This window comes from Chiloscyllium plagiosum, unplaced genomic scaffold (assembly GCF_037043375.1).
Source record: "Chiloscyllium plagiosum isolate Xiang-an unplaced genomic scaffold, Cpla_swu_hap1 HiC_scaffold_40, whole genome shotgun sequence".
Taxonomy (NCBI): Eukaryota; Metazoa; Chordata; class Chondrichthyes; order Orectolobiformes; family Hemiscylliidae; genus Chiloscyllium; species Chiloscyllium plagiosum.
Window position 1 is genome coordinate 11,716,833 of NW_028270178.1, and position 72,089 is coordinate 11,788,921.

The following is a 72,089-nucleotide window of genomic DNA, read 5'->3' on the forward strand; positions in this document are numbered from 1 at the left end:
CTAATTAATCCTCTCTCCTTAAACCACACCCAGTCTCGGATGGTTTGCTCTCTCATTGGTTCTCAACACATTAGTCGAGAAAACCATCCCCTATATATTCCAGGAAATCTTCCACCATCTCATTGCTACCAGTTTGATTAGATTGAAATTCTCCATAACTGCCACATCCTTATTTCAATACCTGTAATATCCTGTTTGATGCAATCCCCATATGCACAACTATTGTTTGATGGTTTGTACACAATTCCCACAAACGTCTTTTCTTTACCACTGATTCAGCATCGTCCAGACCAATGACCGTCTTTAGAATTGTGTTAACCTCTTTCTTAACCAACAACCTTCCACTGACCCCCTTTCATTTCCATCGATCTTTCCTGAAGATTGTGGATGTCGAGTTCCAATCCTGTGTCAGCCGAGAGCCTGGTCTCTGTGATCCCAATTACTCGAAATCATTAATAACTGTTAGTGCTGTAAAATCTTCCACCTTATTAAAAACGCTACTATCATTGAGACACAGGGACTTCAGACTTTAAAAATGTATTGCTGGAAAAGCGCAGTAGGTCAGGCAGCATCAAAGGAACAGGAGAATCGACGTTTCGGGCAAAAGCCCTTCTTCAGGGCTTCTTCCTGAAGAAGGTCTTATGCCCAAAACGTCGATTCTCATGGTCCTTTGATGCTGCCTGACCTCCTGCGCTTTTCCAACAACACATTTTAAAGCTCTGATCTCCAGCATCTGCAGTCCTCACTTTCTCCTACAGAGGGATTTCAGCCACGTTTCCTTTTTGACTTCTATTGCCCTTTTAGAGTAATGTTGTAATGTGACCCTTTTTGGATTTTATCTTTTATCGCTCTGCCTTCCGTTTTTACCGTTCCCCTACTGCCTTTGGTTTATGTTACCGTGTTCCTTCCCTCCGACTTCCTGAGCTGGTTTCCCTCCCCCTGCCGTATTAGCTAAAACCACCTTCAGACCTCCTCAAAGAGCCAAGATGAGGCTTCGCTGAGGTGTACAGTCTCCCTTGACAACATCCAGCTCCTCCTACTCCCCGCTACCAAACAGCCAAATATAACCCGTGTCTACCAAGAGCAATTGAGTCACCTGGAACAACATGGAACAGAATAGTTTGAAAGATAATGAGCAGTGAGGAGTAGCAAAGGGAAGTGCTGCAGAGATGGAGAATCGACAAAGATCTGTTATTTTACTGTTGCTTATTTCAGTCAACTTCCTTATATCATGTGCAATGTTAATGTTTTATTGCATATGGAACCAGATGTGGTTTATTGGTATGTCAGTATGGGTTTTTGGTTTGGGTTGGAACTAAGTTTCATGCTGCAGCTCCTCAGTTGCTGTATGAGCACTGGGATTTATACCATGACCCAGACAAAGTTCAGAGAGCAGCTGTAGATTATCCGGTTACTCTAATTCTCTATTTAATTCGTCAATGACTAGCACTGAGTCTGGAAGTCCAATGTTGTTCCAGCAGCAGGAAGTGTGATAGCGTCGAGTAGGAGGTTGATCACAAGATTACATATTTGGCGGTTGCTTTACCTGAAACACTACTCGGGTAGTGTCCCTCACCCATCCTCCTCCTTTTTCCAAAATAAAAGTTCTGTGCGTTGGTTGGTAAGGTGGTAAGTGTTTTCTTTTGTGTTTCATTTTTTCAGCGGATTGTTTGGGAATTTAAAATAGTGGGAATGGAGTTTAGGAGAGTTGAATGTTTCTCCTGCAGTATGTGGGAGGTAAGGGTCACCTATAGTGTCCCTGCTGATCTCATTTGTGGGAAGTTCTCCCAATTTAAGCTCCACAACAACGACATTATGGAACTGGAACTGGAGTTGGATGATCTACGGATTATTCAGAAGGTGGAGGGGGTTATTGAGAGGAGTTACAAGCAGGTCGTTACTCCACAGCCACATGACAAAGGCAGATGTGTTACCGTCAGGAGTAGGAAATGGAACCGGCAGGCAGTGCAGGGATCTCCTGTGGTGGTTCCCTTCAACAACAAGTGTAGCATTTTGGATACTGTTGGGGAAGACACACCAGGGGTAAGCAATGTGGCACAGGTCTCTGAGGCAGAGTCTGGACCTGCTGCTCAGAAGGGAAGGAGGGAAGTGGTGCAGAGCTTTAGTCATTGGGGACTCCATAGTTACAGGGAAAGATAGAAGGTTTTGTGGGAATCAGAGCGACTCAGGATTAGTTTGTTGCCAGTTACCAGTGCTTGTATTGTCTCTGATCATATTTTTGGGATTGTTGAAGAGGAGGGAGAGCAGCCCCAGGTTCTGGTCCACGTAGACACCAATGACATAGGTAGAAAGAAAGGGGGTGGGTATCTAAGGCAGAAATTCAGGGTGCTGGGGTGGAAGCTTAGAGCTAGACAAAACAGAGTTGTTGTATCTGGTTTGTTGCCCGAGCATGTGCTTGTGAAGCGAGGAATAGAGAGAGGAGTTGAACACATGGCTATAGGGTGGTGCAGGAAGGATGGTTTCGGGTTCTTGGATAATTGGAGCTCTTTCTGGGGAAGAATAGACCTCTACAAACCGGATGTTCTTCACCTGAACCATACCGGTACCAATATTTGTGGGGAGGTGGTGGAATTTGCTAATGCTCTTCGAGGGGTTTAAACTAATGCTGCAGGGGGGGTGTGATCCTGAATTGCAGTTCCAGTGTACCGGAGGTTGAGGGTAATGAGCTCAGGGATAGGTTTACAAGTTCACGAGAGGGCACCGGCAATCAGCATGTTGGTTTGAAATGTGTGTACTTCAATGTCAGGAGCATCCGGGGTAAGGCTGGGGAATTTGCAGTATGAGTTGGTACCTGAGATTTCTGTGTTGTGGCCATTTCAGAGACATGGCTAGAGCAGGGACAGGAATGGTTGTTACAGGTTCTGGGATTTACAAGTTTCAGCAAGAACATGGAAGATGGTAAAAGTCGGGGTGTGGCGTTGTTAGTCAAGCGTAGTATTACAACAGCTGAAATAATGTTTGAGGACTCATCCACTGAGGTAGCATGGGCTGAAGTTAGAAACAGGAAAGGAGAGGTCACCCTGCTGGGAGGGTTCTATAGGCCTCCGAATGGTTCCAGAGATGTAGAGGAAAGGATAGCAAAGATGATTCTCGATAAGAGCGAGAGTAACAGGGTAGTTGTTATGGGGGACTTTAACCTCCCCAATATTGACTGGGAATACTATGTTCTCATTTGATGTAACGGCACAGTTCACCTCTATCGGCAAAACCCGAGCCAGAGAAAAAATAGCCAACCTGCTGGACATACAGAACAAACAACAGGACGTTGAACCTATCAACAAAGATGGCATACTCAAACTACTGGACCAGTGCCTCACAACACACTTCACATTCAACAACCAAATATATGAACAAATCAACAGCACACCCATGGGCTCACCCATCTCTGGACTCATAGCAGAAGCGGTAATGCAAAGATCAGAACAAACAGTCTTACCGCAAATTCAATCCAAACTCTGGGTCAGATAATTGGATGACACCTTTGTAATCATTAAAAACACAGAAATAGAGAACACACACCAGATCATCAACGCCACACTCACAGGAATCCGATTCACGAGAGAGGAAGAAAAGGACAACCAACTCCCATTCCTAGACGTGATGGTACAGAGAACACCGAACGGAGAATTCACCACAAAGGTATACAGGAAAGCCACAAACACAGACCAAATCCTGAACTACGAAAGCAACCGCCCCAACACACACAAAATAAGTTGTATCAAGACACTATTCAAAAGGGTCACAACACCAGAACACCAGAACTGCAAAAAGAGGAAGAACACCTATACAATGTATTCACCAAAAACGGATACCCCTGCAATTTCATCAACAGATGCCTAAGGGAAAGACAACGGAACGAGGACATGCCGCCCCAAAGGACTAGCCACACTACCGTACATCAAGAGCATTTCCGAACTGACAGCCAGAATACTGCGAATACTAGGACTCAAAACAGCACACAAACCAACAGCCAATCTCAGACAACAACTCACCAGAACGAAGGACCCGATACCCAGCATGAGCAAAACCAATGTAGTGTACAAAATCCCATGCAAGGACTGCACAAAACACTACACAGGACAAACAGGAAGTCAGCAACGATCCGCATCCATGAACACCAACTAGCCACGAAACAACACGATAGGCTATCCTTTGTAGCCACACATGCAGATGACAAGCAACATGAATTCGACTGGGACAACACTACTATTATAGGACCAGACAAACAGAGAACAACCAGGAAATTCCTAGAGGCATGGCACTCATCCACAGATTCAATCAATAAGTACATCGACCTGGACCCAATATACCGACCAATGCAACGGACAGCTGGAACTGACAACCGGAAGTGGCAGATTCAAACCAGTGCAAATGCCGGAGGAAAGATCACAGAAGCGCTTCACAGGAGGCTCCCAAGCACTGAGGATGTCACCTTGACAGGGGACTAAAAGTCTGCAACACAAATTCCCAGCTCGGTGAACAGATCCACAACAATGAGCAGCACCCGAGCGACAAATCTTCTCACAAACTTTCTATGTTCTATGTTCTATGTTCTCAATTCCTTTGTTCTCCAGAAAACAATCCAGGTCTGTCCACTTTATCCCCAAAGCAAGCCATCTCCAGCAGGAACACCGTACTGGTGAATGTCTATTGCACCCTCCCCAGATTGATCACATTCTGCCTATCATGTGGATTGAGACCTGCACAGAATATCTTGGGTGAGCCCGAAGCAATGGTTTACAACAGTTCCACCATAAACATCCTGCTTTTCATCTCAATGCCCAGACTGATCAAAGCAAGTGCATCACATACGTTACTAATGAGCTGGTGTTGGTTGAGTAAGTGTCTGATGTGCTCCGGTAAGAGGGAGGCCCTTTTGTAATTGGGCCACTCTAGACCTTGTTTGTCGACTGCGCCTGCACAAAAGATCGACCTTTCACTGGAGGAGGCATAGGGAGGGGTGTCATTTTCGATACTGTGGTCAATTAAACAGAAATATTCAGATTGTTATTAATGTGGATAAGATTAGAGTGGTGCTGGAAATGCACAAAGGTCAGGCAAAATCCGTGGAACAGGAAAATCGTCATTTCAGGCAAGAGCCATTCATCAGGATAATGTGGATAAGGCTAGTCCTTGAGTGAAAATGTTAGATTGCAGGAAGGCTCCATTAAAAAAAAAACTAGATTGGCGGAACGTATTTGAGGATAAGTTCACATCTAACATGTGGGAGTCTTTTAAAGGTCAGTTGATCACAGCGCAGGTCTGCCAGTCTGCTGTGCCTTTTGCAAAGAAACTTAAACAGGGACCACGGTATCCTTGTATACGAATCATAAAATATTGGTTTGCAGGTGCATCAGGTAGTTAAGAAAGAAAATGGAATATTGTCCTTCATTGCTGGCGGGATGAAGATTGAAATAAGGAGGTTATGCTTCAGCTGCGTGGGGTGCTGTTGAGACCACACTTGGAGAACTTGACTGGTATGTACCCGCACTGAAAGGGATGCAGAGGAAGTCCACTTGGTTGATTCCTGATTTGGGAGGGTTGGCGAACAAAAAGAGATTAATTAGACTGGGACTGCACTCATTGGAATTGAGAACAATGAAGGGGAATCTTCTTGAAGCATATTCGATTATGAAGGGAATACATAAGGTCGAAGCAGGAATGTTGCATTTGAGGGTGAGTGAAACTACAGAATCGGTGGCGTAGCCTCAAAATAAAGGGAAGCATATTTAGGCCTGAATTGAGGAAGAACTTCTACATCTAAAGAATTATGATTCTTTGGAGTTCCCGGTGTAACGAGGCAGTCGAGACTGCCGCATTGAATGCTTGTCTTTATAAATATAGATTTTTCAACAATAAAGGAATTAAGGATTTTGGTGAACCGATGTGTAAATGGAGCTGAGCCCACGATAAGATTCGTCATGATCTTATTGAAAGAGTAGACTTGTCCGGTCAGATGGCCTACTCCTGCTCCTATTACTTATGTTCCCATGTTCTTATTCTCCTGTGATGATGAAAGAAGCAGATAACTAAAGTTGGGAATCCTGGTTGATAAGTGATATTGAATGTTATTTCAGAAAGAAAAACGAAGCATATGTAATATTTAGGAATGTGAATTCAGACAAAGCTGTTGTGGGATATCCAGGAAGCACAAAGCTCTGTCCTTGACGAGTCGGATTATAGAGAATCCCAAAATATTTTATTTGTATGTTTGGAGACAGAAAGTTAGTAGAGAACAGATTTTTCCATTCTAGGGCAAAGGGCTGATTGCATGAGTGGAGCCAGAGTAAATTGGTAAGATTCTTAATTGAATACTTCCTATATGTATTCAACAAGGAGAAGGATGTGAATGATGCTAAGATCAGGGAAGTGTTGAGGGCCTTTTAAAGAAACCTTTAGGAAAATAGGAGAGGCAATGGCCCAGTGGTGTTATTGATAGACTGTGAATCTGAAGATCTGGATCCCATTCAAGACCTTTAGGTCTCGAGGTCGGCCAAAGAATCAACGGAATGTGGTCTGTACAGAGCAAGGTTATCAGTTTAAAAAGGTAAGGCAGTCTGATGCAATTCTGCCCAGCAACGCAGAGGTGGTGAACGGCACCGTGGCGAAATTGTGCAATTACAAATCAAACATAAGCATTTTACATGTTTTTGAGGGGCAGTCCAGCCTTAATTACCACAAAAGAGCAAACATTTGCAACGTGGTGTGATGATTGACAACACGCTAATTCAATGATATTCCTTGGGAAAGAGATCTTAATTACAAGAAAAGTCCAATCAACTGTAACACAGTGATATGACTGACTGGAGGCTAATTCAATGATATTTCCTGGGAAAGATTTCTTGTTTCACTTAAATTACCATCTTATGTGAGCAGTTCATGGTTAGTTAGAATTGTCAATTAATGTGTCAGCATTCATTTTATGAAAACTCTGTTGTTTGCCTTGTCATCTATTTCAGCTAATTCAGCCAAGCAGCGGTACAGGTTCACAAAGTCAAATCAAACCTTTCAGCCATTTTGTTGTGTTATTTTAAATTGAAAAGCGTACGTATATTTGTTGCTTCTGACAACAAATCCAAAAATTGAATCCTCAAATCCAGAGATCCAGGTGACGTTCTGGAGATAAAGGATCAAATCCCGCCATGATAGATGGTGGAAATTCAATTCAATAATAACTGTCTCGAATTCGGAGTCTAATGAGGGCCATGAATCCATTGTCAATTGTCATTGAAACCCATCTGGGTCACTAATGCCTTTTCGGCAAGGAAATTGCCATCCTTACCCGGTCTGGCCGACATATCACTCCAGACTCACTGCAATGTGTTTTACTCTTAACACCCCTCTGGGCAATTAGCGATGGGCAATCATAGAACATAGAAAATTACAGCGCAGTACAGGCCCTTCGGCCCTCGATGTTGCACCGACCTGTCATACCAATCTGAAGTTCATCTAACCTACACTATTCCATGTGCGCCCATATGCTTGCCCAAAGATGACTTAAATGAACTTAACGTTGACGAATCTACAACCGTTGCAGGCAAAGCATTCTATGCCCTTACTACTCTCTGAGTAAAGAAACTATCTCTGACATCTGCCCTATATCAATCACACCTTAATTTAAAGCTGTGCCCCCTCATACTGTGCCCCCTCGTACTCGCCGTCACTTTTCTTGGAAAAACGCTCTCCCTGTCCACCCTATCTAACCCTCTGATTATCTTATATGTCTCTGTTAAGTCACCTCTCAACCTTCTTCTCTCCAACGAAAACAGCTTCAAGTCCCTCAGCCTTTCCTCATAAGACCCTCCCTCCAGACCAGGCAACATCCTAGTAAATCTTCTTTGCACCCTTTCCAAGGATTCCACATCCTTCCTTTAACGCAGTGACCAGAATTGTACACAATACTCCAAGTGCGGCCGCACCAGAGTTTTGTATAGCTGTGGTATAACCTCATGGTTCCAGAATTCGATCCCTCTATTAATAATGGTTAAAACACTGTATGCCTTCTTAACAACCCTGTCAACCTGGATGGCAACTTTGAATGATCTGTGTACCTGGGCACCGAGATCTCTCTGCTCATCTACACTAACAAGAATCTTACCATTAGCCCAGTAATTTACATTCCAGTTTCTCCGAACAAGGTGAATCATCTCACACCTTTCCGCATTAAACTCCATTTGCCACCTCTCAGCCCAGCTCTGCAACTTATCTAAGTCTCTCTGTAACTTACAACATCCTTCATCACTATCGACAACTCCACCGACCTTCGTGTCGTCTACAAATTTACTAACCGACCCTTCCACACCCTCATCCAGGTCGTTTATAAAAATGACGAACAGCAGTGGTCCCAACACTGACCCTTGTGGTACACCACTGGAAAAGTGACTCCAGGGAGAACATTTCCCATCAACCACCACCCTCTGTCTTCTTTCAGCAAGCCAATTACTGGTCCAAACTGCAATATCTCCAACAATCCTATTCCTCCGCATTTTGTACAATAGCCTACTGTGGGGAACCTTATCGAGCGTCTTGCTGATATCCATATACACCACATCAACCGGCTTACTCTCTTCTACCTGTTTGGTCACCTTCTCAAAGAACTCAATAAGGTTTGTGAGGCATGACCTACCCTTCACAAAACCGTGCTGACTAGCCCTAATCAAATCATTATTTTCTAGATTATTATAAATCCTATCTCTTATTAACTTTTCCAACACTTTACCAACAACTGAAGTAAGGCTCACTGGTCTATAATTACCAGGATTGTCTCTACTCCCCTTCTTGAACAGAGCATCCACACTTGCTCTCATACAGTCTTCTGCCACTATTCCTGTAGACAATGACGATTTAAAGATGTATGTCAAAGGCTTGGCAATCTCCTCCCTGGCTTCCCAGAGGATCCTAGGTTAAATCCCATTCGGCCCAGGGAATTTATCTATTTTCACACTCCGCAGGATTTCTAATACCTCTTCCTTGTGAACTTCAATCACACCTAGTCGAGTAGCCTGTATCTCAGTATTCTCCTTGACAACATTGTAGTTTTCTAGAGTGAATACTGTCGAAAAATATTCATTTAGTGCTTCCCCTATCTCCTCTGACTCCACACACAACTTCCCACTACTATCCTTGATTGGCCCTAATTTTACTCTTGTCATTCTTTTATTCCTTAAATACCGATAGAAAGCATTAGGCTTTATCCTGATCCTATCCCCCAACAACATCTCATGTCTCCTCCTGGCTCTTCCGTGCTCTACAGCTTCCTCCCTGCCTGATGGGTACATATTTACCCAGGACACACAGGAGCTTTTCCTTGAATAAACTTCACATTTTTAATATGCCTATCCCCTGCAGTTTCCTTCTCCATCCTATGCTTCCAAAATCTTGCCTAATCACATCGTAATTGCCTTTCCCACAGCTGTAACCCTTGCCCAGTGGCACACACCTATCCCTTTCTATCACTAAAGTAAACATAACAGAATTGTGTTCGCTATCACCAAAGTGCTCACCTACTTCCAAGTCTAAAACCTGGCCAGGCTCATTACGCATTACCAAATCTAATGTGGCTTCGCCCCTTGTTGGCCTGTCTACATACTATGTCAGAAAGCTCTCCTGCACACACTGGACAAGAACTGACCCATCTATAGTACTCGCGCAATAGTGTTCCCAATCAATATTTGGAAAATTGAAGCCCCAGTGACAAGTACCCTGTCTCTCTCTCTCACTCCCATCGAGAATCATCTTTGCTATCCTTTCATCTCCATCTCTGGCACTATTCGGAGGCCTATAGAAAACTCCCAACAGGGTGACCTCTCCTTTCCTGTTTCTAACTTCAGCCCATACTACCTCAGTTGACGAATCCCAAACATCCATTATGCAACTGTAATAATGTCCTTGACCAACAATGCAACACCTCCCCCTCTTTTACCATCTTCTCTGATCTTACTGAAACATCTAAATCCCATGTACGAATACACAAAAAAGCTGAAATCCTGGGCCTTATAGGATCCGTCGCAGCACACTGAAGGAGGCAAGTGTTGAGATTGCTGAGACCTCGACAGAACCTCTGTATTCTCTTTAGCCACAAGCGATATCCAAACAGACTGAAGAACAACCAATTGTTATGAAAAAGTAGATGCACTTTAAGAGATTTAAAAGCACCAAAACTACCGGATACAGCATCAAGTGTTCCCAATACGGTAACAATGTAACACTTGTTCGACCAACTCAATGAGCTCGTTGCCTGGAGACAAAAGCAAATTTGAATTCAGACAATCAGTTGAAATTATACCCCAAAAATACCAAATCCCAATCCACTTTGAATTTAGTATATTGACAATCGAAAAAGCTAATGTCACAATTCAATGCTTTCGGGGTATAAGACTGAGGAAAATTGACAGTTGAGAGCAGAACTACCAAGCCCCAGCATGTAAAAGACTGCATGAAAAATAGCTCTCTTAAAAAGTTCCTTTATTGATCAGTAACCTGTGATGCAGAATCCCTAAGATGAAAAGAAGACACAGGAAGATCTAAATAGAAGAACTGAAATCTGCCTGGTTTTGTTTTATAAATCTTAATTGTGAGTTTTATCGGACCAGTATTATAGAAGGGAGCGTTAAAGATAGGTTAGTGTAAGGACTTATGGATAGTTGTCAGTTAATAATTCTCTGTTAAACTTAAGAAATAAAGTTGTTAATTTTCACTTTAACTAGTTCTTGGCCTATCGAATTTTCACAGATTACTGCACGGGATAAATCATTTTCTATGTTGCTAGTTTTAGATTGAGCAGGAGAGTTTACCACGTACCATAACGCAATATTGTTCCTTTGACTAAGAAGGGCAGGAGGGATAATTGAGGAATTTATAGGCTGGTAAATCTTGCATTCATGATAAGGAAATTATTGTTAAAGTTTTGCGGGAACCAACGTATTCACATTTGGATAGTGAGCATAGATTTCAGCGCGGGAGATTATGTGTGCAAAATGTGATTGAGTTGCGTTGAGGAGACAACGAGTGTGAAGAATATAGGTAAGTCAGTGCATGTTGTCTACATGGATTTTACTCAGTATTTCACAAAGTCTCTATTGATAATCTGGTCCAGAAGATTAAATCACAGAGGTGCAGTGTGATTTCATAAATTGGACACAAACTTGCCTTGGACGTTGAAGACAGCCGTTGTGGCTGTGTTCTTCTGATTGGAATTCTGTCAGTTCTCTGACCTCTGCTGTTTGCAATGTATATAAATGATCTGGACAAAAATGTGCGTTGCCTGATCAGTACATTTGCAGGCATCACAATTGGTGGCGTTGTGGATAGTAAGGAATATGATCTAAGCATGCAGCGAGACATACATCAGTTGGCATTTGGTCAGCGAAATGCCAGATGGTTTTTAATCAAGAAAAGTGAGTGACTTTGCACTTTAGGTGACTAATTGCAACAGGAAAGCCGACAGTAAATTGCAGGAACCTAGCAGCATTGATGTACGGAGGGTCCTTGTGTTGCAATTCAATAGGCCTGCGAAATGAGCAATGCAAGTGGATAAGATCATAAAAAAGGCATATGACCTGCTTCCCTTGGTGCAGACATTGAATGTTAAAGTTGGCAGGTCCTGTTGGAGCTGTATAAAATGTTAGTTGGCCATATCTGGAGCATTTTGTACAGTTCTTCTTTCCACACTGTAGGAAGGATGTGGAGACTTTCGATACTGTGCAAAAGAGGTTTCAAAGGATGTCACCTGGATTGGGGTGCATTAGCTTTGGCAAGTTTGGACTGGCTGTGTGTGTGACTGTCATAGCTGCAAGACGACCTGACAGAAGTACATAAACGTATTGACAACATAGACAGGGTGTAGTGTCAGAGTTTTGTTTTGAGAGTGTAAGTCATAATACTTGGGGACAGGTTTAATATTGCAATGGTTAACTCTGATGGAAATGCGCGAGACTAGATTTCTTTTTATGTCAAGGGTGGTAGTTGTTTATAATATGCTGAAGGGTAGGTGATTGTAGTAGTTAACAACATTGAGGATACATTTCAACAGACACATGAACAGAAAGGCAATAGAGGACTACAGACCACGTTCTGGCAGGTGCGGTTAAATGAGAATGGCATCATAATCAAAGAACATAGAACAATACAGCGCAGAACAGGCGCTTCGAACTTAGATGTTGCGCTGACTTGTGAAATAATTCAAGCCCATCACCCTACATTATCCCATCATCATTGGTATGCTTATCCAAGGACTGTTTAAATGTCCTTAATTTGGCTGAGCTGAAAATGTGTTGCTAAAAAGTCGCAGCAGGTCAAGTAGCATCGATGGGAGCAGGAGAATCGATGTTTTGCGCATGAGCCCTTCTTCAGGAATGCCCGAAACGTCGATTCTCCTGCTCCTTGGATGCTGCCTGATCTGCTGCGCCTTTCCAGCAACACATTTTCAGCTCTGATCTCCAGCATCTGCAGTCCTCACTTTCTCCTTAATTTGGCTGAGTTAATTACATTGGCAGGCAAGGCATTCCACGCCCTTACCACTCTCGGAATAAAGAACATGCCTCTGACATCTATCTTAAATCTATTACCCCTCAATTTGTAGGTGTGCCCTCTCATACACGTTGACATCATCATCCTAGGAATAAGACTTCCACTGTCTACCCTATCTAATTTCCTGATCATCTTGTATATCTCTATTCAAACCCCTCTTATCCTTCTTCTCTCCAATGAGAACAGACCCAGTTCCTTCAGCCTTTCCTCATAACAAGCAGATAGTGTTGTTATGGTCTTTTAGCTTTCATTAACAGGGGCATCGATTGAAGGATCCGCGAGGTTTTCCTACAGCTCTACAAGACCCTGATGAGACTACACTTGGAATATTGTGTCCCGTTTTCGTCACCCTACTATAGGAAAGATGCAGAGGCTTTGGAGAGGATGCAAAGAAGTTTTACAAGGATGCTGCCTGGACTGGAGGGCTTGCCTTAGGAAGAAAGGTTGAATAAGCTCGGACTTTTCTCTCTGGAGAGAAGGAGGAAGATAGGAGACCTGATCGAGGTGTACAAGATAATGAGAGGAATATATAAAATCAATAGCCAGAGACTTTTCCGCAGGGCAGGATTGACTGGTACGAGAAGTTATAGTTTGAAAATGTTAGGAGGAAGGTATAAAGGAGACATCAGAGGTAGGTTTTTACACAGAGAGTTGTGAATGCATGGAATGCGTTGCCAGCTGAGGTGGTGGAAGTGAAGTCATTGGGGACATCTAAGCGAATGCTGGACATGCACAACGATGGAAGCGAATTGAGGGGTGTGTAGGTTAGGTTACTATGTTTAACATTAGGATTACGTCTCGGCAAAATATCTTGGGCCTAAGGGCCTGTTGTGTGCTGTACGTTTCTATGTTCTATGTTCTAAAATATTCACTCCAGACAAGACAACATCTTGGTAAATCTCCTTTGCACTTTTCCAATGTTTCCACATCATTCCTGCTATAGGATGACCAGAGCTGGCCACAATATTCCAAGTGACGCCACACTAGTGTTTTGCGTATTTGCAGGATGGCAGCACGGCTCTGGAACTCAATCCCTCTATCATTAAAAGCTAACACACTGTATACCTTTTACACAGCACTATCAACTTGGCTGGCAACTTTCAGAGATCTATGTACATGGATACCAAGGTCCCTCTGCACATCTACATTACCAAGAAACTTTCAATTGACCCAGTATTCTGCCTTCCTATTATTCTTCCCAAAGTGAATCACCTCACATTTATCGGCATTGAACTCCATTTGTTACCTCTCAGTCCAATTCTGCTGTTTACACAAGTTTCCTTGCAACTGGTAACATTCTTCCATACTTTCCACCACTCCACCGACCTCAGCATCATCTGCAAAATTGCTAATCCACCCACTTATGCATTTGTCCAAGTCATTTATAAAAATGACAAACATAAATAGTCCAAAACAAACCCTTGTGGCACACCACTAGTAACCAGACTTCAGGCTGAATATCTTCTAACAACCACCGCTCGTTGCCTTCTTACAGTGTTGTGGGAGAATTACTCACTGTGCGATTAAAAAAAATAGCAGGAGACATAGAAATTCCTTCACAAAATTAAACTTTAATCTTGCAAAATCAAAGTTGTGGCAGCCAGCAAAATGTTTTCCTTGACTCCTCACAAACTCTTTGTTCTTTTTCAATTGATATAGATGTTCTTCCCATGCTTCTCAGATAATATCAGCATAGCCAATCATACTAGCTTACTTTTACTTTCTAAACGAATCATTTTCTGCCATATTGGTTCCCTCCATCACAATTAACCTATCAGAGTATAACACCATCATCTTTGGCATTAGCTCATCTCCCTGTGACTTAACTAACCTATCACAATGCATTTCCACTATCTGTTAGTGTAGCCCTGTAACATGTTGACGGACATACATTGTACCCTAAGGTTACTGCATTACTGCCATAATAACTTCCATAACAAAAAAATCAGGTTCTAATCCAAAATGCTAAATCACCTTCAATCCCATACCTCTGATCTTTCTTCAAAATCCCGTCATGTGGAACCTTATCAAAGGCTTTACTGAAGTCTATTAACACCACATGAACTGCCCTATCCTCATCAACATGCTTGGTCGCCTTCTCAAAAAACTCAATGAGGTTTGTGACATGCAATCTGCCCTTAATAAATCCATGTTCACTATTATCAATCGAATTATTGCTTGCAAGATGATTATAAATCCTACCTCTTATAATCCTTTCCAAAACGTTTCCTACAACAGGCATAAGGCTCACTAGTCTATGATTACCTGGGTCATCTCGACTGCCCTTCTTGAACAAGGGTGCAACATTTGAAGTGAAAAATCACACAACACCAGCTTCTCGCCAAACACGTATAGGTGGATGCACTTGTTTTGGAGCACCGCTCCTTCATCAGGTGATTGTGGAGGACACAATTTTAAGATGCAGAACTTGTAGATAAGTTTACAGTGCGATGTAACTGAAATTATACATTGAAAAATATCTTGATTATTTGTTGAGTGTCTCATCTATTGGAATGACCATGATAGTTTCACTTCTTTCATATGTAAATCACAAAACCTTTCTTAAAATCTACATTCTCAGGTGAACTGAAACAAATGTTGAGAGCCAGATTAGATGCTGAAGGTGTTCGCCCTCTGTTCTCCCTGTCTGTGCCATTATGTTGAGACTGATTCTAAATGAAAGAAATGAGTTAACAGAGTCTTACATGGGTTCATGCAGTTTTTGAGCAAACTATAATGTAACTCTGCAAGTTCAAATTCACCCCACAAACGTATACGCTTATGCGTGCTTGTGGGTTTGTGTGTGTGTCTGACTGTCTGCCTGGAGTGGGTGTTGTGAGTGTGAGAGTGTCTATATCTGTGTGTGTGAGTGTAAAGTCTCTGAGTCTGTGAGAGGATGCATGTGCGTGTGTGCAAGTGTGTGTGTCCGAAGGAGTGTGTGTGTGTCTGGGGTGAGGATTGAGTTGATGTCACACTACAGGTGACCACTATTGCACTATACACACACACACACACACACACACACACACACACACACACACACACACACACACACACACACACACACACACTCTTATACACACAGACACATGTATGTACAGACGCGCAAACAGACACTCACACACACTCCTACAGAAACACACGCTCCCACATTCACGTATGTATCATCTCACAGACTAAGACTACTTTACACTCAAACATACATACACTCTCTCTCACAGACACACACACAACCCACCCCAGACATACGCATACTCCTATAGACACACACATTTTCACACGCACACATGCATCCTCTCGCAAACTTAGACACTTTACACTCACACACACACGAGTATATATATATATATATATACACACTCTCTCGCACTCACAAACCCTTACCCCAGATAGTCAGTCAGATAAGCACACACACAGGCTCTCCTATACACACGCATATACACAGACACATGTATATACAGACATACACACAGACACTCACACATACACCTACAACCACACACACTCCCATACTCACGCATGTATCCTCTCACAGACTTAGACCACTTTATCTCACGCACACAAATAGCCTTTCTTGCACAGACGCTAACAAGCCCCCCACCAAAGACACACGAACACTCCTACAGATACACACACTCCCACACTCACACATGCTTCCTCTCATAGACTTCAACACTTTACACTCGCGCACACATTCTTTCACACACTCCCAGACCCCTACACCACACACACACAAACCCACATGCACACATACACATGTATATTTGTGGGGTGAATATTTATCTGCAGAGTTCCATTGTAGTTTGGTCGAAAACTGCATGAATCCATGTAAGACTCTGTTAATTCTCATATTGGATTAGAACCAGGCTAAACATTATGGCACAGACAGGAAACACAGGGGTGAGCACCTTCAACATCCTATTTGGCTGATACCAATTGTTACAGTTCACCTGGGAATGTAACTTTTTAAAACTGTTTTGTGATTTACATATGAAAGAAGTGAAACTACACGTTCATCCCAAAAGATGAGAGACTCAACAAACAATCAAGGTATTTTTCAACGTATAATTTCAGTTACATTACACTGTACACTTTTGCTATATATTGTGCGTCTTACAATTTTTCTTCCACAACCACCTGATGAAGGAGCAGCGCTCCGAAAGCTAGTGCTTCCAATTAAAACTGTTGGGCTATAAGCTGGTGTTGTGTGATTCTTAACTTTGTACACCCCAGTCCAACTTCGGCACCTCCAATCATGACAACATTTGAAATCCTCCAGTCCTTTGGTAGGAAACCTATGGACAATGACAACTCAAAGATCAAGGCCAAAGTCTCCACCATCTCCTCCCTAGCTTCCCAGAGAATCATTGAACAAATCCCATTCCGCCCAGTGGAGTTATCTACGTTTGCACCTTCTAGAATTGATAACACCTCAGTCCTTTCAAGCTAATAACCATCTCTCAGTATTCTCCTCTACAATATTCTCCTTATCCAGATTGAAAACAGGTGAGAAATATTCGTTTAGCACCGCTCCGATTTCCACAGGTTCCACACACAACTTCCAACTTCTATCTCTGACAAGGCTTATTCCTACACTAGTCATCCTTTTAACCCACTCATGCTGAATGAAAGCTTTACGGTTCTCCTCTATTCTACCTGCTGAAGACTGCTCATGTCCCGACCTTACTCGTCTTAATTGTCTCTTTAAATCCTTCCTAGCTACTCTGTAAGTCTCCATTACCTCATCTGAACCATCTCATCTCATCGTCATATAACAAGAGATACAATTTATTTAGTAAACCACAGTCCCCCAACCTTATCACTTATTCCCTGCCTGACAGGGAGATACCAATAAAATTTACGCTATATCTGTTCCTCAAACCATTTGATTAATACCACCCCTGCATTTTGCGGCCCCATTCTATGCCTCCTAAGTCTTGCGTAATCGCATTGTAGATGAGGTACATTTAGTGTTAATAAGTAGGGTAGTCAAGGATTATAGGGAAAGAGTAGGAAAGAGAACGTGACAAGTGTTGGAAGAGTCATTGTCCCATTGAATGATGGATAAATCTCAAGGGACTGAAACTTGTTCGCCTATCCATATTTCTTGTGGTTGTATGATCTTTTGGAAATGTAGTGCTTTCAATTGAAATAGACTCTGATCACATATTAGATTATGAGTAAAGTATTGGAAACAATTCTGAGGGATAGGCTTTATGACTATTTGGAAAAGCATAGCGTGATAAAACACAGTCAACTTGGCGTTGTGTGGGGCAGGTCATGCCTCACAATTTTTATTGTGTTCTTTGAGGAGGTGACAAGACAGGTCGACGAAGTTCGAGTAGAGTTTGTGGGGTATATGGATATTCGCAAGGCATTTGTGAAGGTTCCCATTGGTCCGTTCATTCATAAAGTCAGGAGGTATGGGATACAGGGAGATTTGACTGTCTGGATATTGTATAAATGACTTGGATGAGGAGGTTGAGGGGTGTGTTAGTAAATTTGCAGATGATACAAAGATTAGAGGAGCCATTGATAGTATCGAGGGCTATTGCAGGCTGCAGTGTGATAAGGACTGGATGCAGAGCTGGGCTGAGAAATAGAAAATGGTGTTCAACCTGGATAAATGCAAAGTGATGCATTTTGGAAGGTCGAACTCGAATGCTGAATATAGGATTAAAGACAGGATTCTTGGCAGTGTGGAGGAACAGAGGGATCTTGGTGTGCAAGTACATAGATCCCTCAAAGTTACCACCCGAGTGGATAGGGTTGTTAAGAAAGCAAATGGTGTTTTGGCTTTCATTAACAGAAGAATCGAGTTTAAGATCCGCGAGGTTTCGCTACAGCTCTACAAGTCCCTGGTGAGTCCACACTTGGAATATTGTGTCCAGTTCTGGTCGCCCTACTACAGGAAAGATGTGGAGGCTTTGGAGAGGGTGCAAAGAAGGTTTACCAGGATGCTGCCCGGACCGGAGGGCTTGCCTCATGAAGAGATGCTGACTGGCTTGGACCTTTCTCTCTGGAGAGAAGGAGGAAGAGAGGTGACCTGATGGAGGTTACAAGATAATGAGAGGAATGAATAGAGTCAATAGCCAGAGTTTTCCCCAGGGCAGGATTGACTTGTACAAGGGGTCATAGTTTTCAGATGTGTGTACAGTTCAGTTTGTCACATGACCAAAAGGATGTGGACACTTTTGAGAGGGTGCAGAGAATGTTTACGGGGATGTTGCCTCATATGGAAGATGCTAGCTGTGATGATTGTTTGAGTAGCTTAGATTTATTTTCATTAGAAAAAAAGACATTGAGGGGGGAGTTGATTGAGGTGTACAAAATCATGAAGGGTATAGACAAGGTGGATAGCGACAAACATTTTCCCTGGGTGAAGTATTCCATAACGAGAGGTCACGCTTTCAAGGTGAGAGGTGGAAAGTTTAAGGGGGATACACGCAGCAAGTACTTCACACAGAGGGTCGTGGGCGTTTGTTACGCGTTGCCAGCAGAGGTGGTAGAGGCAGGCACGGTAGATTCATTTAAGATGCATCTGGACAGATGCATGAGTAGGTGAGGAACAGAGGGATACAGATGCTTAGGAATTGAACGACAGGTTCAGATAGTACTTATGGAACGGCTGAGGCTTGGAGGGCCGAAGGGCCTGTTCCTGGACTGTAAATTTTCTTTATATTATGAGGAAGGTACAGAGGAGACGTCAGAGGAAGGTTCTTTATGCCGAGAGTTATGAATCCATGGAGAACATTGCCAGTGGAGGTGGTGGAAGCAGATTCATTAGAGACATTTAAATGACTGCTGGATATGCAAATGGATGGCAGTGAATTGAGGGGTGCGTCAGTTAAATTACTTTATTTTATATTAGGATTAATTCTCGGCACAACATCATGGGCCAAAGACCCTGTTCAGTGCTATACTTTTCTATGTTCTATGTAATGACAGATATGGTTCTTTTTTCACTCAACCGAATGTTCATGATGAAAGACAGCAACCACATCTATCAGTGTAGTTGATAAGTCATGAACAAGGTATCAAGCATCTGTCAGTTAGTTACTTGGACATGTAGTCATAGAGTCAGAGAGACATAGAGATATACAGTGTGGAAACAGACCCTTCTGTCCAACCCGCCCATGCCCACCAATATCCCAAACCAATCGAGTCCCACCTGACAGCACCAGGCCCATACCTCTCTTAATCATATACCTATCCAAATAACTTGTAGGCTTACCAACCTCCTCCACTTCCTCTGGCAGCTCATTCCGTACATGTACCATCCATTATATGAAAGATTTGTCCCTTAGGTCACTTTTATATCTTACCCCGCTCACCCTAAACCTATGCCCTCTCGTTCTGGACTCCCTGACCCGAAGGAAAAGACTTTGCCTATTTAACCTATCCATGCCATTCATGATTTTGTAAACCTCTTAATGGTCACCCCTCAGCCTCCGACGGTCCAGGGAAAACAGCCCCAGCCTGTTCAGCCTCTTCTTATAGCTCAAATCCTCCAACTCTGGCAACATCCTTATAAATCTTTTCTGAACCCTTTCAAGTTTAATGACAGCTTTCCGATAAGAAGGAGACCAGAATTGCATGCAATATTCCAACAGTGGCCTAAGCAGTTTCCTGCACAGCTGCAACATGACCTCCCAACTCCTGTACTCAATACACTGATCAATAAAAGAAGGCATACCAAACGCCTTCTTCACTATCCTATCTACCTGCAACTCTACTTTCAAGGAGCTATGAACCTGCACTCCAATGTCTTTTGTTCAGCATCACTCCCTCGGACCTTACCATTAAGTGTATAAGTTATGCTAAGATTTGCTTTCACACTATGCAGCACCTCACATTTATCTGAATTAAACTCCATTTGCCACTTCTCAGCCCATTGGCCCATCTGGTCAAAATCCAGTTGAAATCGGAAGTAACCTTCTTTGCTGTCCACTCCACCTCCAATTTTGGTGTCATTTGCAAATATACTAATTGTGCCTCTTATGTTTGCATCCAAATCAGTTGTATAAATGAGAACTAGCAGAGGAGCCAGCACCGATCTTTGTGACACTCCACTGGTCACAGGCCTCCAGTCTGAAAAACAACCCTCCACCACCACCCTCTGTCTTCTACCTTTGAGCCAGTTCTGTATCCAAATTGCTACTTTTCTCTGTATTCCGTGAGATCTCAACTTTCTAAACAGTCTTCCACAAGGAAATTTGTCGAACGCCTTACTGAAGTCCATATACAACACAACTCCCGCTCTGCCCTCATACATCCGCTTTGTTACTTCTTGAAAAAACTCAATCAAGATTGTGAGACATGATTTCCCATGCACAAAGCCATGTTGATTTTCTCTAATCAGTCCTTGCCATTCGAAATACTTGTACATCCTCTCCCATCGTTTCCCCTTTTTGCCCTCCTGATTTCCCCTTTAAGTATACTCCTACTGCCTTTATACTCTTCCAAGGATTCACTCAATCTATCTTGTCTATACCTTACATATGCTTCCTTCTTTTTCTTGACCAAACCCTCAATTTCATTTTCAACCAGTATATCCAATACCTACCAGCATTTCCTTTCACTCTGACACAAATATAGTTTCTCTGGATTCCAGTTATCTCATTCCTGAAGGCTTCCCATTTTCCAGCTGTCCCTTTACCTGCGAACATCTGCCTCCAATCAGCTTTTGAAAGTTCTTGCCTGGTATCATCAAAATTAGCCTTCCTCCAATTTAGAACTTCAACTTTTAGATCTTGTCTATCCTTTTCCATCATTATTTTAAATCTAATGGAAGTATGACTTCAGGCCCCAAAATGCTTCCCCGCTGACACCGCAGTCAACAGACCTACCGTATTTCTCAAGAGCACGTCAGGTTTTGCACCTTCTCTAGTAGGTACATCCACATACTGAATCAGAAAATTGTCTTGTACACACTAAACAAATTCCTGTCCGTCTGAAACTTTAACACTCTGGCAGTCCCAGTCTATGTTTGGAAAGTTAAAATCCCCTACCATAACAACCTTATTATTCTTACAGATAGCTGAGATCTCCTTACAAGTTTATTTCTCAACTTCATTCTCTCCATTAGGGGGTATATAATTCAATCCCAATGGCGTGATCATCCCTTCCTTATTTCTCAGTTCTACCCAAGTGACATCCCTGGATGTATTTCTGGGAATATCCCCCTTCAGTACAGCTGTAATGCCATCGCTTATCAAAAAAAACACTCACCCCCCCAAACCACCCCTGCTCTCTTGCCTTCCTTTCTATCATTCCTGTAGCATTTCTATCCTGGAAAATTAAGCTGCCAGTCCAGTCCACCCCGAGCCTTATTTCTGTAATTGCTATGATCTCCCTGTCCCATGTTCGTAACCATGCCCTGAGTTCATCTGCCTTCCCCTTTAGGCCCCTTGTATTTAAATACAAGCAAATAAATTTGTTAATTGTACCTTGTCCCTGCCTGCCCTGACTGTTTGACTCATTTCTGTTCTCAACTGTATCAGTCTCAGATTGATCTCAGTCATCACTATCACCCTGCACCCCACCCCACGCCCTCACATTACGAGTTCAAAGCTTCCCGAACAGCTCAAGCAAATTTCCCTGCCAGTATATTAGCCCCCTTCCAATTTAGGTGCAATCCGTCCTTCTTGTACAGGTCACCTCTAGCACAAAAGTGATTCCAAAGATTCAAAAATGTGAATCCTTCTCCCATACACCAGCTCCTCAGCCATACATTCATCTGCACTATCCTTCTATTCCTGCCCTGAGTAGTTCGTAGCACCAGGAGTATTCCAGATATTACTACACTGGAGGACCTCCTTTTAAAAATTCCTGCCTAACTCTCTGTAAGCACACTTCAGAATCTCAATATTTTCCCTTCCTCTGTCGTTAGTTCCAATGACCTCTTGCTGGCCACTCTCCCCCTTGAGAATATTCTGCACCATCTCTGAGACATCATTGAACCTGGGACCAGGGAAGTAATGCACATTCTGATTTTTCGCTGCTGGCCACGGAAATGTCTGTCTGTACCTCGGACTAGAGAATTGCCTTATACAATTGGATACCAACGTAACCCTCATTGCATTAGAGCCTGACTCAATACCAGAAACTTGGCTGTTCGTGCTAACAATCCATCGCCACCTACATTTTCCAAAACAACATACTTGTTTGAAATAGGTATAGCCATAGAAAACTCCTTCACTCGGTGCCTACATGTCTTAACTTTCCTGGAGCTAACCCATCTATGTGAGTGAATCTGTGACTTTCTTCCTTCTTTTCACTGCCATCCATCGCATACTGTTACTGTTGCAAATTCCTGATTGCTTCGAACTGTCGCTCCAACCGATCCATTAAATCTGATTAGATTCGCAACCAACAGAATTTATTGCAGATATGATCCGCAGTTGGCCCAAATCCCGCTACACCCTTCGTATTCATATACTCATCCAAATGATTTTATATGTTGTAATTGTACCAGCCTCTACTACTTCCTCTCGAAGCTCATTCCAAACAGGCACCACCCTCTGCATGTAAAAGTCGCCATCCTTATATGGTTTGGGTAACCTGTGACTTCAGATCCACAGGATTATGGCTATTTCTCAGTTGCCCTCTGGGCAATTGTGAATGGTCAATGATTGCTGGTCTAGGCAGCAACACCTTCATCCTGCAAATGAATATTAAAGGACAATGGTCGTATGGCAGCAGCAAGACTCTTGAATGGAAACTTGGCTCTCTTGTGCTAAGGTCAGGGATGTCTCACAGCAGCTGCAGGGAATTCTTAAGAGAATGGGTAACAGCCAGCAGTTGTGGCACAAGTCGGTAACAGCAATGAGTGATTTAAAAAAAAGTGAGATCCTGCAAGAAGATTTCAGAGAATAGGAAGTGCAATAAAGAGGATGATTACTAACTTTATAATATAGAGCCCAGAACATAGAACAGAGAACAGTTCAGCACAGTTAGTTCCACGATGTGGTGCCGATCATTTATCTTAATCTCAGATCAATGTAACCTGCACACCCCTCAATTTACTGCCATCCATGTGCTTGTCCAGCAGTCGCTTAAATGTCCCTAATGTCTCTGTCTCTACCACTACTGTTGGCAGTGCAGTACACACACACCATAGAACATTGCAGCGCATTGGATGCCCTTCAGCCCTCCAATGTTGCACCAACCTGTGGAATCAATCTGAAGTCTATCTATCCTACGCTATTCCATTTTTGTCCATATGTTCATTCAGTGACCATTTAAATGCACTTAAAGTTGTAGAATCTACTATTGTTGCAGGCAGGGTGTTCCTTACCCCTGCTACTCTCTGAGTAAAGAAACCACCTGTCCTATATCTATCATCCCTCATTTTAAGTCTATGTCCCCTTGCGCTAGCCATCACCATCCGAGGAAAAAGGCTCTCACTGTCCACGCTATCTACCCTCTGATTATCTTATATGTCTCAATGAAGTCACCTCCTAATTTTCATCTCTCCAAAGAAGCAGCCTCATTTCCCTCAGCCTCATCTTGAGACCTCCCCTCCATACCAGGCAACATTCTGGTAAATCTCCTCTGCACCTTTTCCAAAGCATCCACGTTCTTCCCATAATGCGGTGACCAGCACTATATGCAATACTCCAAATGTGACCACACCAGAGTTTCACACCATCTAGAATTGATTGCACCTTCCTCCTTACTGACGTCAACCCTTTCAGGTCTAACCCCGTCTCCACACGATCCACACACAACTGGCCGCTTCTGTCTTGTACAGTCCCTATTCCTACACCAGTCATCCTTTTATTCCGCACGTGCCTATGGAAAACTTTACGGTTCTCCTCTACTCTACCTGCTGAAGACTTCTCATATCCCTTCCTTGTTCTTCTTAATTGCCTCTTTAAATCCTTACTAGCTACTCTGTAAATTTCCATCAACGCATCTGAACCATCTCGTTTCATCGTCACATAAGCCTCTCTCTTCCACTTAACAAGAGATAAATTTTCATCAGTAAAACCCGGTCCCCCAACCTTATCACTTACTCCATTCCTGACAGGGACTTATCTTTCAAAGACATGCAATATCTGTTCCTAAAACCTGCTCCACATTTTGATTGTCCCCATTGCTGTATTTTGCTACCCCATTCTATGACTCCTAAGTGTTGCCTAATCGCATTATAATTGCCCTTCCCCCATCTATACCTCTTGCCCTGTGGCCTGTGCCTATCCAATTCCTTCATTAAACTAATTGTAACCGAATTATTGTCACTCTCTCCTAAGTGCTCACTTATCACTGAATCAAGCACCTGGCCTGGTTCATGACCAGGTGTCAGACCCAGTGTGGCTTCCCCTGATCTCGCCCCTTTGACAAACTGTGTCAGGAAACCCTCCTGCACACATTGGACAAAAATGATCTATCAAAAGTACTGCAGTTATAGCATTAACAGTTAATATTAGCGAAGTTAGAATCTCCCATATTGGCCACACGTTTCCTTTCATTCCTGCCCAGAATCGATTTGTCAATCCTCTCCTCCACATCCCTGGAACTCTGTGGAGGTCTATAAAATGCTCCCAGCAGTGTGACCTCTCCTCTCCTGCATCTAACCTCAACCTATACAACCTCAGTAGACGAGCCCTCATCAAATGCTTTTTCAGCCAACATTATACTGTCCTTGATTAACAAAACTATGCATCACTCTGTTTTAATGGCTTCCCTGTTCTTAATGAAAGTTCTCAATCCAGGGACCTGCAGCATCCATTCCTGACCTTGCTCTATCCATGCCTCCGAAATGGCCACAACACTGAAGCCTCACATTTACCAAGATTGAATTCCATTTGCATTGATCAGACCACCTGACCAGCCTTTATTATTGTACTTGTCGTGGAACGCTACAGTCCTCATTATTGACCTGTCTACCGATGTTTGTGTGAGCAGTCAACTTACTGATCAGCACTCCTGCTTTCAATTCTAACTATATATTTTTTTAAACCACCGTGGGCAGCACGGTGGCACAGTGGTTAGCAGTGCTGCCTCACAGCGCCAGAGACCCGGATTCAATTCCCGCCTCAGGCGACTGACTGTGTGGAGTTTGCACATTCTCCCCGTGTCTGCGTGGGTTTCCTCCGGGTGCTCCGGTTTCCTCCCAACAGTCCAAAGGTGTGCATGTTAGGTGAATTGGCCATGCTAAATTGCCCGTAGTGTTAGATAAGGGGTAAATGTAGTGGTATGGGTGGGTTGCGCTTCGGCGGGGCGGTGTGGACTTGTTGGGCCAAAGGGCCTGTTTCCACACTCTAAGTAATCAAAAAGGTCTCCAACACTGACGCCTGTCCGACTCCCACTGGACTCTGATGTCCAGTAAGAAAAGCATCCTTTATTCATGTCCTCTGCTTCCTGCCACTTAGAGGATTATGGATCCAAATGGACAAATGCTCTTGCTTCCCATGGGCTTTACGTTTTGTAATCAGTCTCCTGTCTGGGATCTATGAAAGAAAAAACGTTGCTGAAGTCCAAGTAGACGGTATCCAAAACGTGCCCTCATCTATGCCACTGTCATGTCATCAAATAAGACAGTCAGGGTGGTCAGAAATCACCTCCCCTTAAAATAAAATACAGACTGTCCTTGATTAATCCCTGCCTCTTCAATGCAGTGTAATTCTATCCCTCAGAAGTGCTTCCAACAGTTTCATTACCACTGAGTTTAGAGGGATCAACCAGTAGGTTTCTGCTTCATCCACTCCTTCCTTCACGACAGAACGCACCAAATCGGTTGTCCTCCAGGACGTTGGCACATCTCCTCTGCCCAATGCAAGTGAAACTGTTTGCAAGATACTTTCCCTTTCTTCCCTTAAGTACACTCAACAGTATAGGATAACTTTCATCTAGCTCTGGTAATCTATCTACTTTTAAGCCTGCCAAACCACTCAGAATCACTGCTGTGTCTGCGCTAACATATTTAATTGTATCACAGATATTTGCCTTAATTTCTGTACCTACATTGACTCGTGAACAACTATCCAACATATTATTCCACACAGTATGTATATGATTAGATTACTTACAGTGTGGAAACAGGCCCTTCGGCCGAACAAGTCCACACCGATCCGCAACCCACCCATTTACCCCTTCGCCTAACACTACGGGTAATTTAGCATGGCCAATTCACCTAACCTGCACGTCTTTGGATTGTAGGAGGAAACCCATGCAGACACGGGGAGAACATGCAAACTCAACACAGTGAGTCGCCTAAAGCGGGTATTGAACCTGGGTCTTTGGCGCTGTGAGGCAGCAGTACTAACCACTGTGCCACCATGCCACCCACATTTATTCTGCTTTTATGGACAATTTACTGCTGTGGTTAAGGATATGCCCCACTCAATTTCCAGTTATTCTTTTCGCGCTAGTGTATCCTAAACTACAACTTTTGATTTTCTATCATTTGCAGCCGCCAGTAACATTTCATATCACTTTTTAACATCCTGAAGTTTCCATTTAGATACCCTCTTGCACATTTCATATTTCTCCTCATTCTTTTGCTGTTTTGAGAGCTCAGTGTCTGTCAGAAGCACCCATTTTGCTTTTAATCTAATCTTGTGCATACGTTAACATTCTGAGTTGCTGGTATTTAATGTCTCATTCCTTTTCTTCTTGGAATGTTTCAGTCCTATATTCTGCATATTTCCTTCTTGATTGCATCCCACTGCAATGAGACAGATTTATGTGAAGGTTTCTTGAAATGTATAAGCTTTATGATACTGTACAACAGGTAATCAAGAAACTGTTGGAATGTTAACACAGTTTAAGACATTGAAGTGACAGAGTATGAAAGTCTTATCGCAATTATCTAAGATACTGGTGAGGCACATCAGAAATGCTTTGACCAGTTTTGGTTCTCTTAACTAGTCCAGTTTGATAACGTCATGAAAGGCATCATTCCACTGAAGTCCATTCAGAGAAGGTTCTCGATGAGAAATTCCAGTTTGGAGAGATTGTCTCCTGAGAAAAGTTTAAATAAGTCGGTTTAAGTGATTTAAAATGATGGAATTTTAAAGAATGGGAAGTGTTCCAATTGAAACATACAAGGTACTGGATCTCGTCCATTTCAAGGTGAAATGGTGGTTACCTCCATGGGTACGTCCAGGAGCAGGAAGCATTGTTTCAGAATAAACAGGCATTTTTTAAAACTGAGGACCATCTTCTCTCAGAGGTTTGTGCTTTCATGTAATCTCTTGCACAGGGAGCTGTGTGGACAGAGTCTATGTTCAGAATTGAAGATGAGATACATTTACTTTTAATAAGTACAGGAGTCAAGGATTATAGGGAAAGTGCAGGAAAGTGGACGTGACAAGAAGAGCCATGGTCCCATTGAATGGTGGATCAATCTCAACTGACCGAACCTCATACACTTATTCACATTATTTTATGTTGCAGAATCTTTTGAAATTTTCGTATTTTCATTTGAATTAGACTCTAATCGCATGTTAGATTATGAGTAATGACAGATTTGGTTCTTTCATCACTTAACCGAATGTTCATGATGAAAGAGAACAACCACATCTCTCAGTGTAGTTGATAAGTCGTCAAAAAGTATCAAGAATCTGTCAGTTAGTTAGTCATGGAGTCATAGAGATGTACAGCATGGAAACAGACCCTTAGGTCCAACTCGTCCATGCTGAACAGATATCCCAACACAATCTAGTCACACTTGCCAGCACCTGGCCCAAATCCCTCAAAACCCTTCATATTCTTATATCCATCCAGATGCTTTTAAATGTTGTTCTTGTACCAGCCTCTACAACTTCCTCTGGAAGCTCATTCCAGACAGGCACCCTCTCTGTGTGAAGAAATTGCCTCTTCGTTCCCTTTTAAAGGTTTCCCTCTCTCACCATAAACCTATGCCACATAGTTCTGAATGGGCAGAAGTACATTGTTGTTGAAAAAATAAAGATGGCGAGATGTCACTGAAAGAAAATGCAAATTCATTGCTGGTTCTAATGTTTAACCAGTAACTGATGCAATCAGAATGGTTCACTCTTTCAAGCAATCCAGCTCAAATACGTAACAATCTTTTCTCTCTTAACATGAGCTTAATTTTTTGTCGTAATCTGTTTGTTCACCTAAAATAATTGCCCAATCCTGAAATATTTAGAGTCACAGTATAAAGGAAAGGCTCTGGAAAGATATCAACTCAGAGTTTGACACAGAGACATTGCTGAAAGCATTGAAGGGCAAGCCACTTGACACTTGAAATTGCGTGCACGTTTTCATGATGTTGAGAAAATATGTTATCCCTGTTATTTGTGTTCCTGGTAAGTTATTCGGAGCACACAGTGAAAATAAAGAGTCTGTATTCCAGTTATGTTTAATTTATACTGATTCTAAATGAATAATTGTACACAAGGATCTGACAGCTAATATAAAATAGCATAATCTTATAAGATTATTCAATTTTCGCAAGTGAATATGAATTGTTGTTATTCTATAATTTACAGTTATCTGAATTATCTAGCATTGTCTCAAGTAGAACATTGTAAATTGTACAATTAGAAATATTTGCATATATATTTCAGTTGAAGATATTATTTGATTTACTTGGAAATCTCTATTTACATATGGCGTGCATCAGAAAGTGAAGTGCAATTTCTGAGTCAGTAATGATACATTACACTGGCAATACGTCTGTATAATACTTCCGAGAATCTAAATTATGGTCCAGTTTCTGTCACTGTTCTCCCCTTCATCGGCTGCAGTGAACACAACATCCTCTGCCATTTCTGCCTTTCCAGCTTTTACAAAACAGACAGGGAGGAGGCTGGAAGAACACAGCAAGTCAGTCAGCATCAGGAGGTGGAGATGTCGATGTTGGGTAAAAGCACCAACTTGAACTTCTGCTTCTCGCCCACTATACCCTTTTTAATTATAATGCACTCATTTCGACAACCAAACCAACGGACACAGTTTTCTGCACACAAACGTTTTCTTGCAATAGCACTTTTAACTCCCCTATGTGCAATCGATACACATATACTACTTCCGATTGCTGTTTCCAAATTGCAATGAATTCTCATCGCTCCTGACAATTCGGTCACAGCATTCTCTGCTCACGTGCAAGTTGCCTATACATTTAGAGAGAACGAAATGAAACTGCAGCTTTAATTTTATGACTGTTCAATCAGTTTGGAATGGAGATTCTAAAGTGAACTGCTAAAGTGAATCACGGTCTTTTTCGGTCTAAATCCGACTTCCAATTTGACAAATGAAACGTATTAACCAAATCTAAGCGTGGAAATCACAATATTTATTCCGTGAGCCAAATTATTTTCAATTGTCCCCAATATTGAAAGTAAACTCGAGATTATACACGACAGAAAATGTTTTTTTTTAAGCCAGTCTGTGTTGATCATTGAAAATGGAAACAGTACAATCGCTGCAGGTGAAATTGGATGATGATGGTGTTAGGATGGACAAATTCATAACATATATGCATTCAGAAGAAGAATTCAAAATAATATTAAGATCGTATGCACCCACCCAGCACAAAAACCTTCCTTTCTACATCACTGCTCATAACTATTGGAGTCTACTTATTTTCATGCACATTTATGAAATGTCACGCCCTATGCATGTATTCCAGAATAACTCGTTCCTATTTCTCTGGTTTCAAATTCATTTTTGACGAATGTCATTTTTACCGTATCCCAATATACATTACTTTTGTAAAAGAGTTTTATTATTCCACTGCATTATATAATATGGAAATCCCTTACAAATAGCATTGTCGATACACACGGATTATGGACGTTACTCAGCGATGTTGGACAGCAGCTCATTAATGCCCTCTGAAGTCAAATTGGAGATGAACAGACACTAATTCAATTGCGCTGAACCCACAAATGTAGAAAAGTTTACTCCGGACAAAAGCACAGCTAGCCGAATTTTGTTGCCAAAATCGTGTCTCACTCTGTTGCATACAAGGAGACTGTTTGACAATTCATTGACAAAAAATATCCTTTTAATCTGTTGCAGTAAATTTGCTGGCGATTGGCATCCTGTCCCAAGGAAAATGCGATCTTTCTATCTGCAGCACACGCTATGTGGTGGCTTTGGCAATGTCGGATCTGCTTGTCATTTTCACTGAGGTCATACTCTGGTGGATCAGTAATTATAATTTTCTGGAGTCATTCCTTAAAATTACGCCTATATGTCGTGTCATTATTGTCCTGGATCAGGTAGCCAAAGACTGTTCTGTCTGCTGTACCGTTATGTTCTCCTTTGAAGAGGTAAAAGGTATGGTGACATATTTGATTGCCTCAATCATTGCATTATTTCATAAATATAATTAAATGAGGATTGTTCCAATACCTCCATGTTGCTACACGGATAAAATATAGCAGTGCACCTTTGGGTAGCAGGTGACGACTGGGAGGAAGTCATTTAAAGGGGCATGGGGAGAAGCACAGCAGCCCATAAATGACAGAGTTGCGGTCGGGAATGCTGTCTTTTCTCAAGCTGCAGTGATTCCATTCTTATAGATTCATCAATTCATATCGTGCAAACAAAGTCACTTTCCCCATTGAATCTGCACTGATGTAATGACAACTTGTAGTAGAATAACCCCAATTTCTGCACTTGACAGTTATGGTATTTGAAAGACTCATTCTATTTTATTATTTAAGTTTGTAACGATTCCAGCCTCCATTACGTTCCCAGGTAGTGCTTCCCAATTCTCACCACACGATGAATGAAAACGATATTTTTCCTCAAATCCACACTGAAGTTCTTGCCCCTTGCCCTAAAGTATGCCCTCTCGTGATTGAGCCCTCAACCAAGGGGACTAGTTGCACTTTATTCGCCTTGTCCATACCCCTCAAAATCTGATATACCTCTACCTGGTGGAAGGAAGCATTCCAAACTTATGCTGCCTCTCTCTATAACTCAATTTCGACACCTGAGGCAAAATCCTGATGAACACCCTCGGTACCTCATTTGGCGCTATCACAGCCTTCCTGTACTGAGATTACCAGAACCAGTCCTGACCTCACAACCGTCTCTACTACAGCAGCATAACGACTTTGCCCTTATACTGTATGCCATCACTGTAGAAAGCAAGTATGTGATAAGCCTTCTTAACTATCCTATTCACGTGTCTTCTGACATCAGAGATATGTGAATAATTATTCCAAGATCTTTCCGTTCCTCTAAACTACAGAACGTCCTGCCGTTTATTAAATAATCACTCATCTGTTTTGTTTTTGAATGTGCTTCATCCTGACCTTATCAGAGTTAAATATCATCTGTCAATGTTCTACCCATGTGATCAGCCCATCTCTATCTTCCTGTAAGCTCCAACCATCTTCTTTACTATTAACAACTCCCCTGCTAATTTTCCTAACATCTCTACATGTTTTCATCTATGTCGCATCTGTCTGTAACAAACAATAAGGGTTCCAGTACTGATTCGAGTGATATGTGGCTGAACAGCGGGCTCCAGTCGCTCAAACAACCTTCTACGAATATTTTCTGTGCCAGTACTAAGCTAGTTTCTGATCCATCTCGCCAAGTTTCTCTCAAGTCTAATATTTTAAGCTTCTCAAACAGTCTCCCAGTTGAGACATTGACAATACATTTGCGAAAATCCATATAAACTACACCAACTGGACTACCCCACCCAAACCTTTGATGACATTTTATAACAAATTCTAACAAATTTGTTAAGCATGAACGCTCCTTGACAAGGCCATGCTGGATAATCTGAATTTACCCATCCCATTCCAAATGGGTATTAATTCGTTCCTTGAGAATTTTCTCCAATAATTTCCGTCCCACTAATTTGAGATACACCAGTCTTAATTTCCTCGTTCATCTTTATCACCCCTCTTAAAAAGTGGAACCATATTAAACATTCACCAAATTCCGTAACACCTATTGTACCAACGTTTCTTATCCAGAAATAAACTATTTCAGAAGACAAAAGCATTAATTATTTGAATGGGATCTTGTTTGTTTAGTTTAGCAGGCACATGTTTGTCCATTCATCATCACTTTATCATACTCGGTTTCTGCAATCAGGCTGTTGTCTCCATTAGATGACCGAATAGGAACTTTTCATATCTTGGCAAGTGGATACAATGGATTGTCCTCAATCCGTAATAAGAAGATACACAATACGTGGAAATAGATGCATTCCCTTATTAGCTCAACTTCATTGCAGTCAGTTTCATTTCCCCATCTCTTCTATACCAAAACTATTCTTCTTAAAGTCGGAATATGCATGATATGTATCTATTCTGAACCTAAATGACAGCAACTCGACATTCTCGATTGGTTTGCTGTTTTTGACACTGTTCCCGACATAACTCTGCTTCAAAGCCTCTCCATAAATTAGTTCTTTTGCTGATTTCACAGATTAAATGCATCACAATATATCCAGACTTGAACTTCAATCTTATTTTATTTCTCCGTTGGTAATTAAATTTGTATTAAGACAAATCCTGCACATGCTTCCAGTAAGATGACGGTGGAGCAGGGATTTTGAGAGAGTGGCTCGAACGTTTGTGGGGAGTTACTTCTCCAAAGTATGTGGGAACGCCTCATCTTCACCATGTATATCCCATCCCTCTACATCTCCATCCGCCATGACCACGGCCTCTAAGCCCGTCATTTTTCCCTCTCCCAACTTCCCCAACAGTACCCTTCCACTGACACTCTCATTTGTTTGGCCGAACTGGTCCTCACCCTTAGCAATTTCGCCTTTGAATCCTCCCACTTCCTCCAGACCAAAGGGGTAGCCATGGGCATCCGTATGGGCCCCAGTAATGCCGGTCTCTTTGTTGGCTACGTCGCACAGTCCATCTTCCATAATTACACCGGCACCACTCCCCACCTCTTCCTCCGCTACATTGATGACTGCATTGGTGATACCTCGTGCTCCCGTGAGGAAGTTGAGCAATTCATCAACTGCACCAACACATTCCACCCTGACCTTAAATTTACCTGGACCATCTTTGACACCTCCCTCACCTTGCTGGACCTCTCCATCTCCATTAATGACGACCGACTTGACACTGACATTTTTTTACAAAATTACCGACTCCCACAGCTACCTGGATTACACCTCTTCCCACCCTCCCTCTTGCAAAAATGCCATCTCCTATTCCCAATTCCTCCGTCTCCACCGCATCTGCACCCAGGAGGACCAGTTCCACCACAGAACACACCAGATGGCTTCCTTCTTTAGAGACCGCAATTTCCCATCCCACGTGGTTAAAGATGCCCTGCAACGCATCTCATCCACATCCCGCACCTCCGCCCTCAGACCCCACCTCTCCAACCGTAACAAGGACAGAATACCCCTGGTGCTCACCTTCCACCCTTCCAACCTTCGTATAAACCAAATCATCCGCCGACACCTCCAAACAGACTCCACCACCAGGGATATATTGCCCTCCCCACCCCTTTCCACCTTCCGCAAAGACCGTTCCCTCCATGACTACCTGGTCAGGTCCACGCCTCCCTAGAACCCACCCTCCCATCCTGGCACCTTCCCCTGCCACGGCAGGAATTGCAAAACCTGCACCCACACCTCCTCCCTCACCTCCATCCAAGGCCCTAAAGGAGCCTTCAACCTCCATCAAAGTTTTACCTGCACATCCACAAATATCATTTATTGTGTCAGTTGCTCCCGATGCGGTCTCCTCTACACTGGGAAGACTGGACGCCTCCCAGCAGAGTGCTTTACGGAACATCTCCGGGACACCCGCACCAACCAACCACACCAACCTGTGGCCCAACATTTCAACTCCCCCTCCCATTCTGCCGAGGACATGGAGGTACTGGGCCTCCTTCACCGCTGCTCCCTCATCACAGGCGCCTGGAGGAAGAATGCCTCATCTTCCACCTCGGAACACTTCAACCCCAGGGCATCAATGTGGACTTCAACAGTTTCCTCATTTCCCCTTCCCCCACCTCACCCTAGTTCCAAACTTCCAACTCAGCACTGTACCCATGATTTTTCTTAACTGCCTATCTCTTTTCCACCTATCCACTATACCCGTACCCGCCCCCGACCTATCACCTTTATCCCCTCCCCCACTCACCTATTGTACTCTATGCTACTTTCTCCCCACCCCCACCCTCCTCCCACGTATCTCTCCACCCTTCAGCCTCTCTGCCTGTATTCCTGATGAAGGGATTATGCCCGAAACGTCGATTTTACTGCTCCTCATATGCTGCCTGAACTGCTGTGCTCTTCCAGCACCACAAATCCAGAATCCAGGGATTCTGAACCTAGCGCTCGTTCACTGTGTTCGATTGTCTCTTCATTTCTTTTCATTTTATTCCTTCTAACTTCTGGTTCTTTTTTAAATTTTTCTATAAATTTACACTTACCTCAAGTGGATGCGCACAGTCATTGTGGTCGCATCAACTGCAGTGAGTTGGCCCAGAACAGACTGTCCACAGTCAGTGAGTGAGACCAGCATGGACATGAGTGGGCCCAGTGTGTACGCGAGGGGGGCCAACGTAGTTTCCTTTCGAATGAAGAGGTTTGCCTTAGCTTTTTCTGTTCATAATTTATTAGGTCAAACAACAGGATGAATTGAAACCCCGGATCAGGGGTAAAACATAAAGCAATGAATGACTTCACACCTCATGTGGGAGCACTCACTGGATATTGAACACTTGAAATGCAACCTGTGGGAGACAGGTTACACTTAGTGGTTATAAAATGTTTAACTCTCAACACGAGCAATCAATCAGTTTCTCATGACAGGGACATGATGTGGGGATTGGTTGCTTTAGTGCCTTTTTCAGGGACTGAGAGAGGAGAATCGGAAGGGAGATAGAGTGAATAGTTCTTCATTTTGGGGATTGTAGTTTGTTAAGAATATGGAGAGGGAACGGAGTGTGTGTGAGGGAGCGACAGAGATATGCTCAGATATCGAGATGGCGATACAGATACTGACTTGGTCTGCTGGATAGGATTGAACGGTTTGTTCCTAATTTATTGTTTGTCATTAGTGAGGATGACGGCGGTATGAGAGGAGGATAATTCGGGTCTGTTGAATGCTCCTCTTGCATTGTGTGACAAGTCAGGGACACTTCCAATAGCGAAGTGTCCATGCATGCAGCAAGTATGTTTACCGGCAGTTCCTGATGAACTAGATGGAGTGGCTGGAGTTGCAGATGGGCTCAATATAGAGCACCTGCAATACTGAGGAATTCCTGGATGGAATGCTCAGTGAGTGTGCACCTCCACAATAAGGGCTATACAAACATACCTGCCACATCCTACAGGAGGATCGAGCAACTGCCCTAACATCCATTCCCATTGTTCTGAATTCCCAAGGAGATGATTGAAAAAAACTAGTAACCTTACAAATCCAGCGGACAGAAATTTTTCTTTTGTTTAGAGGAGGAGGATAGGTGGGAGACACTATGTATATAGTAAGGCAACTGCCCAGAAATGTAACCTCACTTACTCAGCAGTCCCTTGTCCACTTCACCTATTCATGAGGTAAGGTTTAATGAAGAAGTTTACGTTCCCAGCAGCGCCCCCGGCCTCACCCTCACCGCACCCACTGTTGCATCTGTATTACATCCAGTGCCACACACGACAGAATGAAGGAACAGGTGGATAGGTCAGTAGGTCCGTGTGGGTGAACGGTGCATGGAGTCGCTCTTAGGATTTTGGATCATTATCGGGTGGGACTGGTACCTGTCAGACGATTCACACCACAATGAACATGTGTCTAATGTACTTTCTGGGAGATTTGATGGTGCTGTTGGGCAGCTTTTAAACTAATTGTCATGGGGTTGGGAGAGAGAGGAGATATAAATCTGGATTCATACCATAATGCTAATTCCACCATTTGTTTGGCTCGCTGCTTCTCCATATTTGTTCTACATCAGGTTTTACTGTTCTTGTACTCCACTATATCGGACCATCCACAAAATAATAGAAGGCTTTCCTGATTTCCTTGGGTTGTCCCCATTTTTTTATGATCAATGTCCCTCCCTTTCGAAACTTAACTTTTCGGTTAAGAAGGTGGATACTTTGGTATGTTTTATAGTAACGTCAGGGCCTTGATGCATCAAGTTCCAATGCATCATGCAGTTTTGTCTAACCATACTGTCTGTTATTTGACAGCTGAACAATAGTCATGTAAGAGTATGTTTCGGTGAAAAATGTTAAAAAATGTTGTCTAGACCTGGAGGTATTTCTCATGCAAGCGAAACTGTGATGAACTGGAAATAAAATTCATTGGCATAGGCCATTGCTCCAAGCCACCTTGGTGCTCTGGAAAGTGCACAGTTGTGAGGGTAATGTCCACGGCAATTAGTTCTTGTGCAATTGGGTATTCGGTGTTTGGTATCTGCAGTGTAGGACCTTTCACAGGACCTGTTCATTTATCTGAGCTGTCTTACTCCTTCCATTAAAATAAGAATACTTCAGACTATCATTAATATCATGCTAATTAATTGTTCCTGCTTGTTCTTTCTAGTGAATTACTCGATTTAATTCTTGAATTTTACTCAACCAATTTACTTGATATCCTAGTTCTTTTGTTCCCATATCCCTGCCTCACTAGGATCATAGAATCACGGTGGCTTAGTGGTTAGCACTGCTGCCTCTCAGTGCCAGGAACTTGGATTCGACTACAGTATAGGGCTACTGTCTGTCTGGCGTTTCCATATTCTCCTCGTGTCTTCGTGGGTTTCCTCTGGTTGCTCCAGTTTCTTCCCACAGTCTATTGTCTATTGTCTATTGTCACAGTCCAAAGATGTGCATGTTAGATGAATTGGCCATGGGAAAATGTCCATAGTGTTCAGGGATGTGTAAGTCATGTGCATTAATCAGGAGTAACGCTGAATAATAGGGGAAGGGGAATGGGTCTTGGACAGATACCCTTTGACCTTCAATGCATCTCATCCATAACCCACACCTCTGCAACCAAACCCCACCCCTCCAATCGTAATAAGGACAGAAACTTGCTGTCCTCACCTTCCACCTTTTCAACCTTCGCATTAACCGCATTATCCACCGACATTTCCGCCACCTCAAAACGGACCCGACCACCAGGGATATATTTCCCTCTCCACCCATTTCCACTTTACGCAAAGACCGTTCTCTCTGTGACTACCTGGTCAGGTCCACGCCCCCCAAGAACCAACCCTCCCCTCCTGACACCTTCTCCTGCCACCTCTGGGACACCCGTATCCACCAACACCCCCCACCCCGTGGCTGAATATTCCAACTCTCCCTCCCAGTCCATTAAGGACATGCAGGTCCTTGGGCCTCCTCCATCGCTAAACTGTTGCCACCCGGTGCCTGGAGGAGAAACGCCTCATATTCCGCCTTGGGACCCTGCCACCACACGGGATCAATGTGGATTTCAACAGTTTCCTCATTTCCCCTCCCCCGGCATTATCCCACTCCCAAGCCATCAACTCGGCACCGCCTTCCGTACCTGTCCATCACTGCTACCTCTGACCTATCACCTTCTCTCTCACCTCCATCCAACTATCTCTTTCTCAGCGACACCCCCCCCCGCCCCACCAACTCTACCCCCCCTCCCATTTATCTCTTAGAGCCACTGGCCCACAAGCCTCATTCCTGATGAAGGGTCTATTCCCAGAATGTCAATCCTCCTGGTCCCTGGATGCTGCCTGACCTGCTGTTCTTTTCCAGCACCACACTCTCAACTCTGGTCTCCAGAATCTGCAGTCCTCACTGTCTCCCTTAACAATCCGGTATGTTTCAATGAGATCATCTCCGTTTCTCTGTTCCTCTCTCTGTTTCTCTGTAATGTCGCTCTCTGTGTGTGTCTCTCTCGGTTTCTCTGTGTCGATCTCACTCACACATGCACACACATACACACAGAGCCCATCTCTCTCTCTCTCTCTCTCTGTGTCGCTCGCTATTTCTTTCTCTCTCTCTCTCTCTCTCTCTCTCTCTCTCTGTCTCTCTGTGTCACGCTCCATCTCTGTTTCTCTCTCTCTCACAGACACACACAGCCCACCTCTCTGTCTCTCTGTGTCACTCTCCATCTCTGTTTCTCTCTCCGTTTCTCTTTCTCTCTCTGTCCCTCAACCCCCCGTCTGCCCTGCTCCCCATTACCCCAGTAATTTCTCCCCATGCCTGTGTGAGTGTGCATGGGAAGTGGGATGGTAAATTTGAAGCGATTATGTGATTTAATGAGTAGCATTAAATATAGGCTGTATATTACCTGTCGACAGAATTGATCTGTTTGTAGTAAGCAGCCTTTTCTGTGCAGTACAGACCCCTGTTCTGTGTTTGCTGGTGTCTGCGATTTTTCTCAGCAGTAACTGGATTGTCTGTGTCTCCTTTGCTGAAGTGTTTCAGTTCGTGCTGGCTCTGGGATTAACAGGGATTTGTTTCCCAGTGCACTGTCCCACGAGACACGACACTGCCATATCAATGTCAGCCTCTGGGTGTCAGCTGAAGGCAGATCTGTCTTTGCTGCTCTCCCTGCAGCTCAAACCTATCACTTCACAACAAATTACCATCTGAAAGCCCTTCCACTCTTCTCCGTCCTCACAGTCACCCTTTCTCTCTCTCTCTCTCTCTCTCTCCGCCCTTTCTCATTCTCTCTCCCCCTTTCTCTGTCTCTCTCCCCCTTGTCTTATTCTCTCTCTCTTTCTCTCTCTCAGCCATTCTCTCCCACTTTCTGCCGATCTGTCTCACTCTCTCCCACTTTTTAAACTTTCTCTCTCTCTTTCTCTCTCTATCTCACATCCCTCCGCCCGACAAGTTCTCCAATTTTCTCTCCCCCTCTCTTTCTCACACTCTCTCCTGCCTTCTTACTCCCTCCCTCTTTTCTTATTCGCCTTCTCCCACTCCCTGACTCTCTCTCTCTGCTTCTGCCTATCTGCTCTGTCCAGCCCCCATCCCTGATTTTTCAAACCTCTGTCAGATGCCCCTCTCAGCGCATCTTCAATCTTCATCCTCATCGCTGACGTTCCTCATCCCTGGAACCATTCTTGGAGATTGCTCCGAGACTCTCTCTCCAATGTGTTCACATCCTTCCCATAATGTGATGGCCTCACTGTAGCCAATTCTCCAGCAGGGTTCTAACCAGGGTATTGTTCAAGTTCCACTTCACCTCCCTGCTCTGAATGGTCTGGACAGAGTGGATGTTGGGGAGATGTTTCCATTGAGAGGACAGACCAGGACCTTAGAGTAAAGGGAAGACCTTTCAGAACAGAGATAAGGAGAAACCTGTTCAGCCAGCGTCTGGGGAATCAATGGAACTCATTGCCACAGAAAGCTGTGGAGACCAGGTCAATGAGTATATTTAAGGCGGAGATAGATAGTTTTCTGAGTACCGAGGGGATCAGGATTGTAGAAAGTGGGAGAATGGGGTTGTGAAACACATCAGCCATGATTGAATGGTGGGGCAGAGATGATGTGCTGAATGACCTAATTTCTGCTGCTATGCTATGTCTGATGGTTTTAAAACTGAGCCATTGCTTTCCATAATTCATACCCTTTTCAAATAGCAAAACGAGACAGGTGTTTCCCTGGGTACCTGGTAATAATCAGCTGTCAAACTGCATTGCTGAAAGGAGAATTTTTGCTGATAAATATCACTGTCAAGTGGATGTTATTTGTAAATTCTACATTTTTACCATTAACTTCAGTTCCAATTTCAGTGTGACTCAAATATTTGTACAGATTTCAAAATGTCTGTCTGGTTCCAAACATCAACAGATTCAGTAATGCGGATAGTTTAATGAGAGATTCCTGGGTTTATTCGTTCTTTTTCAGTGAGGTTTCCCTTCAATATTCGATCAAAAAACAAAAACTGAATTCTAAATCCATTGCATTTTGGCAGATTTCTATTGTGAACTAAAACATTTGCCATTTAGTGAAGAGATATTTGATACCACGGTTTAACTCTGCTCTGAATTTCCTTTGGGTTAGTCCATAGATGCATGTGTTTGTTGATGAACTGAGAATCTGTAGCATGTATCCAACCTGCTGAACAATGTAAACTGGTGCATTTAAATGTTTGACCTGGCAATTAAAATTCACCAATTGCCAGGTCAATGAATGCACAAGGTTTGTCATCCATAACAGTACGAAGTTGGCTGATATTGCAAACAATAAAATCATAGAATTTCTCCGGTTCTTCATTTCGGGATCACAGCCATTTCTGTCTCTGTTCCAGAGTTCTCTGCGCACTTTATTTTTTGCTATAATGTGCATGACAGTTAAAACATTGAAGAGCAAGATCAAACATATTGGGAATAAAGGGTTCACAATGCTTTCAATGCATTCATATGTCCTCCAGAAAGAAGAAGTCCAGTAGTCAGGTTTACCAATGCAGTACCACGGAACATTGTTAATCACAATCATAGGCGTATATACAAAGAAAATAGGAATGCTCCGCAAACAACTTCCCATGAAAACAGCTGATAGTATGGTAATTACTGTTCCCTTGTTAAAGTACCTGCGTTTAATGTTTGAATAACAAATAGCTGCACATCTATCGAATGTAAAAGCTACTGTAAACCATACAGAGCAGTTAATAGACACAGCATACAGAACATGTCTGAGAGAGCAAACAGCAGTTAAAAAACAAGAAACTAATTGGGAAATACATATTATTAATGCGGTGTAGAAGCACATCAGTCACCATCACAGCGAGATCAGCTCCTGCCATAGCCAACAGGTAGTACGAGATACATTCAGAGAGACCACACTTACCCCGAGACAGGACCACTATAGCCATAAGGTTGACTGTAAAAACAGGGTTATGATATCTGTTAATGTTTTCATAAACTGGATGTAAGTTTGCTCAGTGAGCTGGAAGGTTCATTTCCAGACATTTTGTCACCATGCTAGGTAACATCATCAGTGAACCTCCGGTGAAGCGCTGGTGTTATGACCTGCTTTCTGTTGATGTGTTCACGTTTCCATGGACTGCTGATGTCATTTCTGTTCTTTTTCTCAGGGGGTGGGATACGAGTCAATATGTTTGTCGGTAGAGTTCCTGTTGGAATGCCATGCTCTAGGAATTCTTTTGTAAATATTAGGCTTGTCCTAGGGTGGATGTGTTGTCCCACTCAAAGTGGTGTCCTTCTTCATCTGTATGTAAGTATACTAGTGAGAGTGGTTCATTTCATTTTGTGGCTAGTTGATGTTCATGTATCCTGGTGGCTAATTTTCTGCCTGTTTGTCTAATGTAGTGTTTGTTACAGTCCTTGCACGGTATTTTGTAAATGACATTAGTTTTGCTTGTTGTCTGTATAGGGCCTTTCAAGTTCATTAGCGGCTGTTTTCATGTGTTGGAAATGACTACCAGACTACTCAGACCTCTTGGCATCATGGTAGCCCACAAACCAACCAACAAAATAAAAATAAGCCTTCCAGCTCAGCGAGCTAACTTACATGCCTATTATCAACATGAAATACAAATCTCTCAAAACTCACTTTCATAAACATTTGTGTTTTGAACAATTGAATTAAATTTCTGACGACAGTTTCATTAGGATTCTTTTATTTTATACACATACATTTAACTGTGTACTTAGACTTCATTGATGTATGAATTGATCCAGTGGTGATGCAATACTCAACACCATAACAATGGGTGCAACCAAACTGAAATGACAATTACAAAAAGAATATGAGGCGTGTGTACGGATAAACTCGAGGAAGGGGAGATGATGGTTTGTATATGGAGTCTGACAGCACAGAGATGGGCGTTTAGCCCAAACTTGTCCATGCCAACCAAAATGTCCATCCAGGTGAACTCCATTTCCCTGCACTTGGTCCGTATCCTTCTAAACATCCATGTATTCATCCCAAATGTCTTTTAAATCTTGTTAGTTTACCCGCCTCAACCACTTCCGCTGGCAGCTCATTCCATATGTATACCAGCCCCTGTTGCCCCTCAGGTTTCCTTATATGCTTTCCCTCTCTGACCTTAAACTGATGCCCTCTAGTCCTCGATTCCCCAACCCTGGGAAAAGACTGAGAACATTAACCCTATCCATGCCTCTCCTGATCTTATACACTTCCATAAGATCCCTCCTCGGTCTCCCATGCTTGTCCTAATTTAACCAACCTCTCCCTATAGATCAGACCATTGAGTCCTGGCAAAATCCTTGTAAATTTCTTCTGCATTCTTTTTGGGTTAATAACATCCTTCCTATAGCAAGGTGACCAAAACTGAATACAATGCTCCATGTACAGTCTCACCAATGTCCTGTACAATTACAGCATAACTTCCCAACTTCTATACTCACTGCCCTGACTGATGATGGCCAGTATGCCAAAACCCTCTTCACTGTCCTGTGTCTACTTGTGGCTGTACTTTCAGAGAACTGAGTTCCACTACACTCCTTAAAGCCATACCATTTACCATGAAACTCCTGCCTTGATTTGACTTTCCAAAATGCAAGACCTCACACTTACAAATATTAAACCGTTTGGTTATTATTATTGTCACCTGTAACCAAAATACAGTGAAAAGCTTTGATTTCTAGCAGGACTGGTAGTATGCTCACAAAGTCTCTTTCAAACTATTTCTCCCTCCCTCTTTGTTTTTCTCCATTTCTGTTTCTCGAAATTACACTGACATTTTACAAGCAGCTAGGCATATTCTGTCTCTTTCTCTCTCTCTCTCATTCTCCCAGTCTAGCGACTGGAGCCTTGTTGTTTGTCAGCTCCTCTCCACAAATAATATGAAGAAATGTTGAACATACATGGAGCATAACCGACTGCATGGCAGATTCCTTTGAAATAAAGTCGAACAATAGGATCATCAGAAATGTGAACGATCTGTGTACATTCAAATGTATTCCAATTCATTGTCAATTTTACACACCCGTTCGGTCAAAACGTTATCAAAGTCAAAAGATCAGTAATGCTTCTGAAGGGAAGATGCATATTACGCCTTGCGCCTTAATCAGCAGACATTGTTGAGCAGATGTACTGATCCATGACAAACAGCTAATGGTAATAAGTAAGCAAGAACTAATACAACGAGGAACTCAAAACAAACAAGAAACAATGTGAGGCAAGCAGCTGGACCGCAAAAGGAAGCAAAAATGATTTGCATATCTAACTGCTTTGTATGATTATAATTACCTGGCATAGCAATCACCACAAGGACTGGGTAGTAAATCCGTTCGATCTGATAAATTACTGGATAATCCATTGCATGTGAGGCGAAACGATCCTGTGAGCTTGGGAACAAGACACTCACTGAATGAATGGGATTTCAGTGCAGTCCTGAGTTATTGTGAACTGATGCATCCGGGGAATTAATTAGAGACAGGAAAAGGAAATAAGTAAATGGAACGTGTCATTTCACTAACTTCAATGGAATTCAGGTAAAAACAAATGTGACCCACACATTTGACAGAGAGTTGTTAACACTTAATGGGATATTTATATATTTGGTGAATGATGAGGTATCTGTGGATTGTTATAGATTAGATTACTTACAGTGTGGAAACAGGCTCTTCGGCCCAACATGTCCACACCGACCCTCCGAAGAGCCACCCACCCCGACCCATTCCCCTACACCTAACACTACGGGCAATTTAGCTTGGCCATTTGACCTAACCTGCACATCTTTGGACTATGGGAGGAAACTGGAGCACCCGGAGGAAACCCACGCAGACACAGGAAGAATGTGCAAACTCCACACAGACAGTTGCCTGAGTCGGGAATTGAACCCAGGTCTCTGGCGCTGATGAGGCAGCAGTGCTAACCACTGAGCCACCGTGCCACCAACGTTGCCCACTGTGCCACCGTGCCCACCGTGTTGTGACTGTCATCTTATAAGAAGCTCTAAATTATTTGCATAACTCTTCAAACAATTTTGAAATATAGACAGGCCAATGATTTCGTCATCTCTGGGATTGCAAAGTAAAGACTGGCAGAAGGAGAGCTGAAACAAATCAGACTCCTCCCAGCTAATTTCAGGAGTCATGTGTTAAATTGTCAGTGATGTGCCGTGAGGACCTTACCAACAGCTGAGCGGACCAATATCACAGGGAAAACCACCATCAGCTGGGGTCTCTGCTTAACCAACGTCTCCATCTCAGCAAAGGTGGCGCTGGAGTGTTGTACTGGATGGGACTCAGGTACTGGACCAACTTGAGGCAAACACAGGCTGATAGTCCTTATCCAGTCTCGCAGATCAGGAAAGCAAATGTGTCAGTCCCTTCTCCACGATTACAGCTCGTTAATTCCTCTTTAGTAAAATGCTTATCAGTCTCTGCTTAAAGCTGAAAGATACTTTGAACTTCAAGTTCCAAATCTGCTTTGAAATTGAAAGTGAAATGAAAGAGATGTGGTTAGAGTTATGTTTGGACTCTCCAAGCCAGAGCCGATCCAAATCCATTGTCTGAACCTGTCACCCAATTCCTAAACATCTGTATCCCTCTGCTCCCCACCGACTCCTGCATCTGTCCAGACGCATCTTAAATGAATCTACTGTGCCAGCCTCGACCACCTCTGCTGGCAACGCGTTCCAAACACCCACCACCCTCTGTGTGAAGTACTTGCCACATGTATCCCCCTTAAACTTTCCACCTCTCACCTTGAAAGCATGAGATTTCTGTTTTCAAGATGCATTCACGTTTAAGTCGCACTGATTTCCTGCATTTATATGCTGGAATTGTAACATACCCATAAAAGACAGCATAGTCTCGATGAATCTTTCAGTTAACAAACTTGTGAGTTGTTCGTGTGTTTAGATATCATACCTTCAGTCAGATGAAATATCGAACTACAATAGCACAATAGCATATTGCTATCAGATACTCAGTGCGAAATACAAATAAAGTACACTTTTGGAAAGATACTTTCAATTCACTCCATCACCAAATTGAAAGTTATCTGTGTGATGTTGTTCTCAAGGAACAGATACAGTAACTTGGGATGACAGTGTCAATTCTCACATCGGCTGAGTTTACCATAAAAATCTTGCCACCTCAGATTTGTTCCTCACCTGTAACATGGTGACCCTCACATTAAATCACCCTGAATTGTCTCCGTCTAATGTGGGCAGCCCTATGATCCTCTCTGATGATGCTGATTTTACCAATAACTTACCATGAAATGAAAGGGGATTTTGTAGGTGCTGAAAGTACTGTTAGAGCTGAGTGGTCTTGTAAGGATTGTTGGGCATTGCAGGAATAACAAGACTGTTCTGACGAAAGGATTAACACTTACTTTGAAGTTGACTGCCATTTGTGTTGGCGATAGAATTCTCAATAATTGTTCTGGCTGGAGGAACGTTGTCAGTTCGTGAAATTATTGAACAGCTGGAGTGTTTCTGAGTATGGATGCAGGTTAGCTCGTTGAGCTGGAAGTTTCATTTCCAAACGTTTCGTCACCCTACTGGGTATCACCTTCAGTAGGACTCAGATGAAGCTTTGACCGGGACACACAGAAGATGTTACCTAAGATGGTGATGAAACGTCTGGAAATGAACCTTCCAGCTAAGCGAGCAAACGTACATCCAGAACCTCAACCTGAGCTACAAGTCTTCTCAAAACTCACTGTTTGTAAATATGGCAGAGTAGAACATTATGGAGGGAACTGGGACCTTATCCACTTTCGCTGAAATACTAGAAACTAATTCTGTGTTTTGAATGAACATAAAGAGCCCAATGATACAAAACCAAGTGAACCACAGCCAATGGATTCCATCTATGGTGCGCAGTCCTACCACATCCAATCGGGAGTGGTGGTGGACAATTAAACATCTCAGCAAAGGAGGTAGCTACACTAATATTCCCGCCCACAACGATGGAAGATTCCAAAACCTTCATGGAAAAGATAAAGCTGAAGCATTTGGGAGCAATCTTCAGCCAGAAGGACAGGGACGATGCACCAGTTTAGCCTCCCGTAGTTATCCCCAGGCAGATGTCAGCAAGTCGTCTTACGCTGTGAAAACTAGAAAGGTTTGGAGGCACTTGAAAATATATTCTACACCGGGACTTCGGAGAACTAGGAAGAAGGCTGAAAAGCAGGACGTCCAGGGTGGTTATCTCCAGTTTGCTTCCAGTTCCTCGGGCTGGAGAGGACAGGAACAGGGAGATAATGGAGTTGAATGTGTGGCTGGGGAACTCGTGCAGGAAGCAAGGATTTAAATTCTTGGATCACTGGGGTATATTTAGCGGTAAGGATAAATTATACAAGAGGGAAGGGTTGCACCTTAATAGGTCACAGACCAACATTCTGGCAGTTTGGTTTGCCACTGCAACACAGCTGCGTTTAAACGGGGGGAGAGGATCAAACTGGAAGTTTAAGAAGGAAATTGAAGGGAAAGTTAGAACAAGATAAGTCAAGAAAGACAACGGAGTCAATGGAGCAGAAAACTCAGAAAAGGGATCATGCCGTAAGGTTGAGTGAAATAGGGATTGATAGGAAGGTTGAGGGGAATAACAAATTTAAAATATTATATATGAATGCACGAAGCATTAGAAATAAGGTGGATGAGTTTGAGGTTCATTTGGAAATTGGCAGTTGCGATGTTGTGGGGATAACTGAGACGCAGCTTTAAGTGGACAGGGCCTGGGAAATGAATATGCAAGACTATACGTGCTATCATAAGGACAACTGACTGGCAGAGGGAGTGGGGTGGCCCTGTTGGTAAGGAATGATATTCAGCCCCTTGCACGGGGGGACTGAGAATCAGAGGATGTCGTGTCAGTATGGATAGAGTTGAGAAATTCTAAGGGTAGAAAGACTCTAATGGGAGTTATCTACAGGCCCCAAAACAGTAGCCTGGATGTAGTGCGTAAGTTGAATAAGGAGCTGAAATTGGCTGTCGCAAAGATATTACTACAGTTGTTATGGGGGATTTCGACATGCAGGTAGACTGGGAGAACCAGGGTGGTACTGGACCCAAAGAAAGGAATTTGTGGAGTGCCTCCAAGATGGATTCTTGTGCTGGAGCCGACCAGGGAGAAAGCAATTCTGGATCTGGTGTTGTACAACGAACCGGATTTGATCAGGGACCTCGATGTTAAGGAGCCATTAGGAGGTAGTGACCATAATACAATAAGCTATAATCTGCAATTTGAAAGGGGGAAGGTACAATCGGAAGTGACAATATTTCAGTTGAATAAGGGGAACTATGGAGGTATGCGGGAGGAGCTGACCAAAGTTCAATGGTACAATACCCTAGCAGGGATGGCAGTGGAACAACAATGGCAGGTATTTCTGGGTAAAATGCAGAAGATGCAGGATCAGTTCATTCCAAACATGAAGATAGATCCTAAGGGGAGGCAGCGGAGGCCGTGGCTGATGAGGGAAGTTAAGGACCATATAAAGGCAAAATGGAAAATGTATAACATAGCAAAGATGAGTGGGAAACTGGAGGACTGGGAAGCTTTTAAAGAACAACAGAGGACAACTAAAAAGGAAATACGCAAAGAAAAAATAAGGTACGAAGGTAAACTGGCCAAAAATATGTAGGAGGATAGTAAAGGATTTTTTAGGTATGTGAAAATGGTTAAGACTAAAATTGGGCCCTTGGAGACAGAAACGGGTGAATTTATTACGGGGAACAAAGAAATGGCAGAAGAGTTGAATTGGCACATTAGATCTGTCTTCACTGAGGAAGACACGAGCAATCTCCCAGATTCAATAGTGGCTGAAGGACCAGAACTGAAGGGAGTTTATATTAGGCAGGAAATGGTGTTGGAGAGACTGTTCGGTCTGAAGGCTGATAGGTCCCTGGGACCTGATGGTGTACGTCCAGGGTACTGAAGGAGGCTGCTCGAGAAATCGTGGATGCGTTGGTGATCGCTTTCCAATGAGGATTGGAGGGTGGCTAATGTTGTCCCACTTTTTAAGAAAGGAGGGAGAGAGAAAACAGCGAATTATAGACCAGTTAGTCTGACCACAGTGGTGGGAAAAATACTGGAGTCAGTTATAAAGGACGAAATTACAACACATCTGGATAGCAGTAAGAGGATAGGTCAGAGTCAGCATGGATTTATGAAGGGGAAATCATGCTTGAATAATCTTCTGGTATCTTTTGAGGATGTAACTCTGAAGATCAACAAGGGAGATCCAGTGGATGTAGTATACCTGGACTTTCAGAAAGCCTTTGATAAAGTCCCACATAGGAGGTTAGTGAGCAAAATTAGCGCACATGGTTTTAGGGGCAAAATACTGACATGGATTGAAAATTGGTTGGCTGACAGGAAACAAAGGTAAAAACAATGACTGCAGAAGGTGGAAACCAGAGTCTGGATTAGTGGTGCTGGAAGAGCACAGCAGTTCAGGCAGCGTCTGAGGAGCAGTAAAATCGACGTTTCGGGTAAAAGCCCTTCATCAGGAATACCTGGTGTTGGGACCAGTGCTGGGACCGCAGCTGGGGCCGCAGCTTTTTAACAATGTATATTAATGATATAGATGAAGGTATTAAAAGTAATATTAGCAAATTTGCTAATGACACAAAGCTGGGTGTCAGGGTGAAATGTGAGGAGGATGTTACGAGAATACAAAGTGACCTGTACAGGCTAGGTGAGTGGACGGATGCATGGCAGATGCAGTTTAATGTGGATAAATGTGTGATTACCACTTTGGTGGCAAGAACAGGAAGGCAGATTACTACCTAAATTGAGTCAAGTTAGGTAAAGGGGCAGGACAAAGAGATCTGGGTGTTCTTGTACATCAGTCAATGAAGGTAAGCATGCAGGTACAGCAGGTAGTGAAGTAGGATAATAGCATGCTGGCCTTCATAACAAGAGGAATTGAGTACAGAAGCAAAGAGGTCCTTCCGCCGCTGTACAGGGCCCCGGTGAGACCACACCTGGAGTACTGTGTGCAGTTCTGGTCTCCAAATTTGAGGAAAGACATTCTGGCTATTGAGGGAGTGCAGCATAGGTTCACGCGGTCAATTTCCGGAATGGTGGGACTATCTTACGCTGAAAGATTGGAGCGACTGGGCTTGTGTACGCTTGAGTTTAGAAGGCTGAGAGGGGATTGAGGCGTATAAGATTATTAAAGGATTGGACACTCTGGAGGCAGGAAGCATGTTTCCGCTGATGGGTGAGTCCCGAACCAGAGGACACAGCTTAAAAATAAGGGGTAGGCCAATAGAACAGAGTTGAGGAGAAACTTCTTCACCCAGAGAGTGGTGGGTGTGTGGAATGCTCTGTCCCAGAAGGCTGTGGAGGTCATGTCTCTGGATACTTTCAAGAAAGAGTTGGATAAAGCTCTTAAGGATAGTGGAAACAAGGGTTATGGGGATAAGGCAAGAACAAGATACTGATTGAGGATGATCAGCCTTGATCATAATGAATGGTGGTGCTGGCTCGAAGGGCAGAATGGCCTACTCCTGCATCTATTATCTATTGTCTATTGTTTATTGTCATTTATTGTATCCACTGCTCTCGATGCGGTCTTCTCTACAACTGGGGAGACTGGACACCTCCTCGCACAGCGCTTCAGGGAACATCTCTGGGACACCCACATCAATCAACTGCACCGGCCCGTGGCCCAACCTGTTAACTCCCCCTCCCACTCAGCCGAGGACATGGAGGTCCTGGGCCTCCTTCACCGCCGCTCCCTCACCACCCGATGCCTGGAGGAAGAACGGCTCATCTTCCACCTCGGAACACTTCAACCCCAGGGCATCCATGTGGACTTCAACAGTTTCCTCATTTCCCCTCTCTCCACCTTACCCCAGTCCCAACCTGTTCTACCTGCCAATCTTCCTTCCCACCTATCGACTCCACACTCCTCTCTGACCTATCACCTCCATCCCCACCCCCATCCACCTATTGTACTCTTTGTTACATTCTCCTCAGCCCAACCGCCCTCCCATTTACCTCTCCACCCCGGAGGTTCCCTGCCTTCATTCTGAAACGTCGATCTTCCATCTCCTCAACTGCTGGCTGTGCTTTTCCAGCACCACTCTCATCTAGACTATGATTTCCAGCATCTGCAGTCCTCACTTTTGCGTGCATTGCTAATTGTTAATCCATCTAGCCTGTACAACTTTGGGTGGTTGGAGATGCTCCAGCGGCCCACGACAATGTTAAAAACATGACAACTTGGGACATGTTTATCAAACAAAAGATGGCTGAAAGGATATGATAGTTACATACAGATGGTCGCAGCTAGACTTGTCTCCATGCAGATACACTGGATAAGATGAGATTCTCTGCAGAAAGAAGCGTTATGGAAGTTCATCAGGTTCGAAACTTATAAGCATTCAAATTAAGGACATTTTTGTCAGGCCTAGTTTAGCCACAATTCTATGCTTGTTGTCGAGTAAAATGTAGAAGGAAAAGTCTGACCAAACAGGATTCTGAACTACTTACATTAATTGTAAAAATCAAAAGTGTCTTGGATAAGTGTGTGTACCAAATGGTTAAACATGGTTAAGAGAAAACTTGACTACAGCAATTTACTTAAGTGTGGGTGTTTGTTAACATCGAACATTCCAACGTAGTACAGGCCTTTCAGCTCTCGATGTTGCACTGGCTCGTGAAACCAATCTGAAGCCCATCTCACAAATACTAATCCGTTCTTGTCCATATGCCTATCCAATTATTATTTGAATGCCATGAAAGTTGGCGAGTCCATTACTGTTGCAGGCAGTGTGTTCTGTAACCTTACTACTCTGAGTAAAGAAAATACCTCTGACATCTGTCCTATGTCTATCACCCTCAATTTAAAGGTATGTCCTCTCGTGGTAGCTATCACCATACTTGGGAAAAGGCTTTCATTGTCTGCCTTATCTAACCCTTTGATTATCTTCTATGTCTCAAATAAGTCAACTCTCAACCTTCTTCTCTCCAACGCAAACAGCCTCTAGTCTTTCAGCCTTTCCTGGTAAGACCTTCCCTTTATACCAGGCAACAACCTAGTTACTCTCCTCTATAATCTTTCCAAGGCTTCCACATCCTTCCTATTATGCAGTGACCAGAACTATAATCAATACTCCAAATGCGGCCGCACCAGAGTTTTGTACAGCTGCAGCATGACCTCATAGTTCCTAAACTCGATCCCTATACTAATAAAAGCTAACACTCCGTATGCCTTCTTAACAACCTTATCATCCTGGGTGGCAACTTTCAAGGATCTATGTACATGAATATCGAGATCTTTCTCCTCATCTCCACGACCAAGAACCATATCATTAGCCCAGTATTCTGCATTCCTGTTACTCCTTCCAAAGTGAATCACTTCAGATTTTTCCCCATTGAACTCCATTTGCCACCTCTCAGCCCACTCTACAGCTTACCTATGTCACTCTGTCACCTACAACATCCTTCACCACTATCCACAATTCTACTGACCTGAGTGTTACGTGCAAATTTACTAATCTATCCTTCTATGCCCTCATCTTGGTCATTTATAAAAATGTCAAACAGCAGTGGATGCAAAATAGATCTTTGTGGTACCCCACTAGTAACTGAACTCCAGGATGAACATTTCCCATCAGACACCATCCTCTGTCTTCTTTAAGCTCGCCAATTTCTCATCCAAACCGCTAAATCACCTTCAATCCCATGCATCCGTATTTTGTGCAATAGCCTACTGTGGGGAACCTTATTAAATGTCTTACTAAAATCCATAGTCATCACATCAACCATTTTACCCTTATCCACCTGTTTGGTTACTTTTTCAAAGAAGTCAGTAAGATTTATGATGCACTACCTACCCTTCACAAAATCGTGTTGACTATCCCTAATTGATTTATTCCTTTTTAGATGATTATAAATCCTTTCTATTAAAGCCCTTTCCAACGCTTTATCTCTATTATCTGTCTCATTCTTGGACACAGGCATCTCCATCAAGGATGAACACCTCAGCACCTCACTCTACCTCAAACCCACAGATAACCTCATGATGCTGCACTCCTCCAGCTTCCACCTGAAACATATTGAAACTGCCATCCCTTACGGACGAGTCCTGCGCCCACACAGCATCTGTTCAGATGAAGAGGAACATGGCGGGCACTTAACAATACTCAAGGATGCCCCCATAACAATGGGGCACGATGCTCAACTCATTGACCACCTGTTCCGACTTGCCACAGTACAAACCTGTAATGACCTCCTCAAGAGATAGATAAAAGCTGCAAGCGACAGGGTACACTTCATTGTCCAGTACTTCCCAGGAGCTGAAAAACTACGCCATGTTCTTCATGATCTGCAACACATTATCAATGAGGTGAAGCACGTCACCAAGACCTTGACCCACACCTCCACTGCTTGCATTTAAACAACCGCCAAACCTCAAAAAGATCATTGTTTGCAGCGAACTGCCCAGCTTTCAGGACAACACCATGCAACCTTGTCATGATTGATGCTGTAACACGTGTCAGAGTGTTGTCATGAATACCACCATTACGTGTGGGACACCTCCCCCCATGTCCGTGGCAGGTACTCAAGTGACTCGGCCAATGTTGTCGATCTCATACGTTGCAGGCAAGGATGCCCTGAAGCATGGTCCATTGGGAAAACTGAGCAGAGGCTACAGCAATGGATGAATGGGCGCAACACAGCAATCAACAGACAAGAGGGTTCCCATCCAGTCGGAGAATACTTCAGCTATCTGGGAAAGCTAAGATTAGCCCAGCGTAAGTGTCCACCATGGTTTGCAGATCCTAATATTGTTGTTGTAATGGTAATGAGCCAACATATTCAATCTGCCAGATATGAGCAGGATCTTCCTTCCACAGGTGTAAGGAACATTTGGAGCATCTGGCATAATTGTTCAATCAACTTCAGGACACAAGTTTGATGATAGAGCTGGCAAAGAATGAGTTTGCAAAAACCCAAGTCATGTTACTAGGTCGTACCATTGGACATGGATAGATAGCCATATAGGATGTGAGAACAAATCTTATTGAAGAGTTCCCCATTCCGTTCACAAAAATTGATTTGTGCAATTGGCTTTTTTTGGCAGTGGTACATGTTTTGCCTCTTGTCATTGCTCACACTGTCAAAAAGTCTCAATTTTGCTGATGGAGACGAACTATTAGAGATACTTCCGGTGGTAGGTGAACCTTTAAAAGCAAAGTCTAGTGGGCCTTATCAAACTGAAAGAAAAGTGAATGAGGCTAATTATTTGATTCCCATGTAACATAGAAGGAAAACTCACACAGAGTGTGTTGTGTCATTTTGTTCAAATGGTATTTTGATGGGGAAGGATACCAAACGCAAAATATGTTAATTTTTGCTACATAGCGTGAAGAACGAAATTCAGAAGATACTGATTTTGGCATTGCTAGAATTAAACCAGATAATGTGGCTCAGGGATGAGCAGGACTGGCAGCTTAATGTTCCAAGATACAAATGCTGCAGGAAGGATAGAAAGGGAGGCAACAGAGGAATGGGGGAGGCATTTTTGATAAGGGATAGTATTACAACTCTGCTGAGGAAGGATATTCCCGGAAATACATCCAGGGAAGTTATTTGGATGGAACTGAGAAATAAGAAAGGGATGCTAACCTTATTGGGATTGTATTATAGACCCCCCCCCCCCCCAATAGTCAGAGGAAAATTGAAAAGCAAACTTGTAAGGAGATCTCAGCTATCTGTAAGAATAATAGGGTGGTTAGGGGAGGGGAGTTTAACTTTCCAAACATAGACTGGGACTGCCATAATGTAAGGGTTTAGATGGAGTGGAATTTGTGAAGTGCGTACAAGACAATTTTCTGATTCAGTATGTGGAGAAGGTGCAAAACGTGACATACTCTTTGGAAATAAGGCAGGGCAGGTGACTCAGGTGTCAGTGGGGGGATCACTTTGCCAGCGACAATCATTTTATTAGATTTAAATTAATAAAGGAAAAGAATGTGCCAGATCTAAAATTTGAAGTTCTAAATTGGAGAAAGGCCAATTTTGACGGAATTAGGCAAGAACTCACACAATCTGATTGGGGGCAGGCGTTCGTAGGTAAAGGGATGCCTGGAAAATGGGAACCTTCAGGAATGAGATAACGAGAATCCAGAGAAAGTATATTCCTGTCAGGGTGAAAGGAAAGGCTGGTAGTTATAGGGAATGCTGGATGACTAAAGAAATAGAGGCTTTGGGTAAGAAAAAGAAGAAAGGATATGTCAGGTATAGACAGGAAAGATTGAGTGAATCCTTAGAACAGTTTAAAGGAAGTAAGAGTATATTTAAGAGGGAAATCAGGAGGGCAAAAAGGGGCCATAAGATAGCTTCACCAAATAGAGTTAAGGAGAATCCAAAGAGCTTTTACAAATACATGAAGGACAAAAGAGTAACTAGGGACAGAATAAGGCCCCTCAAAGATCAGCAAGGTGGCCTTTGTGTGGAGCCGCAGAAATTGGGAGAGATACTAAATGAGAATTTTGCATCAGTATTTACTGTGGAAAAGCATATGGAAGTTATAGACAATAGGGAAATAGGTGGTAACCTCTTGTAAAATGTCCAAATTACAGAGGAGAAAGTGCTGGATGTCTTGAAATGGTTGAAGGTGGATAAATACCCAGGAACTTGTCAAGTGTACCTGAAACTCTGTGGGAAGCTAGAGAAGTGATTGCTGGGCCTCTTGCTGCGATATTTTTATCATTGATAGTCACAGGTGAGGTGCCAGAAGACTGGAGGTTGGCTAACGTGGTGCCACTGTTTAAGAAAGGTGGTAAGGACAAGCCAGGGAACTATAGACCAGTGAGCCTGATGTCGGTGGTGGCAAGTTGTTGGAGGGAATCCTGAGGGACAGGATGTACATGTATTTGGAAAGGCAAGGACTGATTAGGGATAGTCAACATAGTTTTGTGCGTGGGAAATCATGTCTCACAAACTTGATTGAGTTTTATTGAGGAAGTAACAAAGCAGAATTATGAGGGCAGAGAGGTAGATTTGATCTGTATGGACTTCAGTCAGGCGTTTGACAAGGTTCCCCATGGGAGACTGATTAGCAAGGTGAGATCTCACAGAATACAGCGAGACCTAGTCGTTTGGTACAGAAGTGGCACAACGGGAGAAGGTGGAGGGTGGTGGTGGAGGGAAGTTTTTCAGACTGGAGGCCTGTGATCAGTGGAGTGCCACAAGAAACAATGCTGTGTCCTCGACGTTTTGTTATTTACATAAATGATTTGTAGCTGAAAATGTGTTGCTGGAAAAGCACAGCAGGTCAGGCAGCATCCACGGAGCAGGAGAATCGACATTTCGGGCATGAGCCCTTCTTCAGGCTCATGCCCGAAACGTCGATTTTCCTGCTCCTTGGATGCTGCCTGACCTGCTGTGCTTTTCCAGCAACACATTTTCAGCTCTGATCTCCAGCATCTGCAGTCCTCACTTTCTCCATAAATGGTTTGTATGCGAGCAGAAGAAGTACAGTTAGTAAGTTTGCAGAAGTTTGCAAAATTGGAGGTATCGTGGACAGCGAAGAGGGTTACCTCAGATTACAACAGGATCTTGATCAGATGGGCCAATGGGCTGAGAAGTGGCAGATGGAGTTTAATTCAGATAAATGCGAGGTGCTGCATTTTGGGAAAGTAAATCTTAACAGGACTTATACACTTAATGGTAAGGACCGAGGGAGTGTTGCTGTACAAAGAGACCTTGGAGTGCAGGTTCATAGCTCCTTGAAAGTGGAGTCGCAGGTAGATAGGATAGTGAAGAAGGCGTTTGGTATGCTTTCCTTTATTGGTCAGAGTATTGAGTATAGGAATTCAGAGGTCATCTTGTGGCTGTACAGGACATTGGTTCGGCCACTGTTGGAATATTGCATGCAATTGTGGTCTTTTTCCTATTGGAAAGGTGTTATGAAAATTGAAAGGGTTCAGAAAAGATTTACAAGGATGTTGCCAGGGTTTGAGGATTTGAGCTATAGGGAGAGTCTGAAAAGGCTGGGGGTTGTTTTCCCTGGAGCGTCGGAGGCTGAGAGGTGACCTTATAGATGTTTATGAAACTATGAGGGGCACGGATAGAGTAAATAGGCAAAGTCTTTTCTCTGCGGTCCGGAGTCCAGAACTAGAGGGCATAGGTTTAGGATGAGAGGAGAAAGATATAAAAATGACCTACGGGGCAACGTTTTCACGCAGAGGTTGGTACGTGTATGGAAAGAGCTGCCAGAGGATGTGGTGGAGGCTGGTACAATTGCAACATTTAAGAGGAATTTGGATGGGTATATGAATAGGAATGGTTTGGAGATATATGGGCCATGTGCTGGCAGGTGGGACTAGATGAGGTTGGGATATTTGGTCGGCATGGACGGGTTGGACCAAAGGGTCTGTTTCCATGCTGTACATCTCTATGACTCTATGTCTCTTATAAGGACATTTTCAGAAACTGGAATAAGTTGTTGAATTCACTTCCAGAGGAAAATCAACACCACCAAAAAGAGCCAGGAGAATCTCATGGCTCCCTCTGTTGGAGTACTACATTTACCTGAATTTATCTGAACTGGGAAGTACTAAACTGATTGTGTATGATGTAGATATAGGAAGTGCTTTTCCAATTAAGCAACATCTGTACAGGCTTAACTCTCTAAAATTCACACATGTTCCAAAAGCGATTGGAAGCATGCTCACTGGTGACATAATCAAAGTGAGTTGCAGTGAATGGAGTTCACCATAAGGGATCCAACAGTTTTGTGTGGACCTTTGAAAATCCAAAGCATTTGTAACCTATGTACATGAATTGAAGAATGTGTTGAGAAGGGGAGGCAAGTGACTTAAATTTCTCATGTTGATTTAATCAAAGGATGGTAACAGGTAACTTTATCTGAAAAAGCAAATGATATTCCATGTTTCATGTCACCAAATGGACTTCACCAGTTTTTAGTCAAGCAATTTCATATGAAAAATGCACAAGCCACATTTCAAAGATTAAGTATTAAGGTAAATTTGGAATTAATAGATCATGTGGTGTACATCAATGATCTGGTGATTTTTGGTCACAGATGGAGGGAGCATTTGGAGCATCTGGCAGAATTGTTCAATCAACTTCAGGAAACAAGTTTGGTGATAGACCTGGCTAACAATGAGTTCGCAAAAACCCAAGTAACATTCCTAGGCCGTACCATTGCACATGGATAGATAGCCCTGTAGGATGTGTGAACAAATATTTTTGAAATGTTCCCTACACCGTTCATAAAGATGTTCCACTGACTGTCGATTTGAAGAAATGCAGAAATTTTTAGTGGATGAATGAATGTGAGGATGAATTTCAAAGCCTAAAATCTGTATTTCCCCACTGCCCTGTGTGAGCAACACTCAATTGCGCAAAGCCATTCATGCATTCAATGACCATTGATGCACATGACGTGGGTGTTGTTGCTATAATCTTACAAGAAGATGGCAAAAGAGTATGGAGAGACTTAATTTCACGTCGAGGCAGAACCACTCACGACATTTACGCAACTCTTGGATAGTCACAAGGATGATAGTAAATTGAATGGGATGTCAATTAGTTCAATCTCAGAGCAGGATAAAGGATTGCCACATCAAGGGTCGAATGGCCTTGATTGTGCTGTATTGTTTTATGTTCTATGCTCTATGGAGACTGGATATCTCCTAATTCTGATGGTTCGTTTTTCATGGTCTCCTTTACATTTTGTCCGAATACAAATATTGTGCTAATAATTCAAATTATTCATGCCTTTCTCGCTCTGCATTTCAGTGCTACTTGCCATGTCAATGAAATGGAACTTTCACAGTTCACTTAAATCTACAATTTGCTGGGATTGCTTTGCTATTTCCAATGCCTTGTTTTCAACAAGCTCAGAATCTATTAATAATCATCGAATATAAAACTATATATTGATATTAAACCAGGACCATAATCTGTTAGTTTTCTTTGTGTGTGTTTATAATACCACATCTGCATCCTCCTTTCCCCTTTCTCAATTCTAGTATTTAAAACAATCTGATCGAATCTATTCCAAACATAACTCATACCAATCCAATCTAAGTCAATCCCATCTAAGCGAAAGTGAGGACTACAAGACGCTGGAGATTAGAGTCAATTGTGTGGTGCTGGAAAAGCACAGCAGGCCAGGCAGCATTCAATAAGCAGGAGAATCGACGTTGTGGGCAAAAGCCCTTCGTCAGGAAATCCCATCTAATACAACCTAATCTAATACAATATAATCTAATCAAGTCCCAAATCGATCTAATCTGATCTAATCCAATCCATTTGAATCCAATCCTATTCCAGATGAAGAGCGCACTTGACCCTGTCATGATCTATGAGGCAGTGCTCTGGAGATCAAAGCCGTCAGGTCGGGCAGCACTTTTAGACGGAAGCAGAAGCAGAAGGTGCTGAAAATGATCTGATTCCGATAGCCTTTCGTCTGAATATTAACTCTGATTTCTCTTCACAGATGCTGCCTGACCTGCTGAGCTTTTCCAGCACGATTTGTCTTTGTTCCTGATTTACGGCACCTGCAGTTCTTTCAGTTTTCACCTTTCGAAAGGCAACTAGTGGAATTGCATGTTGTCACAGAGGGATCAATGAGAGGCCGTGTCTGTGTTTTGTAGAGTGTCACCTTGTTTCAAAATGTGAACAATGAGCCTTTGGAGCAGATCATCCTGGTACGGTTTGCACGTAGAGGACTGAAGTCACGGAGAAGCCTCAAAGCAATGGGACTACGCCTGCCATTTCTCATCCCCATCTCTGACACACCAGATCTCCCATCTTAACCCCGTCTTCCGGTAACTGATGTAAGCCTCTGAGCTGGATCTGCCAGATGTTAACAATGACAGTCAGGCAATATAAGAGAGAGACAGCTTCGGTATGAAAACCGATTGGAAACCGAACGCCCACGGAGGCAAACGACCGTGACTGAAAGTTAATAACATTTGCACAAAGAAGCCAGTGACAGGAGAGGTACGTACTTTCATCTGAACAATAAAAAAGTGACTGAAGTCAACATTGTTCCATTAGAGGATGATGGGGGGATTTTGTAATTAGATATGAGGAAATGGCCAAGGCATTGACCAGGTATTTTGTGTTGGTCTTCGCAGTGGAGCACATGAATAACACACCAGAAATTGACAAAGAGATGAGAGTAAGTGTGGACCTGGAAGCAATCATTATCACGAAGAGATAATGTTGGGCAAGTTAATGGAGCTAAGAGTAGACAAGTCTCTTGGCCCTAATGCAATTCAGGCCAGGGTGTTAAAAGAGATGGTGGGAGAAATAGCGTATGCACTTATTGCATACATATATCATACAACATTCAGTGAACTCTGGGTACGTTCTACCAGGTTGGAAACCAGCAAAGGTGATGTCACTGTTTAAAAAGGAACGACGACAAAAGGTGTGGAATTATAGACCAGATGACATAATGCTTGAGGCTATTGTCAAGGAAGGAATAGCAAGGCTGAAACTTTATTGCTGGAACAGCACAGCAGGTCAGGCAGCATCCAGGGAACAGGAGATTCGACGTTTCGGGCACAGGCCCTTCCTCAGGAATGAGCAGAGAGTGTTCAGCAGGAGAAGATAAAAGGTAGGGAGGAGGGACTTGGAGGAGGGGCGTTGGAAATTTGATAGGTGGAAAGAGGTCAAGGTGAGGGTGATAGGTCGGAGTAGGATGGAGGCGGAGAGGTCAAGAAGAAGACTGCAGGTCAGGAAGGCGGTGCCGGGCTGGAGGGATTCGGCTGAGACAAGGTGGGGGGAGGGGGGATGAAGAAACTGGTGAAGTCCAAGTTCATCCCCTGTGGTTGGAGGGTTCCCAGTCGGAAGATAAGACGCTCCTCCTCCGACCGTCGCGTTGTTGTGGTTTGGCGGTGGATGAGTCCAATGACCTGCATATCCTCGGTGGAGTGGGAGGGGGAGTTGAAATGCTGTGCTACAGGGTGGTTCGGTTGGTTCGTCCGGGTGGCCCAGAGGTGCTCTCTGAATCGCTCCACAAGTAGGCGGCCTGTCTCCCCAATATAGAGGAGGCCACACCGGCTGCAGCGGATGCAGTAGATGATGTGGGTGGAGGTGCAGGTGAATCTGTGGCGGATATGGAAGTTTCCTTTGGGGCCTTGGAGAGAAGTGAGGGGGGAGGTGTGGGCGCAAGTGTTGCACCTCCTGTGGTTGCAAGGGAAGGTGCCGGGAGTGGAGGTTTGGTCGGTTTGGGGTGTGGATCTGACAAGGGAGTCGCGGAGGGAGTGGTCTCTACGGAAAGCTGATAGGGGAGGGGAGGGAAATATATCCTTGGTGCTGGGGTCTGTTTGGAGGTGGCGGAAGTGACGGCCGATGATGCGCTGTACATGGAGATTGGTGGGGTGGTAGGTGAGGACCAGTGGGGTTCTGTCCTGGTGGCGGTTGGAGGGGCGGGGCTCAAGGGTGGAGGAGCGGGAAGTGGAGGAGATGCGGTGGAGGGCACCGTCGACCACGTCGGGGGGGAAATTGCGGTCCTTGAAGAAGGAGGCCATCTGTGTTGTACGTATTTTGAACTGGTCCTCCTGGGAGCAGATGCGGCGGAGACGAAGGAATTGGGAGAATGGGATGCCGTTTTTACAGGGGGCAAGATGGGAGGAGGTGTAGTCCAGGTAGCTGTGGGAGTCGGTTGGTTTGTAGTAGATGTCCGTGTTGATTCGGTCGCCTGAGATAGAAACAGAAAGGTCTAGGAAGGGGAGGGAGGAGTCCGAGACTGTCCAGGTGAATTTGAGGTCGGGGTGGAAGGTGTTAGTGTCGTGGATGAACTGTTCAACCTCCTCGTGGGAGCACGAGGTAGCGCCGATACAGTCATCAATGTAGCGAAGGAAAAGATGGGGTGTGGGGCCAGTGTAGTTGCGGAAGATGGATTGTTCCACATACCCTACGAAGAGGCAGGCATAGCTGGGGCCCATGCGGGTGCCCATGGCTACTCCTTTTGTTTGGAGAAAGTGGGAGGATTGGAAAGAAAAGTTGTTCAGGGTGAGGACCAGTTCGGTCAGTCGAAGGAGGGTGTCGGTGGAAAGGTACTGGGTGGTCGGCGGGAAAGGAAGAAGCGGAGTGCTTTGAGTCGTTCGTGATGGGGGAATGGAGGTGTACAGGGACTGGATGTCCATGGTGAAGATGAGGCGTTGGGGACCGGGGAAGCGGAAATCCTGGAGGAGGTGGAGGGCGTGGGTGGTGTCACGAACGTAGGTGGGGAGTTCTTGGACTAATGGGGACAGGACCGTGTCGAGGTATGCCGAGATGAGTTCGGTTGGGCAGGAGCAGGCTGAGACGATGGGTCGTCCGGGGCAGTCAGGTTTGTGGATTTTGGGCAGGAGGTCGAAACGGGCGGTGCGGGGTTGTGGGACTATGAGGTTGGAGGCGGTGGATGGGAGGTCCCCTGAGGTGATGAGGTTATGGATGGTCTGGGAGATGATGGTTTGGTGGTGGGGGGTGGGGTCATGGTCAAGGGGACGGTAGGAGGAGGTATCTGCGAGCTGGCGTTTGGCCTCAGCGGTGTAAGGGTCAGTGCGCCAAACTACTATTGCGCCTCCCTTGTCAGCTGGTTTGATGGTGTGGTTGGGGTTGGAACGGAGGGAGTGGAGGGCTGCGCGTTCCGAGGGTGAGAGGTTGGAGTGGGTGGGAGGGGTGTGGGAGTTCAGGTAGCTTTTAATATCGCGGCGGCAGTTTGCTATGAAGAGGTCGAGGGCAGGTAGGAGGCCAGCACGGGGTGTCCAGGTGGACGGGGTGTGTTGGAGGTGGGAGAAGGGGTCGTCAGAGGGTGGGCGAGAGTCTTGATTGAAGAAGAAGGCACGGAGGCGAAGGCGGCGGAAGAATTGTTCGATGTCAGCAATAAAGTTTCAACTTTGATCTCCAGCATCTGCAGACCTCACTTTCTCCAGGAATAGCAAGGCATCCGGATATATATTGTACCGTTGGGCAGAAACAGCATGGATTCATAATGGACATGGCATGCTTAACTAATCTTTTGGAATTCTATCAAGACATTACAAACACAATGGACAACAGCAATCCAGTAGATGTACTATGGCTCTATTTTCAAAAGGCATTCAACAAGGTGCCCACACAAAAGGCTGCTGCATAAGATAAAGATGCAAGGCATTATGGGCATTTTATTAGCAAGGATAGAGGATTGGTTAACTAACAGGAAGCAGAGTGAGAATAAATGAGTTCTATTCTGTTTGCAATCCTTGTCTATTGGTGTGCCTCAGGAATCAGTGTTGGTGCTGCAATTATTCACAATTTGCATAGATGATTTGGAGTTAGAAGGCCATGTGTATTGAAGTTTGTGGAAGACGCTAAGATGAGTGGGCGGCACGGTGGCACAGTGGCACAGTGGTTAGTACTGCCGCCTCACAGCGCCAGAGACCCGGGTTCAGTTCCCGCATCAGGCGACTGACTGTGTAGAGTTTGCACATTCTCCCCGTGTCTGTGTGGGTTTCCTCCGGGTGCTCCGATTTCCTCTCACAATCCAAAGATGTGCAGGTCAGGTGAATTGGCCATGCTAAATTGTCCGTAGTGTTAGGTAAGGGGTAAATGTAGGGTTATGGGTGGGTTGCACTTCGGCGGGTCGGTGTGGACTTGTTGGGCCGAAGGGCCTGTTTCCACACTGTAAAGTAATCTAATGAGTCGTAGAGCAATGTGTGCTGAGGACTGTGACGCTCTGCAAAGAGACATAGGTAGTTTAGGTGAGCTGTCAGATGGAGTACAATGTTAATAAATGCGAATCATTTATTTTGGGAGGAGTAACAGTAAAAAGGACTATTGCTTGACTGGTTAAAAAAATGCATTATGCTGCTGTGCAGAGGGACCTGGGTGTCCTTGTGCATGAATCACAGAAGGTTAGTCTGCAGGTGCAAAAGGTAATTGAGAAGGCAAATGAAATGTTGTCCTTCATTGCTAAAGGGATTGAGTTTAAAAGCAGCAAGGTTATGTTGCAGTGGGAAATGGTACTGGTGAGGCCACACCTGGAATACTGTGTGCAGTTTTGGTCTCCTTACTTGAGAAAGGATGTACTAGCACAAGAAGAGTTTTTTAAGGAGGTTCACTAGATTGATTCTGGAGTTAAGGGTGTTGGCTTATGAGGACAAACTGAGTAGACTGGGATTATATTCATTTTATTTTAGAAGAATGAGAGTGGATATTACTGAAACATCTAAAATTATCAAGGGAAGGCTTTCTCAGTAAATGTTGTTAAATTTAAGATAGATCATTGTTTGAGCAGTAAAGGAATTAAGGGTAATGGTGAGGGTAAAAAACAATAACTGAGGATGCTGTATTCCTAATGAAGGGCTTTTGCCCGAAACGTCATTTCTACTGCTCCTCGGATGCTGCCTGAACTGCTGTGCTTTTCCAGCACCACTAATCCAGGTTATGGTGAGAGGGCGGGTAAGTGGAGCTGAGGCCACAAAAACATCAGTCATGATCTGACTGAACTGGGGGAGCAGGCTCGAGGGGCCAGATGGCCTACTCCTGCTGCCAGTTATTTTTATGTTCCTATGTTCTAAGTAATTTACTTTCTTACCAGATGAAATTAGCTAAAATCCCAGTCCATGGAGGATGAATAGAGACTGACTGTCTATTCCTGAGCTACCATGGAACACGCAATGAGACAATCACCTAAACCTTTCCCACCTTCGAAAGATCAGCTCATGCCCGATGCAAACTGATCCTTCTTTTCACTGAGCCACCCAACCCATATCACTGTTTTGTTTCCGATCAAACTTTTCAGAGATGCTTTTATATGGCCCTGGAGCAGTTGGGATTTATCCCACGTCACATGGCTCAGAGACACCGACACTGTAATATGGTCAATAGCTCCAGCTTTATTCCACTTGGTACCCCACAAGATTCATAGAACATAGAACATAGAGCATAGAAGAATACAGCGCAGTACAGGCCCTTTGGCCCTCGATGTTGCGCCGATCCAAGCCCACCTAACCTATACTAACCCACTATCCTCCATATACCTATCCAATGCCCGCTTAAATGCCCATAAAGAGGGAGAGTCCACCACTGCTACTGGCAGGGCATTCCATGAACTTACGACTCGCTGAGTGAAGAACCTACCCCTAACTTCAGTCCTATATCTACCCCCCCTTAATTTAAAGCTATGCCCCCTTGTAATACCCGACTCCATACGCGGGAAAAGGTTCACACTGTCAACCCTATCTAACCCCCTAATCATCTTGTACACCTCAATCAAGTCACCCCTAAACCTTCTTTTCTCTAATGAAAACAGCCCCAAGTGTCTCAGTCTTTCCTCATACGATCTTCCTTCCATACCAGGCAACATCCTGGTAAACCTCCTCTGCACCCGTTCCAGTGCCTCCACATCCTTCCTATGGTATGGCGACCAAAACTGCACACAATATTCCAGATGCGGTCGCACCAGAGTCTTATACAACTGCATCATGACCTCAGGACTCCGGAACTCAATTCCTCTACCAATAAAAGCCAGTACGCCATATGCCTTCCTCACCGCACTATTTATCTGGGTGGCAACTTTCAGAGATCTGTGTACATGGACACCAAGATCCCTCTGCTCATCCACACTACCAAGTATTATTCCTTATTCCTATTGCTCATCACCCACTATTCTTCCATATATCCGTCATTGTCTGATGAGCACTGCAAATTGTTATTTTCCAGAATTGATGCTAATTCAATTCGAACCCATCAGTTTTAAATGCCCATCGTGAAAAGCAATTATTGTGTCCTTCAAGACCTTTATATCAGATCCACAAGAGATCAGTTTCATTACCTGAAGTTTAATCTTTGACCTCCCCTCCCCTCCTTTTCCGATTAATAAACTGAACAATAAATTTCAGTGGATATTTCACTGAATTCATCACATGTTCTCTGAACTTGGGCAGACTCACTCCATAAATCAAAGAATTTGTGCAGCAACTTAAATTGCGGAGCATATATGCGACATGTTTAAATGTATATTCACCGTCACTATCCAAGGCAGCATCAGCATCAAAATAATATAAAATGTACCACAACCACAGAAATATGAAATTGGCGGATATGGTGAAGAGTAATATCATTGACTTCCTACTGCTCTCCCTCTCTGGGTCCCTGTGATTCTCACCCTTGTTCTGGTACATTAATCTCTTACGGACTCGATTGGTCACTAAAATTTGACTGATTGTTAGCGTGTTGAGTAACAAAATTAAAGCAAATGGGAATATTGGAGTTAAAATCTTTTCAAAAACTGTATATCCACTCCATACAGGGTCGGCAGTATATGCTTTCGAATTAGAACAACCCCATGCTATGTGGTCAATAATCTTTTTATGTCTAAATCTAAAGTAGATGGGAATGTTTTTTTCAACAGAGCAGAATGCTTGATGTCGCTAGAACCACAGCCACAGTTTTCTTGGTACAATACTTCAACTTTAGCTTCTGACAACAAATAGCAACAAATCTATCAAAGGTGAAGGCGACATTGAACCAAACAGAACAGTCGATGATTGCACGACGTAGGGCATAACATACACGACACACAGAAGTGATGTTCAGGAACGTTGACGGGAAATAATCATTTTCCACTTTGCTGAGTATGATCTCAAAAATAACGAACAGCAGATCTGTAGTTGCCATGGCAACCATGTAATGCCTTGTACAGGTGGAGATTCCGCATTTTTCTCGGGACAGGATCACAATTGCGAATAAATTAACTGGAAGAAACAGAAAGGAATTTTGTTGGAAATTGCTGATAAAACAATGTTCGTTTCTGAATCTAGGTGGCAAATGCTGTACTTTAGCAATTCGAACTTTTGAGTCGGAAACAAGACTGAATTTACGTAATGATAACGATGATATTAGCGGGCATCACAGCTCACTGGATCATATTTGGCTTTTGCAGAGTTCTGCAGAAAAGACACATCCAAGTGAGGACTGCAGATGCTGCAGATCGGAGCTGAAAATGTGTTGCTGGAAAAGCGCAGCAGGTCAGGCAGCATCCAAGGAGCGGAAGAATCGACGAGAATCGAGCCCTGAAGAAGGTCTCTTGCCCGAAACGTCGATTCTCCTGCTCCTTGGATGCTGCCTGACCTGCTGCGTTTTTCCAGCACCACATTTTCAGCCCTTATCCATCTTGGATCATTCCCCATAGCCACAGAAATGGGCGACCGAAGATTACATGTGAATAGATATCCGTGGTAGCAAAACAAGTTTAATGAAACTGCAAATGAAATCAGGAAACTCAGAATTTTTTCTTCTGAAATGATGGAACGATGATTGCATTAACAGGCTTAGAACAGTATTTAGGCCTATGATTTCAATTTGCTTTTCACATCAAACAATAAAACAGCAAGTGGAAAGTGTATTGACAAGACTAACTCCCTTTCTTTGAGGTTACACCTTTGGGACAATTCAATGGGTGGTGGATTTATTCCATGAATAAGAAAATGCCGAGTGGTGATCCAATTGATCTCTTTAAAATTGTTACCCACTTCCAGAGTTTTGTCTTCATAAACCTACCTCTTGAATTCTGGATGTCATCAACAGATGACTCATCAAAACCACCAAAGAAAAAACAAAGTACAGCTATCTAATCTTCGCCTCTGATGCTGCTTGACCAGCTGTGTTTTTTTCCCCCAGCTGACTCTCCAGTATCTGCTATTCTCACTCTCTCCAAGGTATTGTGGACATTGCTACCATGTGAGAGGGAAGCATTAAAGTGATTTCAGTTCTGATGATGACATGAAGGTCAGGATACGTACATAGGGTTAGAAAAATAAAGGATCGCAAGAAACGAACAAATTACTTGAAGACCAATCAAATACATTTCTGCACGTTGTAAAGCCTGGCACTTCAAATTATGGTAATGTGGTAACTGTTATAATTATCATTATATTATATGGTAATGTCGTAATATATATAATTACAATTAGATTATATAGTAATGTGGCAATAAATATAACTTTAAATATATTACCTGGTAATGTGGAAACAAATCGTTCTGGATAGAAAACAAAGTTTTCCAACTTCACAATAAAGCAAAATATGGTAGAAATTAGAGATGATCTGAGGACTTAATCTGTGAAAATGTTTACTCTGTGTGAGAATGGGATGATGATAGATGTATTCTGATAGATCGTACAGGAACCATAAGGAACTGGTTTTGACGCTTCCAATTTATGCATCCAACTCCACCCAAAACACGTTCAATGGCAAAGTCGCACTTTGTAATACAATGTTGTTAGGGTTCAGTGTTAAACTGCATTCTGCCTGGGAATGTATCCCCTTACAAGGAACACCAATGGCGTTTTACAATTTAATCATATAGGAGAACGTGAGGACTGCAGATACTACAGATCAGAGTCTAAAATTGTGGTGCTGGAAAAGCACGGCCTGTCAGGCAACATCCGAGGAACAGGGGTGTCCATGTTTCAAACATTAACTTTTCCTCAGGAATTGATGAATAAATTATGCTGATGAACACTTCAGTCATATACACAACTGCACAGAATGAAATAACATGATACCACAATGTAGTAGTGCAGGAGACTGTTGAGGCAACAGAATAAAGATGCACAAAACCAATATATTTGACATTATCCTGACACAAGTTTAGAATTGCTTTTCATTCAACTTTGACAACTATGTCAAGTCACCAGAGTCCTGCTAAGCGATCGGGATAGAGTTGACTAGTGGCGTTTAATCCTGATGATCACTGAGGAATGCCTCAGGGTGAGGGATGTGATTGAGAAGGACAGTCCTCCACATGCAGATCCCAAACTGTTGGCATCACCCTGTGTCAAAAAACAGTGTTCGAGCCAACTGAACCAAATGACACGCAACCCGTCCAGGCTATCAGTGAGTTGTGTAATGTTGTCACTCACAGATAACAAGAGAAGCTCGATCCAACACAAACTGAAACATCCTATGTTATAACGTGTTTGCAGGAACTTACCAGGAATGCCAATCACACCAAGGATCAGATAGAATATTTTCCTGATGGTCTGAATGGGGCGGTGCATCTTCTCCTTGAACTAGGACAAGTTATCTCCTCAAATTAGATTAGGATCTGTTATATACTGGGTGATTTAATTATATATGCTGCAGAATCTCCTTGGAGACACAGAGTTGACATTTCTGCCAAGTTGTTCTTTTCTGAATTTTTACGCATGCAGATCCCAAGAGCTGACACTAATCCTGGAGACTAATTTTTGACGGCTGAGATTGAATCAGCACCATTCCATCCCCTGATGGATGAAGACCTCTGTTCATATTTAGTATCTTATCAGAGGTGGAAGCTGTTTGCAACTGATCTTATCCTAATTCCAAGATGGGCTTCACTGACACGACCATACAACTAACAAAATTCTAACATCAGAGAATCCATTAAGTTTGATTGAAGTCAGATGTTGTGTTTTTTTTCTCTGGGGATGTTCCATTCAACATTTTCCAACAGAGCACTGAACTATTGAACAAGTCTTGTCTGTTTGGGCTCCCTCCAGGAGAAGCTCAGGTGATCTCACTCCATCAGTCTACCCACCTTTGCTCTGTCTCCCATGATTGAATGGTTTATTCAACATGTTTCAGATTCAATACGCTTCATCACATGATGTATGAAGACATCGCTGATCCTAACACTGTCATCCATTGAAATATATTTCCATCAATTAGCAGTTGATTTTATAATGAATTACCTTGACATGTATGCTCAAACCATCAGGAAATATATAAATGCCAGATTCATCAGCCGTACCCACAAGGTAGAGCAAAACATCACCTGTTCACAACGCAACGCCATCCAGGCTCTCAAAACCAATCACAACATTGTCATCAAACCAGCAGATAATGGAGGAGTCATTGTCATTCAGAATAGAACAGATTACTGCAAGGAAGTGTACCGACAGCTGAACAACCAGGAACACGACAGTCAACTACCGGCTGATCCGACCAAAGAACACACCCGTGAACTATACACATTCATCAGGACGTTGGATCCAGTCCTTCAGAGTTCCCTACGCACCCTCATCCTACATACTCCTCGTGAAGGCGACTTCTATTCCCATTCAAGGAGGTGAACGAGGCGAATGTTTTTCATCATTTCAACAAGGGTAATAGGGAAATCCACGGCAATTACAGACCAGTCAGTCTTACGTCTGTGGTCAGAAAAGATTTGGAAAGATTTCTGATGGATATGATTTATGCACCACCAACCTCTGAGTCATCTGCAAATTTACTAACCCACCCCTCAACCTCCTCATCCAAGTTATTTATAAAAACTACAAATAACAGGGGCCCAAGAACAGAGCCCTGCGAGACACCACTCAACACTGACCTCCATGCAGAATACTTTCCATCTACAACCGCTCTCTGCCTTCTGTCAGCCAGCCAACTCTGAATCCAGATAGCCAAATCTCCCTTTATCCCATACTTCCTGACTTTGTGAATGACCCTATCATGGAGAACCATAACAAATGTCTTAGTGAAGTCTATATACACCACATTCACTGCTCGACTATCATCGACCTATCTTGATATCTCCTCAAATAACTCAGTAAGATTTGTGAGGCATGACCTGCTCCTCACAAAGCCATGCTGACTGCCTTTAATCACACTATGCTTTGCCAAATTGCAATAAATCTTACCCCTCAGAATTCTTTCCAAAAGAATTGGTGGAATAGATAGAGTCAATAGCCAGAGACTTTTCCCCAGGGCAGGATTGGCTCTTACGACAATTCATAGTTTGAAGTTATTGGGAGAAAGGTATAAAAGAAACGTCAGAGGAAGGTTCTTTACGCAGAGAGTTGTGAATGCATGGAATGCGTTGCCAGCTGTGGTGGTAGAAGCAGAGTTATTGGAGACATATAAGCGACTGCTAGACAAGCACATGGATAGTAGTGAGTTGAGGGATGTGTAGGTTAAGTTACTATGCTTTACATTAGGATGAAACCTCAGCACAACATTATAGGCCAAAGGGCCTGTTCTGTGCTGTACTTTTCTATGTCCTACGTTCCAAAGATACACTGAGCCAACAAAGCAGGACGTCCCATCATATCAGGTAATGGGACCCTGTCTGAGAATCGCTCCGGCCATGTTGAAGGCGTCTTGAAACCTATTGTACAGGGGATCCCCAGTTTCTGTCGCAACATTACAGATTTCTTACAGAAACTCAACAGCCACAGACCAGTCGAACTGCGAACAATCCTCGCCACATTCCTCGTTTCAGCATGATTCAGCAGCATCCCCCACAATGACGGCATGGTGACAACAGCCTCAGTACTCAACACCAACAACTGCCAATCTCCAAACTCTGTCATACAACTCATCCGCTTTATCCTCAATCACAACGTCTTCACTTTGACAACCAGTTCTTCGTCCAGACACATGGAACAGCCATGGGGATCAGATTTGCACCCCAAGATGCCAACATCTTCATGCACACATTCGAACAAGACTTCTTCTCTATGCAGGATCTCCAACCAACATTATACACCAGGTACACTGACAACATGCTCTTCCTCTGGACCCATGGTGCGGAGTCACTGATAAATCTACACAGTGATATCAAGCTTCAACCCACCATCAAACTCACCATGGACTACTCTTGACTGTCTGTCTCATTCTTGGACACATGCATCTCCATCAAGGATGGACACCTCAGCACCACACTCTACCCCAAAACACACAGACAACCTCACAATGCTACACTTCTCCAGCTTCCAACCAAAACATATTAAAACAGCCATCTCTTATGGGCAAGCCCAACGTGTACACTGGATCTGCTCAGATGAGGAGGAACGTGACGGGCACCTGAAAGTACTCAGGGAAGCCCTCATAAGAACAGGGTACGATGCTCAACTCATCGACCGCCAGTTCCGACGTGCCACAGCAAGGAACCGTAATGATCTCCTCAGGAGGCAGTCACATGCTGCTACCGACAGTATTTCCCAGGAGCTGAAAAACCTCGCGACCTGCAACACATTATCAATGAAGATGAGACCTTCCAAGGCCTTCCCCACACTCCACTGCTCACGTTAAACAATCGCCAAACCTCAAGCAGATCATTGTGCGGAGCAAGCTGCCCGGCTTTCAGAACAACTCCATACAACCCTGTCACGGTAGGTGCTGCAATACATGTCAGAGTGTGGACATGGATACCACCATTACAGGTGAGGACACCTCCCACCGTGTACGTGGCAGGTACTCATGTGACTCAGCCAACATTGTCCATCTTATACGTTGCAGTCAAGGATGCCGTGAGGCATGGTACATTGGGGAAACTGAGCAAAGGCTATGACAACGGATGAATGGGCACCACACAACAATCCACAGACATGAGTTTTCCCTCCCAGATGGGGAACATTGCAGCGGTCCAGGACATTCGACCTCGGACCTTAGGGTGACCATCCTCCAAGGCGGACTTCGGGTCAGGCAGCAGCGAATGGTAGCTGAGCAGAGACTGAGTTAATTTCCATACCCTTAGGGAGGGCCTCAACCGGGACCTTGGGTTCATGTCACATTAGAGGCGACCACCGTTGCACTTTACACACACACAAACGCACACACAAATCGTACACCAACACTCGCAAACAAACACTCGCGCACTCTCCTACAGACACACACACTCCCACATGCATCCTCTAATAGACTTAGACCACTTTACACTCACACACACCTATATACTCTCTCACTGACAATCACAATCCCTTACCCCTCCCCAACTCTCACCC

General features: G+C 43.6%; 1 pseudogene; it reads right to left on the minus strand.

The window, feature by feature from the left end:
• Positions 1-40,393: 40,393 nt before the first annotated feature.
• Positions 40,394-43,712, minus strand: LOC148138317 (putative G protein-coupled receptor 139; annotated as a pseudogene).
• Between the last annotated feature and the right edge of the window lie 28,377 nt (positions 43,713-72,089).